This window comes from Hoplias malabaricus, chromosome 12, assembly GCF_029633855.1.
Source record: "Hoplias malabaricus isolate fHopMal1 chromosome 12, fHopMal1.hap1, whole genome shotgun sequence".
NCBI lineage: Eukaryota > Metazoa > Chordata > Actinopteri > Characiformes > Erythrinidae > Hoplias > Hoplias malabaricus.
In genome coordinates this window covers 2,106,840-2,177,239 of record NC_089811.1, presented here as the reverse complement: position 1 = coordinate 2,177,239, position 70,400 = coordinate 2,106,840, and the positions used below count along the sequence as shown (strand labels likewise).

The 70,400-nt window shown below is 39.9% G+C and overlaps 7 protein-coding genes and 2 long non-coding RNA genes across 9 annotated transcripts in view; 5 read left to right on the top strand and 4 right to left on the bottom strand.

The window, feature by feature from the left end:
• The window catches only part of itgav (integrin, alpha V), a 39,034-nt gene extending 36,678 nt beyond the window's left edge, over positions 1 to 2,356 (top strand). The window contains exon 30 of the mRNA XM_066686069.1: positions 1 to 2,356. This exon is cut by the window's left edge and continues 811 nt beyond it. The gene's annotated coding sequence lies outside the window, so the exon portion shown is untranslated.
• A 384-nt stretch (positions 2,357 to 2,740) lies between these two features.
• si:dkey-69o16.5 (Alpha-aspartyl dipeptidase-like) lies at positions 2,741 to 8,171 on the bottom strand. The gene is made up of 8 exons (XM_066686070.1): positions 7,943 to 8,171; positions 6,802 to 6,890; positions 6,599 to 6,673; positions 5,882 to 5,961; positions 5,326 to 5,499; positions 4,346 to 4,405; positions 3,995 to 4,077; positions 2,741 to 3,083 (listed from the first exon to the last, which is right to left on the bottom strand). Exons 1-8 carry the CDS (start codon positions 8,035 to 8,037, stop codon positions 3,017 to 3,019), a joined length of 723 nt encoding a protein of 240 aa, XP_066542167.1. The 5' UTR covers positions 8,038 to 8,171; the 3' UTR covers positions 2,741 to 3,016.
• Positions 8,172 to 10,497: 2,326 nt separating this feature from the next.
• Positions 10,498 to 17,164, top strand: LOC136663948 (uridine 5'-monophosphate synthase-like). The gene is made up of 4 exons (XM_066640919.1): positions 10,498 to 10,683; positions 14,001 to 14,154; positions 15,421 to 15,681; positions 16,343 to 17,164. The coding sequence occupies exons 1-4, from the start codon at positions 10,540 to 10,542 to the stop codon at positions 16,444 to 16,446; spliced, it is 663 nt and encodes a 220-aa protein (XP_066497016.1). The 5' UTR covers positions 10,498 to 10,539; the 3' UTR covers positions 16,447 to 17,164.
• A 3,640-nt stretch (positions 17,165 to 20,804) lies between these two features.
• Positions 20,805 to 26,361, top strand: LOC136664204 (uridine 5'-monophosphate synthase-like). The gene is made up of 4 exons (XM_066641304.1): positions 20,805 to 20,991; positions 22,935 to 23,088; positions 25,283 to 25,543; positions 26,204 to 26,361. The coding sequence occupies exons 1-4, from the start codon at positions 20,848 to 20,850 to the stop codon at positions 26,305 to 26,307; spliced, it is 663 nt and encodes a 220-aa protein (XP_066497401.1). The 5' UTR covers positions 20,805 to 20,847; the 3' UTR covers positions 26,308 to 26,361.
• Positions 26,362 to 30,124: 3,763 nt separating this feature from the next.
• On the top strand, positions 30,125 to 35,318 carry LOC136664210 (uncharacterized). The gene is made up of 6 exons (XR_010795092.1): positions 30,125 to 30,503; positions 30,597 to 30,737; positions 31,029 to 31,530; positions 34,504 to 34,556; positions 34,638 to 34,688; positions 35,074 to 35,318. It is a non-coding gene; the product is annotated as an uncharacterized lncRNA (long non-coding RNA).
• On the bottom strand, positions 30,572 to 31,469 carry LOC136664209 (uridine 5'-monophosphate synthase-like). Its single transcript, XM_066641308.1, has 2 exons — positions 31,210 to 31,469; positions 30,572 to 30,690 (listed from the first exon to the last, which is right to left on the bottom strand). Exons 1-2 carry the CDS (start codon positions 31,460 to 31,462, stop codon positions 30,593 to 30,595), a joined length of 351 nt encoding a protein of 116 aa, XP_066497405.1. The 5' UTR covers positions 31,463 to 31,469; the 3' UTR covers positions 30,572 to 30,592.
• A 1,208-nt stretch (positions 35,319 to 36,526) lies between the features above and the next one.
• Positions 36,527 to 52,109, top strand: LOC136664122 (uncharacterized). Its single transcript, XR_010795081.1, has 4 exons — positions 36,527 to 37,440; positions 39,586 to 39,754; positions 48,297 to 49,119; positions 50,882 to 52,109. It is a non-coding gene; the product is annotated as an uncharacterized lncRNA (long non-coding RNA).
• Positions 52,110 to 52,942: 833 nt separating this feature from the next.
• Positions 52,943 to 58,773, bottom strand: LOC136710945 (uncharacterized). The gene is made up of 5 exons (XM_066686857.1): positions 58,192 to 58,773; positions 57,092 to 57,748; positions 56,303 to 56,758; positions 56,102 to 56,206; positions 52,943 to 53,995 (listed from the first exon to the last, which is right to left on the bottom strand). Exons 1-5 carry the CDS (start codon positions 58,267 to 58,269, stop codon positions 52,943 to 52,945), a joined length of 2,349 nt encoding a protein of 782 aa, XP_066542954.1. The 5' UTR covers positions 58,270 to 58,773.
• Positions 58,774 to 62,174: 3,401 nt separating this feature from the next.
• LOC136664048 (uridine 5'-monophosphate synthase-like) lies at positions 62,175 to 68,421 on the bottom strand. Its single transcript, XM_066641071.1, has 6 exons — positions 68,294 to 68,421; positions 66,031 to 66,279; positions 65,163 to 65,606; positions 64,880 to 65,055; positions 62,959 to 63,073; positions 62,175 to 62,385 (listed from the first exon to the last, which is right to left on the bottom strand). Exons 1-6 carry the CDS (start codon positions 68,409 to 68,411, stop codon positions 62,213 to 62,215), a joined length of 1,275 nt encoding a protein of 424 aa, XP_066497168.1. The 5' UTR covers positions 68,412 to 68,421; the 3' UTR covers positions 62,175 to 62,212.
• Between the last annotated feature and the right edge of the window lie 1,979 nt (positions 68,422 to 70,400).

Genomic DNA, 70,400 nt, shown 5'->3' with positions numbered 1-70,400 from the left:
TCTCTCCTAGCCTCTCCCTCCTGTAGTCACTGCGGGGTTAACCCCGGCGTGGAGGGAAGTGTCCGGACGCTCCGGCGCTCCGGCGTTTTGGGTGGATGTTTTCCGTTTCGCACTAACTGCAGTGGTGTTGTTACTGAGGCCATTTTCCCTTTAATCCGCTGCAGCGTTTTCCGCTCCTGCTCTTTATTCCTGCGCAAAACAACCTAGGAACACATGAGGTGGCCAAAGGTTTGTGGACACCTTCTTGTCCAGCGTTTCTTCTGAAATGAAAGGTATCAGCTTGAACTTTTCTGGGGCGTCCGGTGAAGGCTCGGTCGCGCCGGGAATCATCATCTTTATAAATTAACCCTAAACGAACCATAGGCGTGTGCAGCTGATTAAGAGGAGCAGTGAGGAATGCTGCTCTACGGCACTGCAGCCTTCAGCTCGCGCTGAGGTCAGAGTTGGGCTCAAACAGAGGTCGGTGCGTTCATGAGAAACTGATAAAGTGATGTTTGAGGTTCGAGTTACAGAACTGAAATAATGCCTCTGTTCTTTTCTACATTTTTCAGAAGCGTTTTCTAGGAGCTGGTGCCAAGTGTGTGTTGTTTGTTTTGTGGTTTTTTTGGGGGATATTGTATTTTTTGAGGTACTTTATATAATATATTGCTTGATGATCTAACAAACATCACTTTATTTCTTTGCTGGAATTCTTCTGTACATTTCAGTCGCCCCAGTTCCCGTCTGAAACCTGTCGTCTTCTCTCTCTCTTTTTATTATTACTTTACTTTCTCAGTGTTTAGTGTGAGACTTAAATTCAAATCAAGAATCTTCAGCTTTTTTCCTTTATTCGTTCTTAAAATATGGAAGAAATCATCAAATAAATATCTCTTTTAAACAAAGGCCAAAAAATATAAACCTGGAAAATGTGCAGAAAAAATGTTTCAAAAATAGCCATATTTCCCATTTGTGATTATTTCCCCCTCCCTCTGTCTCCCTCTGGCTCCCTCTGCTGGTGACATGTTCAGATTAAATTTAATAAGACGTATTCTGCGTGAACTTTTTAGTCCCAAGAGTGGAGACTGGAAAATGGGGGGAAAAAGCTAAGGATTCATGATCTGAATTTACATTTTCCACAAAACTCTCCTTGAATCGAGCGACTAAAGCAAAAACTACACACGCTTCTTATTTTCTTCAGATCTTTGGTTCAGAAGAGATCCGTGTGGTGCAGAAGAAAGCGGATTTTAAACATTTCACAAGTGAAAAGTGGTATTTAATGTAAAATATAAAGTTTGCTCTCATTGTTGATTCATAGCTTTTTTCTGAACCCAGGACTGATCCCTGGCCACTGCCCTTTCTTTAAATTTAAAGCTGTTTATTCCTTGGCTTCGCGCCTGAGATCGGGGCCAGTTTGATTCCTTTTATATTTTAAAATGTATATATTTTCTTAAAGAAGAAAGTACACTGAACTGTGTTCATAAAGAGTGTTAATGACATTCAAATCTGGACTTTTACAGGTTTCCTGTCGTAAAAAGAGTGTAAATCTCAATCGAAAGCACAACATTTACTGAATTTGACTTTTATATGTATTTTTAAAAAAAACAGATTTTAAACTACGCTCCGAACAAAAGCTGGAATGGTGTTTTGTAGCATTTTACTTTCATTTCGAACAAAGTAATGAACCTTTTATTATTACATCATTTCACCCACAGTTTTACCGCCGTCTTCAGTGGAGTTTAAAAACACGAGGCTAAACCTGTTTCTGAATAAAACTCTTCTACTGTACGCCTCTAAACCTTGCTGTAAACATTAGGACCGTTGTTGTTTGTTTGTTTGTTTGTTTTTTAGATTGATCTTAAGTTTCTTTGCAGATATACTGTAAATCACACTCCTGCACAAGGAAAGTCACCTTTTTCTGATGTTTTTGTTGTCGCTGTGTTACTGTTGGTAAGATTTCACCCACATTGGGTTTCAGCAAACACAGGCCTTCACTTCACTTTAACATTAAACAGTCGAACCCTTTCCGTTTTTATTATTAACCTTTAATAATGAAATAAGAGCCCCTCCACCCCTCAGCGTTAGTTCAGATTCTTGGTGATTAATAAACGCCGTCGTTCACATTCGGAGCCGATCCGACCTCAGCTTCCGGGACTTTGTTGACTTTAATGCTTCTGTAATTGAAATAAATGAATTTATTGATTGTGTTTAGCGTGAGTTTTGTGTGCTTTGTCTACGATGTTTTATATCATTAACAATTTAGACTCGGTGCTAAAACCACAGAGAGAGGTTTAAAATGTCAAACCTGTGCTGAACGTAGTTTTATTTGTTAATATTTATGTAAACAGCAGTGTTTCTAAACTGTTTAAAGAACTAGGCAGGTTCCACAGGAGCACTGTGTTTTAATAAACAATGATTAACTTAAATTATCTTCACACTTTCATTAATAATAACCCCTGAGCTCTACACTTACAGAAGGAGATTAGGGGCTGAAAGGTCGATAGTTTGATTCCCACGAGTGGCAGGAAAGCGGAGGGCAGTGGAAGTGAAGGAACAGCACTGTCCTCCTCCTCAGTCCACAGCTGAGGGGCCCCTGAGCAAGGCACTGAACCCACAACTGCTCCCCGATGCTCTGGGTGTGTTCACAGCCCCTAGTGCACTGGTGTGTGTGTAGGGTGTGTTCACAGCCCCTAGTGCACTAGTGTGTGTGTGTTCACTGCTTCTAGTGCGCGTGTGTGTGGTGTGTTCACACCCCCTAGTGCACTAGTGTGTGTGGTGTGTTCACTGCCACAGATGGTTAAATGCAGAAGACATTTCTTATTGTAATAATTGCTGATGATATATTTTATGTAGCACTTTAGGACAAAGCTTGCAGCTAAAACCCTGAAGACAGTTTCTGCATTTTTCACAGTTTTAAGGCTTTATTAGAAAATGTAAAATCACTTATTTCAGTGTGGATCTTTAAAAGCCCCTGTTCTCTCAGTGTTAACCCTGACACACAGAGAGAGAGAGAGGGGGGGGGTCACTGCTGAGTAGCGTGTCAGTGAGAGTCTCTCAGTAAGAAACTCAGATCGCTCCCTGGTTCATATTCAGTGGTTGGCTTCCCCCTGAAAAACATCAGAGAAAGATTAGAAAACACTGCAGACGTTTTGAGCTAAATACTGAAAGCATAGTGAGGTCTTTTCACAGTCTAAAGATCCTTAAGACTTTAACGCTCTGAATATAAACTTGTTTTATTCTCCAACCTTCAGAGGATTCACTGAGAACTAATGCAGTACACGTCATCGTTTTCCTTTCAGTGAGAGTTCATTTACATCCACTTTAAAGCCGTGAGGACAGAAGTGGGTCTGAGTGGGTGTTTTTCGATATGATATTGTTTTAAATATAAAAAAAAAGGCAAAAATATAAAGGATGCTTTTGCAAATCAGCACACGGCACAAATAACTTCATCAAATCATGACCAAATACTACATCATCATCATCATCTACTTAACGCAACTGTGGTGTGGATGGGAAGGTTAAAGTTAGCACTTTAACACAGCGTCTGTTTCTCAAAAGCAACAACACGAAGAAAGGCGTGTGATCTAAGACTCAGAGGAGTGTTCCTGAGCGATCGCTTTGTAAACAGTGAATTCACGACGCTGCAGTTAAAGGTTTTTACTCAGAGGCCAATCACCATCCGACGAATCCTCGCTGTTTGGAGTGGATCAAGAACATCCAGGTTCTTTAACGGTTCTTGGTGTTGAAACGTGACGAAGGCCAGAGGAGGTTAGCGTCTTTAAGACAAGATAATAATAATAATGCCCAAGAGCACATTGAGAAACAGACCGTTTCTCCTCGTCTTCCAAAGAGCCACGGGTCAGAGGTTAAACAGGGTGAAGTGATAAGAGTGTGTTGAGTTTGATGCTGGTGTGTATTCTGCTGTGAGTGGAGATATCAGAGGTTTATCAGTGGTTTCTGATAAAGTCTGAAATCTTTGTCCTCTGCTCTTTGCTCTGTTCTCTCTGCTGGATGTTACCTTTGGAAAAGTCTGGCCTTAGTGCTGCCCAGTAACGTGGCTTTACTCCCCTCCACCAGCAGCATGGAGCCTTCCCTTAGACCCTGAAACACACATCATCGCAGATAACTGCCCACGGCCGACAAAAACGTGAATCCTGTAGTCGTTTCTACATCTGGGCTTTAATTAGAGCTAAAACACACAAGTCCTAAAATTAGATAAAGGAGTTATAAATGAACGGCTCATCGAGATCTAACAAGAGAGCTATAGTTTTCAGGCTGAATGTTTGTCTTTAATATCCATAGTGTTTAGGTATACGTGATACAAAACATTTCCAGATGTTCTGCCAAGCCCTGCACAGTGGTCACTCACCAGAACACACGGTGTGTCCAGCTCCTCGTGATACTGAACGATCCTCTGCTCACGGGTTTCCTAAAAAACACAAAGCAAACACCTGCAGTCAGCTACAGGTCTGAACTAAACACATTCAGTTGTGAATCAGGAGTCCACCTGCACACACACTGTGAAACAAAACCTCAGAAACCACAGCAGAAACGACCCGTTCTGATTCGGCTCGGATTCGGATGACAAGTGCAGAGGCTTGATCGTTGCCCCACCCACTTATGAGTCTGTCCAATCACAGCGCTGGACCCGTGTTTATGAGAGAGCACAAAGACGAGGTTAAACTCAGCAAAACAGACACAACGAGCGCGGAGAAATAAGAGCACTGAGTAAAAACGGAGAAGAAAGAGAACAGAGTGAAAACGGCTAAAAACCAGAGCTTCTGCTCCTCGCTCCTCACTGCTGTGCGCTCGGGGTCGGGGTGAACAGCGAGCGGCTCATTATCATTTAAAGGAACAGGTGCTGAAAGCGGGCGTTCTGAACAGGGGCTGTTTACACAGGGGAAGGACACTGCTGTGGGGTTGATCCTTGTGGTGTTTTGACCAAAGCAGGTCACAGACGTTTCATTAAGAAACAGAAATGTGTTCCACTGTGTTCTGAGGTCAGTAAAATAAAAAGGGAGCACTGCATTACATCTGTTATATTTTCGTTATTACAGAGATTAATGATGTTTTACTTTAGAAAGCATCATAATTATCTTTAATTGAAAGATGTTTATGTATCTATCACATCAGCACACACACGCTCATTATAGCCACCACAGTGAGCAGAGGGAAGGGAGCCAGTGAGGGGCGCTCACACCCACTGATTACATCTGTGTTCCCTGACTTCAGGCGGCTGAGCAACGACAGGAGAAACGTCTGACCATTTTTAAGTTTTTCAGTGATCTTTCTTTGAAAGCTGTGGGGAATATTAGTTGTGTGAGATAGTGTTTAATTGTCGTTACTGACCCCCATGTGCCTGCTGTTTGGGTCCGGGTCCAGGTAGTGTGGGTTGATGTTGAATGGGATGAGGCCGATCGCGGAGAAGGAGGGAGGGTAAACGATGGGCATGTCGTTAGTGGTGTTGATGCTGATGGTGGCTACATTACTCCCAGCACTCGAACCCATATACGGAACACCATCCTAAACACAAACACACACACATTATAACATTATATAATATTAATAATACACAGGGAGAACACACCACACTCCTCACAGACAGTCACCCGGAGGAAACCCACACAGACACAGGGAGAACACACCACACTCCTCACAGACAGTCACCCGGAGGAAACCCACACAGACACAGAGAGAACACACCACACTCCTCACAGACAGTCACCCGGAGGATACCCACGCAGACACAGGGAGAACACACCACACTCCTCACAGACAGTCAGGCCCCTGGAGCTGTGACAGAGACACTACCTGCTGCTCCCCTGTGCCGCCCACATTCACTTCAGTTACAGGTAAATACACAGCCAAATGCAAAAGTCTGGGTATTTTTTAAAGAGACACTCACCTGGAGAACTCTCCTCCTGATCTCTGTCACCAGGTTGTTGTCATACAGCGCTTTTAGTAAACGAAAAGTGTTCCCTCCACCTAGAGGACCATCATCACATTAGAATGAGTACACACATCTATCTGATCTCATTTTGTGGCATTACTGCTGTGCGTGTGTGTGTAAAGTAGTGATTGATGATGTGTGTGTGTGTGTGTAAAGTAGTGATGGATGATTACTCGAATTATGTCCTAGTGTTTTCTCTCTCGTTCACTTTATTATTTAGGATTTTCTGATGTATTTATTCATTCATTCATTGTCTGTAAGCGCTTGTCCATTTCAGGGTCGCGGTGGATCCGGAGTCTACCCAGAATCACTGGCTACAATCCATGGTGCTTCTCAGTTCTGTGGCTTTCACTGTGGGAATGCTACAATGCTCCTGTACTAGACAAACATTCCCAAACATTTAAAGCAACACTGTGTAAGATTGGGTCATTTCGCTCCTGAGCTCCCCCTACAGCTGTAGACTGTGACTCACTTTTACAGCACTGTCCTGAAATCATGGGGACGGTCGGGGTGTTGTCTCCTACCGTCCTCCAAAAGTTACATAATGCAGTTTCTACAGTGCTCAGCCCAGAGTAACAACAGAGGCTCTGTTTTTAGTTGAAAATACTACTTAGTGTTGCTTTAATTTCTGACTGATTCCAACAGTTTAAACTGTGTAAATGAGGTCTGTACCAATAAAGATCCCCTCAGCCTTCCTCACAGCATCCACAGGGTCAGCAGCTTCATGAACACTGTCCACTTCATAACCTGGAGAAACACAACCAAAAAGATCAAATAAATGAGAGAGAGAAAGAGAAAGAGAGAGAGACCGTTGAAGACTGTTAATATGAATAAATAGTAAGAAAACAAAATGGAGGAGTAAATAAGAGTCTAACCCAGAGTTCTGAGTTTGTCTCTGGCTGTTTTGGTGTAGGAGTCCCGGTCGTGAAGAGCGTACGGAACAAACAGAATCCTCTCCACTTTCCTAAACAAACACACAGATATTCATTCATTAACTTTATCCATCTCTCCATCCACTCATCTCAACTCTAATCTCAAATGCACTGGATGGAGCTACATCGCTCCAGAGAACACACCCACTGTTCCACAGCCCAGTTCTGAGGGCTTAACATCCCTCCCGACAAACCTAGGCACTCAGTACGAGTGGTGGATCATTCTCAGCGCTACAGTGACACTGACGTGGTGGTGGTGTGTGAGTGTGTGTTGTGCTGGTGTAGAGTGGATCAGACACAGCAGTGCTGCTGGAGTTTTTAAACCCTGTGTCCACTCTCTGTCCACTCTGTGAGACACTCCTCCCTCGTTGGTCCACCTTGTAGATGTAGAGTCAGAGACAGTAGCTCATCTGTCGCTGCACAGTGTGTGTCGCTCGTCCTCTAGTCCTTCATCAGAGACACAGGACGCTGTCGGCTGGATGTTTTTGGTCGGTGGACTGTTCTCGGTCCAGACACTGAGGGGTTTAAAAACTCCAGCAGCACTGCTGTGTCTGATCCACTCTACACCAGCACAACACACACTAACACACCACCACCACGTCAGTGTCACTGCAGCGCTGAGAATGATCCAGCATCACATCACACCTGCTCTGTGGGTGAAGAACCACTTAAGAACAGACTGAAAGAGGGCTAATGAAGTATGCAGAGCAACAGGTGGACTGCAGTCTGTAATTGTAGAACTGCAAAGAGCTCCTGTTTGGTCAGTGGAGCTGAGAGAATTGACAGAGAGTTTAGAAACAAGGAGGTGGTTTTAAGTGGTGTGTAGTTCGTGTTCAGAATGATTTCTGAGGTGACTGAATTATTAAAATGAATAATGAAGCATTCAATGAGAGGAATGGTTTTAGCCAGTTCTCAATGCTGCTGTTATTACAGAGGACTGTTTGAAGTGGAGGAGGAGATCAAGGCTGTAGATCTGACTTTATCCTAAAGATTAAACCATGGATCCGCTCTGAGTCACCACCCTGAGACCATCCAGAGAGTCCGTTATTTCCAGGTGAATAAACTGCTTGTAAATGAAACTTACTCTCCGAAGAAGTCTTTAATTTGTTGTTGACAGTGTTGTAGATATCCTCCTCCGTGAAGAGTGGAGTTAGACACCAGCAGAACTCTCCGCTTCATTTTTATTAAACAGAAAACGCGATTAAATCGGGATTAAAACGGACCTCAGGCTAAAAGTGGCGCAGTCAGCAGTCACACGACCAGTGACAACTTCTTCTACTAGTACAGCTCCGAGTCGATTCCTCTGAATCATGAACCGAACTTCCCTATTGAATAGACTCTTTTCAATGAATCTGGGGAACCGATTCAGAAGGTCTGAAGATTGTAACAAATCTTTGTACAATAATGAATTAATTCAGTCAGTCAGTCATCTTCTGGACCTAATTTAACCTGAACATTGTTGTGGTCGGTCTGGATCAACGAATCAATAAATGAATCGATTAATTGGCCAATGAATGTCACCGGTGATGACCTTTTCACCTGAGAGTAGTTTTTTCAGCCCGTTACGTCCTCATTTAGAGTCTAATCTAGAGTTGTGTGTGTGTGTGTGTGTGTTCAGTCAATAAAGCACCTTTGTCCTGACTGGTGTGATTATATTATGGTTGTTCAGTGAGTGAAATAGAGAAGGGTTTGGATTGTGACAGAAGAGGTTTATTGTCACAGAGATTGCAGCAGTAGCTTAAAAATGTACTTTGGATGAGATGAAAAATAAAACAGGAAGTGGATCGGTTTAAATTCTCATTCAACAAGATGTGTTTAGTTTCATAACAGAAAGGAAGGTGGACTAGGGCTCCCCAGTATTGAGTGGATCTCTGTAGTAACTAGGATTTGTCATTTGCTGCGGATGAGTGATACTTATAAAGACTCAAAACTTAACGTACAACAAACAGGAGGTACACACACAACAGCTAACCTTAACCTAATCAATTTTATACATATGATTATTTAGTTTTAATCAATAAACATTGTAAACATAGACATGTAGTGCATTTATAGCAAATAAACTGTTACTGTGAAGCAATCCATCCATATTACTTAAAAATGTAAAAACAAAAAGTGTAGTCTACAGAGACACGTGGCCAACGTAATACAACCTTTAGTTTTTTAATATATGTCTTTGTTCATTTTTTATTAATTTTCAGTTAAACTAATCACTACTGTAATAAATCCATATGATATGATAGGGTTACAGATAATGAATGAATGAATGCTATACTAATGTCTCATAATAACAATTTCTTACATTAAGAACCTATGGATATATATATTACATTAGGCATTCCATCCATCCATTCATTATCTGTAACCCTTATCCAGTTCAGAGTCGCGGTGGGTCCAGAGTCTACCTGGAATCATTGGGCACAAGGCGGGAATACACCCTGGAGGGGGCGCCAGTCCTTCACAGGACAACACACCCACATTCACTCAAACACTCACACCTACGGACACTTTTAGAGTCGCCAATCCACCTACCAACGTGTGTTTTTGGACAGTGGGCGGAAACCGGAACAACCGGAGGAAACCCACGCAGACACAGGGAGAACACACCACACTCCTCACAGACAGTCACCCGGAGGAAACCCACGCAGACACAGGGAGAACACACCACACTCCTCACAGACAGTCACCTGGAGGAAACCCACACAGACACAGGGAGAACACACCACACTCCTCACAGACAGACACCCGGAGCGGGAATTGAACCCACAACCTCCAGGTCCCTGGAGCTGTGGGATTGCGACACCTACCTGCTGCTCCACTGTGCCGCCCTAGTAGTGATTCCTTTAACTGAAAATTAATTTAAACTAAACAGAAACATATTTAATTAAGGTAAAGCTTGTAGTGTGTTGGTCAGATGTCTCTTTGTAGACTACAACTGATTTTAGATCTGTATATCATACGGATGCCTCACAGAAGCAATTTTTAACTTTAAAAAAAATGTATAAAAAATTTTAACTAAGATGTATTTAAAGAATACCAAAGGTTGTAGTATGTTGGTCAGATGTGTCTCTAGACTACAACCAGTTTTAGTTCTATATATCATATGAATGTCTCGCTGCATCGATTTGTAATTTTAAGAAATTAATCAAAATGTAACAAAGATATATTTTAAAAATATCTGGTTGTAGTATGTTGGTCAGACATGTCCCTATAGACTACAACCAGTTTTAGATAGTGGCCAGGTCTCTACGTGATGCTGGTGGAGGAAAACACATTGGTGCATTGTCATCCTGATACATGGCACCACCTTCAGGACACAATGTTTGAACCATTGGATGCATATGGTCCTGCTCCAATTTAGCCATGAAACCTCACTAAACCACACTACAATGACAGGTGTTTCAGTTTCATTGTCCAACACATGTATATATCATATGGATGTCTCACAGTAGCGATTTGTAATTTTAAAAAAATAATTAAAATTTAACAAAGACATATTTTAAAAAACTAAAGGTTGCAGTGTGTTGCTAGACTTGTTTTTGTAGACTACAACTGAGCAGGGGGAGGGGCGCAACCCGAATATCCAATAAAAACCTATAGACCCAAGCCCCACCCACAGCTGTAACGTATTTATAACTTCCTAAACCCGCCAAAACGTCGTTAGTTATCGCTATTTTAGGAATGGAGGATGTCAAGAAGTTGCTATTGGAGCTCCACGATCTGGGAGCGGTGAAGCTCGGGGAGTTTAAACTGAGGAGTGGACTTCTCTCCCCCATTTACTTCGACCTCCGGAAGACCGTCTTTTACCCAGATTTAGTCATAGAGGTTAGTAACACTAACAAACACACACACACCAGTCAGAGTAAGAGCTTGTGGAGAATGTGGTGTTTTCACTGTTAGCGTGACCAGACGTCCTCTTTTACCCGGACACGTCCTCTTTTTTTAGACTTAAAAAAATGTCCGGGCGGAACTTCACAAACGTCCGGCATTTTGTTTTTCTAGAGCTTACATAGAACTTCGAGAAGTTTCGTTTACAAACTAGTCCCGCCCTCCCCTACTCCGATTGGTTCGTTTGAGTGAGAAGGGGGCGTGGTGAAGTAGCCTAAAGCTTTCTGATTGGACGGTCTGACTTTAGAGCTACCGTTATTGGTCGATAACCTTCTCTGTAAACAGTTAATTGGTCAGTCTGCACGTCAGTAGTCCTTGTTTACCTCAGGCAAAGCTCAGGTACCTACCCTCATCTCGAGCAGCTATGCCGAAACGTAAATGGAAGTTCTCGGATGAATTAAAAAAGAAATGCCCATGTTTTGTGTAGCAAATAAAGGACAGCATACCTCCCCCCCAGACGTGTCCTCTTTTTCTGTCTCTCAGATCTGGTCACCCTAGTCACTGTTATTATTCAATGTTAATAAATTCAGATAAAAATCAAACTTGAAAAAAATCAAACAATATATTTCGAAGTTGCTCAAATTCGATAGACGAAATTCAGACACCAAAATACGAGTGAAAACAGAGTACACAACCGGGATACAAAGGATTAGGATTTTCTCTTTCACCTAGTCATTTTCGCTGCACTAGTTGCATTCTGTCGCCGCTAGATGGCGAAATACGAACAACGAACACTAAACTCCAACCGCAGTAAAGTTGGCTCAGCGTTCGATATTCGCCAGACATTCACTCACGAATATCCTGGTTATTAAAAATAACAATGTACTCGCCAAATGACTATTTCAATACAATTACTACATGTTGTGAACTTATTCACACACTGGCGTTCAATGTTTTTACTGATACAAGATGTTAAGCGCTTTAACGACACGTCTTTTCAAAATAAAAGTCACGAGTATAAGGTATTTAAATACGTAAACCCTGTAACACTTCTGAAAGCTGATTGTACATCAGGTTCCCTATGTGTTGCATGTAAACCTTGTAACACATTTGTGAAAACAGATTCTTTGTGAGCTTTCCTTTATTTTCAGTTTTTTAATTATGAAAGATGGGTGTCAGAATTAAATGACATGACTCACAGCCCCAATTTCAGGCCTATGATGAAGTACACCCAAGGACCAACACATTTCATGCTCATTTGGACTTGTGAACCTCGTCACAAATTTGTGAAAACAGATTTATTTATAACAGACCTATTTAAAAAATAGAATATAGCTTTCAGAAGTGTGTTACAGGGTTTACGTATTTTAAATGCTTTATACTGAGCCAACGGTGGTCCTCCAGGTAACTCCAACTGAGAGTCCCTAAGACACATTCCATCTTTTGGCTTCTCATTCTCATCTGCTCCAAAAGACTGGAATATCAGTCTATCAATAAAGACTGAAGTCAGCAAACAGTAAATTAAGACCTTTATGTCAATCTCAGCTTTTAAAAATTACATCAAAAATGTTTTCTGATCCATGCCTGCTTTTCTGCTATTTGAATATTTATTTGAACATAATATTACTATTTTTCCTTTTTTATATAAAAATATTCACAAGGATTGTATACATTAATCCATTTATTCATTATCTGTAACCCTTATCCAGTTCAGGGTCGCAGTGGGTCCAGAGCCTACCTGGAATCATTTGGCGCAATTCAACCTGGGGGGGGCAGTCCTTCACAGGGCAACACACAATCACACATTCATGGACACATTTGAGTCACCAATCTACCTACTAATGTGTGTTTTTGGACTGTGGGAGGAAACCGGAGCACCAGGAGGAAACCCACGCAGACACAGAGAGAACACACCACACTTCAGTCACCCGGAGGAAACCCAAGCAGATACAGGGAGAACACCACACTCCTCAGGCAGTCACCTGGAGGAAACCAAAGCAGACACAGGGAGAACACACGACACTTGAAGATAAAAATGTTCTTTGGACAGTTCTCAGAGTATTTAAAATTTACCAACTTATGAGAAAATAACAAAAAGGTCCAAAATACACCCTCCCTCTTCAGGGGAGGCGTGTCCGTTACGAGAGAGTCGCAGACACCAGTCGAGTGAAGTTCAAAGCAAATCAAAGTATTTATTTAACAATACTGGATCCAGGAGAACTAACACATTGAGAACAGTGTGATACCCCTCCCAAGTGAAGCTCTGACCTCTCAAGGTCTGACTCCAACAGTTATACCCCAGATGACGTATAGCCTGGTGGTGAGGCGTTTCTGGCAGATTAGCGTATATTAATATGCATAATTTCACGTGTTAGTACTCAGCTCTTCACGTGCAATATTCAGGTGCCTGTTGTGACCTCGAAGACATTCATTATCTGGCCAGGCTAACCATGGGCCTCTCTTCTCAGCCCTCTTTTCCCGAGAGACTAAAATTTAGGGAGTCAGAAATATACACTTCAAGGCCACAAACAGAAGCTACACATCAGCGCCTCCGTGACCAACACTATGATGTCAGTGTGTCAAAAGCCTGGAGTGCACATCTCATATGAGTTAGTAGTGCAGGATCAAGCAAAAATGTTTAACTACATGTGTAAGTAATTCATAATGTAAATGCTGGTTAGTCATTCATATAAATGCATATAGGGTACAGGATTTCACACCATGAGTATGCTAATTTAACTAATCATCATTTAAGGATATTTGTCAACAAACACAAAGTAACAAAATTGTTTCCTACGACACACTCTTCACAGACAGTCACCCGGAGGAAACCCAAGCAGACACAGGGAGAACACACCACACTCCTCACAGACAGTCACCCGGAGGAAACCCAAGCAGACACAGGGAGAACACACCACACTCCTCACAGACAGTCACCCGGAGCGGGAATCAAACCCACAACCTCCAGGTCCCTGGAGCTGTGTGACTGCGACACCTACCTTCTGCGCCACCGTACCACCATTGTGTATACAGTATATAAAAAAATATGATGACAAGCCTCAGCTCTACTGCTCATCCCTCAAATGCAGGTTCCTTACAAATGTGTCACCATTTTAAAGCTAAATGAACATGCTCCAACGGTATGAGGTTTATTGCTAAAAAGCATTATTTCAAAGAAATCTACCATTCACAAATTTTCATACGTTTTTGTGCTGTGTTTATATTGTTTCATGCTGAAACCATTCACTCTAAGAGGCAAATACAGTGTGTCTTTACACACTCTCTTATTCAAACACACTCACTCTCTCTCTCAGGTGTCCAGATTGCTGTATAAGCACGCTAAAGAAGCTGAAGTGAAGTTCGACTGTGTGTGTGGCGTCCCATACACAGCTCTGCCGCTGGCCACCGTCATCAGCACCACCAACAAATGCCCCATGCTCATCCGCAGAAAAGAGCCCGGTGACTATGGTAATCATTCATCTCTTTATTATACTTCTACAGTACAGGGACAGTGTGAGACGATGAGGAACTCCACTCTGCTCTTCCCTCATCACACAGCGTAGTCCAGGCCAATGTGATTATTTGTCAGATTTACATTTCAGCATTTAGCAGACGCTGTTCTCAAGAGAGAATACTCTTTGCCCGAACCAGTTAATGATTTATTCATTAGTGTTCTGTTTCCATGGAACAAATTTATTAAAAAAAACAAAACGCCTACATGTCTTTTGTGATAAAGCGCTGTACAGTGAAACAGTCTGGTCCCATTTCTTCAGTTCAAAGACAAAACTGCTTTTTATGGACGTTCCCTTCTGGTCAGTTTACATGATCTGTTCAGAATGTTGGATGTAGGTCACATTTATTTTTATAGACGGTGTGAACAGCAGAGCATCAATGCGGCGTGGTGTGGCACTGCTGAGGTGTTATGGAGGCCCAAGCTGCTTTGATAGTGGCCTTCATCTTGTCTGCATTGTTAGGTCTCGTCTCATCTTCCTCTTGACTATGCCCCATAGATTCTCTGTGGGGGACAGATCAGGTGAGTTTAATGACCAGTCAGGCACAGTGTCACTGGTTATTAAACCAGGTGTTGGTGCTTTTGGCAGGTGCCAAGTCCTACTGGAAAATGAAACCCACATCTCCACAAAGCTTGTCAGCAGAGGGAGGTATTAACTGCTCTAAAATGTCCTGGTAGGTGGCTGTGCTGACTTTGAACTTGTAATAAAACAGTGGACCCCCAGCAGAGGACATTGCCCCAAACCATCACTGATTGTGGAAACTTCACACTAGACTCAATCAGCTTGGACTGTGCCTCTCCACTCTTCCTCCAGACCCACAATGCAATAAGGATATCGCACCCTGGAGAGGACTGTGAAACAAAACCCATTCAAAAATGTGGGGGAGATTCACAAAGACTGGACTGCAGCTGGAGTCAGTGCTTCAGCAACCACCTCTCAGACAGCTAGCGCGGTGGGCATGGCTTGGTTTCAGAGCACCAAATCAGTGGCCAATGTGGATTCAAGGTGAACGCTGCCATGTGAAATTTGATTCAAAAGCAGAAACAACTTCAATTTATATAAATTTTTTTAAAAGGCCATGTAGCCCTCAGAATAAATTAAACTCTTCAAACAGTGTCATAGAGACACCACATGTACATAGTTTTGATTGAGGACAAATGTATACCTTAGGTTCTGGGTGAAACGCTGGTTTATTTGATCTGAGATGTCTCTCTCCTCTCAGGGGAGAAGCAGATCGAGGGCGTTATCAAAGCAGGTGACGTGTGTCTGATCGTTGAGGACGTGGTGACGAGTGGCAGCAGTGTGCTGGAGACGGCTCGGCTGCTGGAGAAGGAGGGGTTAAAGGTGAAGGATGCCGTGGTGCTGCTGGACCGAGAGCAGGGAGGACGACACATGCTCGAGTCCGAGGGGATCACCCTCCACCCGGTCTTTACCATCTCCACCCTGCTGGATGTACTGCTGGACGCCGGACGCATCGACCCAGGTCAGTTTCTCTTCCGTTCTCAGTCCTGGACCTGCAGCTCTCATCATTAGTGAATCCAGCTGCTGTTCTCCATAGAAATCATGAGAGAACACTGGATGTTCTGAAGCAGCTGCACATGAGCCTGAGGTCACCGTACTCAGTGCTGTGTGTCAGCTCAAGGGGCAAAAAACCCTCAAGCTCTGGGGTGTGGGGCAAATAATAAACCCTCGATAAAACAGCAGCACTGTGAATAATTCAGTGTTTACTTTAGAAAATACATCAAATACAATCAGTTATTCAGAATCTAATATCAGTTTTTATGTTTAAATATCTAATATCAGTTATTCAGGATCAGTTATAAATCATTCATGAACAAATATCAGTTATTGATTAAGAGTAGTGCACTTCTCAGGATTTACAATCAATTGCTAAATTAAATCTATTCTGTCTTTTAATTATTTATTAAATACAAACTAGTGGTCAGTGTTTACTTTCAAATATTCAGTTATATTCACTCTCATTAGTTAATTAACCCCTATCAAGTGTTCTGCTGTAAATAAGTGCTATTGATTACTCAGTATTAGTTATGACTGTGTTATTTTATAGAAATAATAGTAAATATAAAGTGATTCCTTTATGAAGTTCTTCTGATTAAAGAGTGAATAAATGTTGCCTGTTGCAGACACACGCACGAGCGTGAAGACTTTCATCGAGGGAAACCAGACCTTCACTAAACCACCAGGGAACAGCTCCCTCAGAGTCGAAGAGGAGGAAACGAAAATTTAAAAAAATAAATTAATATATAAATAAAATGAAACCCCTAACAGAAATAACATCTGGTTTGATTCAGTCAGTGAATCGCTGTCACGTAAAGATTACAACAAATAAAGCATGTGAAATAATGTTGAACACCTTTTGCAGATTTCACACCTTTGAGAACGTACTGCTTTTTTTAAAAAAGGAACAAGGGCAAATGCCAGTGTATTGGGACTCAAGGTACAGGACCATGGTGTTCTTTCTTTACTGTTTACATCCTTCTACATCACCACAAACGTTTCTGTTCCTTACTGTTGTGGCATTTTAGCTTAGATTCTATTACAAAATAAATCCTTATTTCACCTTTTCCACTCACGACTCTACAGTCACTCGCTCCGTTACATTTAACCCATTCTCACCCAGAAAAACACCACGATAGAATAATATTTCTCTAATTTCCTCATGAGAAGGTCATTTCCAGTCCTGGAGCTCACTTAACAGTTAATGATCCTCAGATCTAATCTAATTTATTAACACGCTTCTTAATGGGGTGTAGTGCAGATAAAATAAAATCATTCTTTTGATGTTCAAAGATAATGAGTCAGTTTCAGGTGAAAGGAAGGTGAAGATGATGTGGCTTCATTGCCCACAGCAGGGTGTTCAGATTGCCCTAAAAACAGTAACTGATTTAGCTGTAGAATAGCTCATATGACCAGGCTAAAAGAGAGCTGTCTGTATGTTGCAGTGAAATGACCTGTGTAGGCAATGATTTCTGTTTTTTCTGTATTTACATTCAACCACATAACACAGAATATTCCTGCTCCTGTGGGAGGAAGAATGATCTAAAAATGTGTTTGTGTGTCCAGCAGTTTCACTCCCATCCTGTCTCCTGTTTAAATGAAAGTAACACACCTGTTATAGTCTGTGTTTTCTACAGAATCATGCTATAAATTGATTTGAATCTATTCATTTGTCCGTTATTAGATTAAAGTACTCGTTATAGTGGTGGAGTCCACAGGACTAGACTCACTGGCTCCTAGAACCCCCCTGAAGTTTTCTTCATAGTGAAAGAAGCAAAATATCTGGTTCTCACATTTCCATGGTCACGTGTGTATTACAGTGCCTGTATATGACCTTCCACAGCTACTGCAGCAATTATTGGTGTTTTTTTATTTTTAATAATATTCTTCAAATGATGGAGTCATATCTGTTGACTATCTGTAATGGGCAGTGAAGATTGTTTAACTGCTTTACGGTGTAAACCTGTCATCACACATCGCTGTGCTTAGTGTGCCATACAAATAGTGAGACTGAAAAATTATACAAGCTCCGGTAGAGCTCTCTGATTCGCGATAAGAGCATGCCCCCCCCCCCCCACACACACACACACACACAACCACTGTATCAGTCCGCTGAACGCCGTTGCTAATTCTCTACGGGGCAGCTCAGCTGTCGTTATCACATTTTTCACCGTTTAATAAGCTTCAGTTAATGTTTTGCTCCAATAAACTCTCTTCATTGTACTTCGAGAATAAAATACCGATAAAAATATCACGTACTAATTATACTCAGTTGTTATTAACACGTTTAACTTGAAATAAATGGAGAGTGAGGGCAGTGACTCACTGAAGAGCTGTAGAGTTCGTTACTGTGACGTAGCAACATGCTACTTGTTGAGGAACTACAATTTGGTGGAAGGATTTAATAATTTCATAAATACTTTTGACATCACTTTTACAGTTTAAATATTTCATGATTTATTATTGAACTGTTATATAAAAGCAGTAGAACACTCGAGGTCGTGTGTTATCATGAAATAACCGCACGAGAGACGGACTATTTTGTGCCGCATCACAGCCATGCTGTTTATAGAACGCTTTTTACAAACGATACAAAGCAGCTTCACAGAAATCCAGTAAAACCAGGGGCGACAGGGGTAAGGAAAAATTCCCTCAGAGCTGAAGAAGAAACTTTGAGACGAACCAAGGCTCACGAGGAGGGAGCTCTCCTCCTCTGGTCAATCTACAAATTATTGACAAAAGGTCCCTGTATCGTCACAGGTCTGCTTTTCTGATCATGTGTACTGATAATAGTAATAGTGGATAATGAAAGCAGTGATGATGGGGGTAATATGTAATTATTTGAGTGACCATTGTGAGTTTTTCTTTCTTTAACAGAAGGGTATCAACAATTTTGTCCACGTCCATGAAGAGATAATGGACACAATTCCTATATTTTATTTGCATCTTTGCTCTTTACGGTCAACATTCGTTCATTCATTCTCAGACAAACTTGCCCCAGTTAGCAACAGAAGTTAATTTATTTCAATGATTCAGTTAAAAAATTAAACTGTATATTTACAGGAGGCACGGTGGTATCTATGTCACACAGCTCCAGGGACCATCTTTCCTCTGTCTATTGAAGCTGCTCTAAACAAAGTGCACACACCACTATAAAACCATTTATCACTGTCAGAATCTTATAATTGTTTAATAAGTGGATTTGGGCTGTGTATATCTCCTGTTGAGGTGACAGTGTTCTAGGTGTATCCTTCAATAAAGATTATTCAGAGAAATCACTTTTATTACACAGACACAGAGAACACACCACACTCCTCACAGACAGTCACCTGGAGGAAACCCACACAGACACAGTCAGTGGCGTGCCCATCTAGCACAAGTATTGGGCCAAGGGAATGCCATGATACGGCAGCCCAAACCATCACTGATCCACCCCCATGCTTCACTCTGGGCATGCAACAGTCTGGGTGGTATGCTTCTTTGGGGCTTCTCCACACCGTAATTCTCCCGGATGTGGGGAAAACAGTAAAGGTGGACTCAGAGAACAATACATGTTCCACATTGTCCACAGCCCAAGATTTGTGCTCCTTGCACCATTGAAACTTACGTTTGGCATTGGCATGAGTGACCAAAGGTTTGGCTACAGCAGCCCGGCCGTGTGTATTGACCCTGTGGAGCTCCCGACGGACAGTTCTGGTGGAAACAGGAGAGTTGAGGTGCACAGTTAATTCTGCCGTGATTGGGCAGCCGTGGTTTTATGTTTTTTGGATACAATCCGGGTCAGCACCCGAACATCCCTCTCAGACAGCTTCCTCTTGTGTCCACAGTGAATCCTGTTGGGTGTGTTGCGTACTTCTAGGTTGTATGCTGACATTACCTTGGATACCGTGGCTCTTGATACATCATAAAGACTCCCTGTCTTGGTCACAGATGTGCCAGCAAGACGTGCACCAACAATCTGTCCTCTTTTAAACTCTGGTGTGTCACCCATAATGTTGTGTGCGTTGCAATATTTTGAGCAAAACTGTGCTCTTACCCTCTGCTAATTAACCCTTCACACTCTGCTCTTACTGGTGCAATGTGTAGTTAATGAAGATTGCCCACCAGGCTGCTCCAATTTAGCCCTGAAACCTCCCACACTACAATGACAGGTGTTTCAGTTTCATTGTCCAACACTTGTATATATCATATGGATGTCTCACAGTAGCGATTTTAAAAAAATAATTAAAATTTAACAAAGACTTATTTTAAAAAACTAAAGGTTGCAGTATGTTGCTAGACTTGTCTTTGTAGACTATAGTGATGTGTCGGTCGCGAACGAACCGGTTCGAAGAGCCGGCTCTTGTAAGTGAACGATGAGAGCCGGTTCCCGTCTAAGACCGAGCCATTTTTTCCTAAGGCTTATCATTCAACCAATCAGAGAACAACGAACAAGCTCAAACCCTCCGAGCTGAGACACTTGGTTTTCCTGAATGACAATCTGCCTTCCAAATAATAGTTGAAGAAAATGTTAAATCAGTTAAATGTTTGTTGACAGTTGTGGTTGTTTTAATCTCTACCGTTGAATGCTGCTGTTTTGCACTTTGCAGAGTGTTTGTTTATTTTATTTCCCAGAAATGGATGATTATTTAATTTAATAAGCTATTTTGTAATACCTACCTCTTGGCTATTTCCATTGGCTGTATTTCAGAGTTTACAAGTGATTTTTTATTAAGGTGTTTAAATAAAAATCCAGTTATTTATACAATTGAATGTGTGAGTGCAAACAGTGAGTTATTACAAGGCAGCCATAAAACAATTGGCCATTACAACACTATTTATTATTTTTAATATTGAACAATAATATTTTGTCCATATAGTCATGTAAAATGTAGGTAAAATTGTTCTGTACCAGTGGAAATAAGTGGTAAAACAAAGAGCCATTTAGGAGCCGAAAGAGCCGGTTCTTTATGAAGAGCCGAGCAAAAAAAGAGCCGAAATTCCCATTACTAGTAGACTACAACTGAGCAGGGGGAGGGGCGCAACCCGAATATCCAATAAAATCCTATAGACCCAAGCCCCACCCACAGCTGTAACGTATTTATAACTTCCTAAACCCGCCAAAACGTCGTTAGTTATCGCTATTTTAGGAATGGAGGATGTCAAGAAATTAATACTGGAGCTCCACGATCTGGGAGCGGTGAAGTTCGGGGAGTTTAAAATGAAGAGTGGACTTCTCTCCCCCATTTACTTCGACCTCCGGTTGATTGTCTCTTACCCAGATCTAGTCGTAGAGGTTGGTAACACTAACAAACACTCACAAACCGGTCAGAGTAAGAGCTTGTGGAGAATGTGGTGTTTTCACTGTTAGTGTGACCAGACGTCCTCTTTTACCCGGACATGTCCTCTTTTTTTAGACTTAAAAAAATGTCCGGGCGGAACTTCACAAACGTCCGGCATTTTGTTTTTCTAGAGCTTACATAGAACTTCGAGAAGTTTCGTTCACAAACTAGTCCCGCCCTCCCCTACTCCGATTGGTTCGTTTGAGTGAGAAGGGGGCGTGAAGTCGCCTAAAGCTTTCTGATTGGACGGTCTGACTGTAGAGCTACCGTTATTGGTCGATAACCTTCTCTGTAAACATTTAATTGGTCAGTCTGCACGTCAGTAGTCCTTGTTCACCTCAGGTACCTACCCTCATCTCGAGCAGCTATGCCGAAACGTAAATGGAAGTTCTCGGATGAATTAAAAAAGAAATGCCGATGTTTTGTGTAGCAAATAAAGGTGTAAAATCACAGCATACAACGCACCCCCCCCCCAGACGTGTCCTCTTTTTCTGTCTCTCAGATCTGGTCACCCTATTCACTGTTATTATTCAATGTTAATAAATTCTGATAAAAATCAAACTTGAAAAAATTCAAACAACATATTTCGAAGTTGCTCAAATTCGATAGAAGAAATTCAGATACAAAAAGTACGAGTGTAAACACTGAGTACACAACCGGGATACAAAGGATTAGGATTTTCTTTCACCTTCAATGCTGCACTAGTTGCGTTCTGTCGCCGCTAGATGGCGAAATACGAACAACCTCCACACCGTGGAAAAGCTACACGTTTAGCTTCCTTCCGCGGATATTATCTCTTTATTTTCAAAGTGTCTCAGGAATCTGAAAGTCTCACTAAAGACACAATATAACAGACTATTGATGTCCTGAAGATGAAGAATACACTCGCTGTCTGCTACATATAACACCCGGTCCTCCAACCGCAGTAAAGTTGGCTCAGCGTTCGATATTCGCCAGACATTCTCTCACGAATATCCTGGTTATTACAAATAACAATGTACTCGCCAAATGACTATTTCAATACAATTACTACATGTTGTGAACTAATTCACACACTGGGGTTCAATGTTTTTACTGCTAGAAGATGTGAAAATATCATTATCTGATTTACCGACGAGTTCTTTCTGGCCGAGAAGCGCTTTAGCGACGCAACATTTTTTAATTTTTTAATTTTAAAAGTCATAAGGCATTTAAATACGTAAACCCTGTAACACACTTCTGAAAGCTATATTCTATTTTTTAAATAGGTCTGTTATAAATAAATCTGTTTTCACAAATTTGTGACGAGGTTCACAAGTCCAAATGAGCATGAAATGTGTTGGTCCTTGGGTGTACTTCATCATAGGCCTGAAATTGGGGCTGTGAGTCATGTCATTTAATTCTGACACCCATCTTTCATAATTAAAAAACTGAAAATAAAGGAAAGCTCACAAAGAATCTGTTTTCACAAATGTGTTACAAGGTTTACATGCAACACATAGGGAACCTGATGTACAATCAGCTTTCAGAAGTGTTACAGGGTTTACGTATTTAAATACCTTATACTCGTGACTTTTATTTTGAAAAGTGTCGTTAAAGCGCTTCTCAGTCCTTCACAGGGCAACACACAATCACACATTCATGGACACTTTTGAGTCACCAATCGACCTACTAATGTGTGTTTTTGGACTGTGGGAGGAAACCGGAGCACCAGGAGAAAACCCACGCAGACACAGGGAGAACACACCACACTCCTCACAGACAGTCACCAGGAGGAAACCCATGCAGACTCCTCAAAGACAGTCACCTGTGTTTATATTGTTTCATGCCGAAACCATTCACTCTAAGAGGCACATACAATGTGTCTTTTATTCTCTCTCTCTCTCTCTCTCTCTCGCTCTCTCTCTCTCTCTCTCAGGTGTCCAGATTGCTGTATAAGCACGCTAAAGAAGCTGAAGTGAAGTTCGACTGTGTGTGTGGCGTCCCATACACAGCTCTGCCGCTGGCCACCGTCATCAGCACCACCAACAAATGCCCCATGCTCATTCGCAGAAAAGAGGCCAATGACTATGGTAATCATTCATCTCCTTATTACACTTCTACAGTACAGACAGTGTGAGACGATGAGGAACTCCTCTCTGCTCTTCCCTCATCACACAACGTAGTCCAGGCCAATGTGATTATTTGTCAGATTTACATTTCAGCATTTAGCAGACACTGTTCTCAAGAGAGAATACTCTTTGCCTGAACCAGTTAATGATTTATTCATTAGTGTTCTGTTTCAATGGAACAAATTTATTAAAAAAAAAACACCTAGATGTCTTTTGTGATAAAGCGCTGTACAGTGAAACAGTCTGGTCCCATTTCTTCAGTTCAAAGACAAAACTGCTTTTTATGGACATTCCCTTCTGGTCAGTTTAGGTACATGATCTGTTCAGAATGTTGGATGTAGGTCACATTTATTTTTATAGACGGTGTGAACAGCAGAGCATCAATCCGGCGTGGTGTGGCACTGCTGAGGTGTTATGGAGGCCCAAGTTGCTTTGATAGTGGCCTTCATCTTGTCTGCATTGTTAGGTCTCGTCTCATCTTCCTCTTGACTATGCCCCATAGATTCTCTGTGGGGGTCAGATCAGGTGAGTTTAATGACCAGTCAGGCACAGTGTCACTGGTTATTAAACCAGGTGTTGGTGCTTTTGGCAGGTGCCAAGTCCTACTGGAAAATGAAACCCACATCTCCACAAAGCTTGTCAGCAGAGGGAGGTATTAACTGCTCTAAAATGTCCTGGTAGGTGGCTGCGCTGACTTTGAACTTGTAATAAAACAGTGGACCCCCAGCAGAGGACATGGTTCCAAACCATCACTGATTGTGGAAACTTCACACTAGACTCAAGCAGCTTGGACTGTGCCTCTCCACTTTTCCTCCAGACTCTGGGACCTTGATTTCCAAATCAACTTTCATCTGCAAACAAGATGCTAAGCAATAGTCCGGTCTCTTTCTCCTCGGCCCTAGTGAGACGCTTCTGATGTTGTCTCTGGGTCATGAGGCTCTTGACACAAGGACTGCGACCTGTGGTGGCTCTTGAAGCACTGACTCCAGCAGCAGTCCACTCCTTGTGAATTCACAATCCTTTCAAGGTTTTCCCAGTTGCTTGTGCACCTTTTTCTACCAAACATTTTTCCTTCCATTCCACTTTCCATTAATGTTCTCGGATACAGCAGAAAGGTGTCAACGTCTGCCATCTGTCCTTCAGCAGTCTACCCCATGATCGTGGAGCCTACTGAACCAGACTAAGGGACAATTTTAAAGGCTTAGAAAGTCGTTGCAGGCGTTGTGTTGATTATTCTAATTTTCTGAACTTGAAATTGATCACTGCTTAATGAAACTTTAATTTATTTTTTTTTAAAATAAAATTGGAATATCAAATAGTTTTTCCCATAATTCGAGATGCAAATTTGGTGTGTTCTCCCTGTGTCTGCGTGGGTTTCCTCCGGGTGCTCCGGTTTCCTCCCGCGGTTGAAAAAACATGTTGGTAGGTGGATTGGCGACGTTTGTCTGTGTTGCCCTGTGAAGGACTTGCGCCCCCTCCAGGGTGTATTCCCGCCTTGCGCCCAATGATTCCAGGTAGGCTCTGGATCCACCGCGACCCTGAACTGGGTAAGGGTTACAGACAATGAATAATTTGAGATGCACATGTGTGTAGCCTATAGAGGTGATCGACACAACAGACACGTTTTACCAGGTTGTTTCTATATTAATCAGAATACACACGTGGACAAAGTTATTGGTACCCCTCGGTTAATGAAAGAAAAACCCACAATGCAATAGGGATAATCTCACCCTGGAGAGGACTGTGTGAATCTCCCCCACATTTTTGAATGGGTTTTGTTTCAAAGACTGGACTGCAGCTGGAGTCAGTGCTTCAGCAACCACCTCTCACAGACGCATGCAAGACATGGGTTCCTCCGTGTTTGAAACAGGTTGAAAGCTAGCGCGGTGGGCATGGCTTGGTTTCAGAGCACCAAATCAGTGGCCGATGCAGATTCAAGGTGAACGCTGCCATGTGAAATTTGATTCAAAAGCAGAAGCAAATTCACTTTAATTTATTCTGAGGGCTACATGGCCTTTTTAAAAAGATTTATATAAACTCTTCAAACGGTGTCACAGAGACGCCACATGTACATAGTTTTGATTGAGGACAAATGTGTACCTTAGGTTCTGAGTGAAACGCTGGTTTATTTGATCTGAGATGTCTCTCCTCTCAGGGACGAAGCAGATGATCGATGGCGTTATCAACGTAGGTCAAGTGTGTCTGATCATTGACGTGGTGACGAGTGGCAGCAGTGTGCTGGACACGGCTTGGCAGCTGGAGAAGGAGGGGTTAAACGTGAAGGATGCCGTGGTGCTGCTGGACCGAGAGCAGGGAGTTCGAGATGTGCTCGAGTCCGAGGGGATCACCCTCCACCCGGTCTTTACCATCTCCACCCTGCTGGATGTACTGCTGGACGCCGGACGCATCGACCCAGGTCAGTTTCTCTTCCGTTCTCATAGTCCTGGACCTGCAGCTCTCATCATTAGTGAATCCAGCTGTTATTCTCCATAGAAAACATGAGAGAACACTGGATGTTCTGAAGCAGCTGCACATGAGCCTGAGGTCACCGTACTCAGTGCTGTGTGTCAGCTCAAGGGGCATAAAACCCTCAAGCTCTGGGGTGTGGGGCAAATAATAAACCCTCGATAAAACAGCAGCACTGTGAATAATTCAGTGTTTACTTTAGAAAATACATCAAATACAATCAGTTATTCAGAATCTAATATCAGTTTTTATATGTTTAAATATCTAATATCAGTTATTCAGGATCTGTTTTAAAAGATTCATGAACAAATATCAGTTATTAAGTGCCGAACACTTCTCAGGATTTACAATCAATTGCTAAATTAAATCTATTGTCTTTTAATTATTTATTAAATACAAACTAGTGGTCAGTATTTACTTTCAATTATTCAGTTATATTCACTCTCATTAGTTAATTAACCCCTATCAAGTGTTCTGCTGTAAATAAGTGCTATTGATGACTCAGTATTAGTTATGACTGAGTGTTATTTATAGAAATAATAGTAAATATAAAGTGATTCCTTTATGAAGTTCTTCTTATTAAAGAGTGAATAAATGTTGCCTGTTGCAGACACACGCACGAGCGTGAAGACTTTCATCGAGGGAAACCAGATCTACACTAAACCACCAGGGAGCAGCTCCCTCAGAGTCGGAGAGGAGGAAACAAGAATTTAAAAAAATAAACAAATAAATTAATATATAAATGAAATCCCTATCAGAAATAACGTCTGGTTTGATTCAGTCGAGTGAATCGCTTCACAGAGCAACACACACACCTACAGACACTCAAGTCACCAATCCACCTACCAACGTGTGGGTTTTTTTTTTTTTTCTCTCTCTCTCCTTCCCCAACCATGGGAGGAAACCGGAGCACCCAGAGGAAACCCACGCAGATGCGGGGAGAACACACCACACTCCTCACAGACAGTCACCCGGAGGAAACCCACACAGACACAGAGAGAACACACCACACTCCTCAGACAGTCACCTGGAGGAAACCCACACAGACACGGGGAACACACCACACTACTCACAGTCACTTGGAGGAAACCCACGGAGACAAAGGGAGAACACACCACACTCCTCACAGACAGTCACCCGGAGCGGGAATCGAACCCTGGAACTGTGTGACTGCGCCACTGTGCCGCCCTCATAAAATCTCTTTCTTTTGATATTCAAAGATAATGAGTCCGTTTCAGGTGAAAGAAAGGTGAAAATGATGTGGCTTCATTGCCCACAGGAGGGTGTTCAGATTGCCCTAAAAACAGTAAGTGATTTAGCTGTAGAATAGCTCATATGACCAGGCTAAAAGAGAGCTGTCTGTATGTTGCAGTGAAATGACCTGTGTAGGCAATGATTTCTGTTTTTTCTGTATTTATATTCAACCACATAACACAGAATATTCCTGCTCCTGTGGGAGGACAAATGATCTAAAAATGTGTTTGTGTGTCCAGCAGTTTCACTCCCATCCTGTCTGCTGATGTTTAAATGAAAGTAACACACCTGTTATAGTCTGTGTTTTCTACAGAATCATGCTATAAATTGGTTTGAATCTATTTGTCCATTATTAGATTAAAGTAGTCGTTATAATTTTTTAATATTCTTCAAATGATGGAGTCATATCTGTTGACTACCTCTGATCGGCAGTGAAGATTGTTTAACTGCTTTACGGTGTAAACCTGTCATCACACATACAAATTAGTGATGTGTCGGTCGCAAACGAACTGGCTCAAAGAGCCGGCTCTTGTGAGTGAACGATGAGAGCCGGTTCCCGTCTACGACCGAGCCATTTTTTCTAAGGCTTATCATTCAACCAATCAGAGAACAACAAGCAAGCTCCACCCCTCCAACCCTCCGAGCTGAGACACTTGGTTTTCCTGAATGACAATCTGCCTTCCAAAAAATAGTTGAAGAAAATGTTAAATCGGTTAAATGTTTGTTGACAGTTGTGGGTGTTTTAATCACTACCGTTGAATGCTGCTGTTTTGCACTTTGCAGAGTATTTGTTTATTTTATTTCCCAGAAATGGATGATTATTTAATTTAATAAGCTATTTTGTAATACCTACCTTTTGGCTATTTCCATTGGCTGTATTTCAGAGTTTACAAGTGATTTTTTTATTAAGGTGTTTAAATAAAAATCCAGTTATTTATACAATTGAATGTATGAGTGCAATCAGTGAGTTATTACAAGACAGCCATAAAACAATTGGCCATTACAACACTATTATGTTTAATATTGAACAATAATATTTTGTCCATATAGTCATGTAAAATGTAGGTAATATTGTTCTGTACCAGTGGTAAAACAAAGAGCCATTTAGGAGCCGAAATTCCCATCACTAATACAAATAGTGAGACTGAAAAATTATACAAGTTAGTTCCGGTAGAGCACTATAAGATAAGAGCACGTTTTTTCCCCCCACAACCACTGTATCAGTCCGCTGAACGCCGTTGCTAATTCTCTACGCTGCAGCTCAGCTGTCGTTATCACATTTTTCACCGTTTAATAAGCTTCAGTTAATGTTTTGCTCCAATAAACTGTCTTCATTGTACTTTGAGAATAAAATACCGATAAAAATATCACGTACTAATTATACTCAGTTGTTATTAACACGTTTAACTTGAAATAAATGGAGAGTGAGGGCAGTGACTCACTGAAGAGCTGTAGAGTTCGTTACTGTGACGTAGCAACATGCTACTTGTTGAGGAACTACAATTTGGTGGAAGGATTTAATAATTTCATAAATACTTTTGACATCACTTTTACAGTTTAAATATTTCATGATTTATTATTGAACTGTTATATAAAAGCAGTAGAACACTCGAGGTCGTGTGTTATCATGAAATAACCGCACGGCTGAGACGGACTATTTTGTGCCGCATCACAGCCATGCTGTTTATATAACGCTTTTTACAAACGATACAAAGCAGCTTCACAGAAATCCAGTAAAACCAGGGGCGACAGGGGTAAGGAAAAATTCCCTCAGAGATGAAGAAGAAACTTTGAGACGAACCAAGGCTCACGAGGAGGGACCTATCCTCCTCTGGTCAATCTACAAATTATTGACAAAAGGTCCCTGTACCATCACAAAAGTCTGCTTTTCTGATCATGTGTACTGATAATAGTAATAGTAGATAATGAAAGCAGTGATGATGGGGGTAATATGTAATTATCTGAGTGACCATTGTGAGTTTTTCTTTCTTTAACAGAAGGGTATCAACAATTTTGTCCACGTCCATGAAGAGATAATGGACACAATTCCTATATTTTATTTACATCTTTGCTCTTTACGGTCAACGTTCATTCATTCATTCTCAGACAAACTTGCCCCAGTCAGCAACAGAAGTTAATTTATTTCAGTTAAAGAATTAAACTGTATATTTACAGGAGGCACGGTGGTGTCTATGTCACACAGCTCCAGGGACCATCTTTCCTCTGTCTGTTGAAGCTGCTCTAAACACAGTGCACACACCACTATAAAACCATTTATCACTGTCAGAATCTTATAATTGTTTAATAAGTGGATTTGGGCTGTGTATATCTCCTGTTGAGGTGACAGTGTTCTATGTGCTTCCATGTGAAAATAAAGTTAATAATATGAAGATTTCCAGTTTGTCTGTTACAGTGATGTTTTGTTTCTAAAAGGTGTGATAACAGTATGTGTACCACTTTAGTAACAGGAAATGAGATTCAATTTGGGAATAAAACATTAGTTAATTGCTGCTTACTGTAAAATAATAAAAATGCATTCAGATTGTATGGTTTCGTAATAAAAGTATACACCATTCTAAGTTTGTACTTGATAAAGTCGGGCAGTGTATTTTAATTTTAAATTTTAAATGTGTTATCTATAACGCTAATATTCAGCGCTGGGTGTTCTGAGGTCAGTCCTTAGTTTCTCTGAATAACAGCGTAGCCTTGTGGCCACAGCAGTAAATTACAGCTGACCGTTTGAATTCACCGACAAACTAACGGCTCGACTCAGATCCCTAGTCCTTGTCAGAGAACGACTACATCTCTGTCTTAGGGCTATAATCTTTACTAAAACCAACAGAACTGCAAGTGTGACGGACCTTTTGATTAATACGGAATATAAGTGTGTGTGAAGAGTACTGAATAAATGGAGCTTGAGCACTGAAATAAAACACGTACATTGTTTCTATTCATTACTTTTTATTACATTAAAAATTATATAAAATATTTTAAAATGAGGACAGAATACATTAATACAAACTTTTTTTCTCATCACATTTCTCATGTCCCATGATGAAAGGTCAAAATAATTAGTTTCCTGAATAAGTGAGTGTCTGAGTTCCCTCTCACTGTTCCCTATATAGTGTTCTACACAGTACAGTCTACAGTCTAGTGATCAGTGAATGAGTGAACAGGTGAATCATTTCAGACACACCCCAGTGTAGCTGCCGCATTGAAAATGAATAACTTCCGGTCGCCGAAAAGCGTTTTTCCTCTTTTCAGCCGAGCATTTCGCCATAAACGTCCTTATACTTTCACCTAGAGACTTCTTTTTCAATTTTAAATGTTAGAGAAATGTCCCCTTTCTAGCTCCTGTACATTTGAGACCGTCTGAAAATACGGGTTCAGTTATGAATTTTTCTTCGGCTCTAGGGAGTGTTTATGCTCCCATAGAGTTCAATGTGTTTTCAGTGCAAAGAAAATTGTCTGCGATTAACTCGTTATGACATGACTAATACTCGCTCAAACAACAAAATTATTACACCACATTGAGCGTCCTTGTCACAACCCTACAGGTGTCTTACCCAGTGTGTGTGAGACAAAAAAAGAAAGATAAAATGAGGGTGTAAGATTGATCCAAGCAGCACAGCCATTTCATGTTTCCTTTAGGAAAGGCAAGTTTCTCGTTTTATTTGTTGTATTCTTTATGGAACAGGGCAACATTCTTCTGAATCAAATCTGCTGTTTGTCCATTTTTTTCTCCTCAGACATCATCTCCTTCGCCTCTGGGGGAGCTGTTCCCTGGTGGTTTAGTGAAGGTCTGGTTTCCCTTGATAAAAGTCTTCACGCTCCTGCGTGTGGCTGCAACAGGCAACATTTATTCACTCTTTAATAAGAACTTCATAAAGGTATCACTTTATATTTACTATTATTTCTATAAAATAACACTCAGTCATAACTAATACTGAGTAATCAATAGCACTTATTTACAGCAGAACACTTGATAGGGGTTAATTAACTAATGAGAGTGAATATAATGTAACTGATCCTGAATAACTGATATTAGATATTTAAACATATAAAAACTGATATTAGATTCTGAATAACTGATTGTATTTGATGTATTTTATAAAGTAAACACTGAATTATTCACAGTGCTGCTGTTTTATCGAGGGTTTATTATTTGCCCCACACCCCAGAGCTTGAGGGTTTTTTGCCCCTTGAGCTGACACACAGCACTGAGTACGGTGACCTCAGGCTCATGTGCAGCTGCTTCAGAACATCCAGTGTTCTCTCATGTTTTCTATGGAGAATAACAGCTGGATTCACTAATGATGAGAGCTGCAGGTCCAGGACTATGAGAACGGAAGAGAAACTGACCTGGGTCGATGCGTCCGGTGTCCAGCAGTACATCCAGCAGGGTGGAGATGGTAAAGACCGGGTGGAGGGTGATCCCCTCGGCCTCGAGCATGTCTCGTCCTCCCTGCTCTCGGTCCAGCAGCACCACGGCGTCCTCCACCTTTAACCCCTCTTCCTTCAGCAGCCGAGCCGTCTCCAGCACACTGCTGCCACTCGTCACCACGTCCTCAACGATCAGACACACGTCACCTGCTTTGATAATGCCCTCGATCATCCGCTTCGTCCCTGAGAGGAGAGAGACATCTCAGATCAAATAAACCAGCGTTTCACTCAGAACCTAAGGTATACATTTGTCCTCAATCAAAACTATGTACATGTGGTGTCTCTATGACACTGTTTGAAGAGTTTAATGTAAGTTTAGTGAGAGGGTGGCAGGGCCTTTTTAAACTGAGTACACCCCAAACACAGGGATATGACGCCTTGTGAATCACCAGTGAGAGGCTCCACAGCGTCCAAAGAAACCCACAGATTTCCACATTTCTCCTTTAAACACATCGATCATCAGTGTATTATTTTAGATTAATGTGGTCTAAGTGCATTATGTCCTTTACCTCACTTCCACCTTAAATGATGAAGCAAATACATTCTGCACCTGATGCTGCTGCAACATTTAAGGTGAAGCTGGAAAATAAGCGTCTGAATTCATTCTCCCATCACAGAGAGTTAGGAGTGTATAATATATATAATGAGTGTGGAACTGTTCAGAAGGAGAATGAAGCCCTGAATTTAACTGAAGTCCAGCAGCTCCTCTGATATCACTGCGGACTGACAGAGCTGTCTACTAGCCTTGGGCCAATACAGGATTTTACCAACAATTGCTGTAATTTCAACCAATGACAAATTATGCTGTGCCATTGTCATTTGACTTTTTTTAATCATTATTATTTTTGTGTTGTTGCCTGTTATTTACCAGTGTCTGTGTTCAATCATGTGTGTAATCTGTGGTGTTCAATATTAAAAATTAAGACATAACAGTAAAGATATATAAGAAATATATAAAAATAATAAGACCTGAATTTGTTTGACAGATGTATTTGAGTTTGACCTTTCATTCTTTCCCTCCGTGCGCATTGGTTGATTTCTCCTCATTTAAATAATAAGCCTTTTCCCACATGAAAATAATTAACCCCTAATATCAGTCCACACTCACTGGTGACTATGTGGAAGTGTGACCTCATGACTTTAGACACAGGAACAGATAAACTTCCTGTTGTAGGAAGCACAGCATGTCACTGAGGTATGAGTCAAAAACAGACCCAAAGCATATCTTTGTTTTTCACGTGTGTTTTTACCACTGCTGTGCTGCACGCGGCCGGTGTGAAAATCTACGCTGATTAATACAGAAACGTCCTGGTAAAACGTGTCTGTTGTGTGGATCACTTCCATCGGCTGCAATAAAATGACCACTAATCCTGCACTTACCAACATCTTGAATGGGGTCTTTCTCAGATCTCAGTAATTATTGTGGTGTGGTGTTGCAGTGTTTGTGTGTATTACACTCTTTAGGGTTCAGCAGTGACTCCTGTACAGAGTGGGGTCTTAGTTCAGTGGAGAACTCTAATCCCGTTTGTCTTGGTGAGTGTGTGTTCTCTGGATGATGGAGCACTTTAGTAAGAGGCTCTGGAGAAGAGTGTAAATGCTGAAATGTTAATCTGACAAGTGACTACATTGGCCAGGACTGTGCTGTGTGACGAGGGAAGGCAGGGGCCCATAGCATCCACCCACAGAGCAGAGTGGAGTTCCTCATCATCTCACACTGTCCCTGTACTGTAGAAGTATAATAAGGAGATGAATGATTACCACAGTCTTTGGCCTCTTTTCTGCGCATGAGCGTGGGGTGGTTGTGGTTGGCGCAGATGATGGAGGACAGCGGTAGAGCTGTGTCCACATCACTACACACACAGTCGAACTTCACTTCAGCTTCTTCAGCGCGCTTATGCAGCAGTCTGGACACCTGAGGGGAAGAGAGTCAGAGTGTGTGTGAACGAGAAAGAGTGTTAAGACACACTGTATGTGCCTAATACAGTGAGTGATTTCAGTATGAAACAATATATATGAAGCTCTGGAGCACTGCACCTGAACCTAAGGTCACTCTTGCCCAATGCCATGTGTCAACAGTGTTTTACAATAAGGAGAAAATATCAGTTATACTCTATTAGCCACATTAGCATTTTCATTATAGGATCCAATGGAAAACTGTTAGCCTCTTCTCTGCCCTTCTGTCTGAATGTGAGAGACTTATTTATACACAGATCATACACAAGTATCTGTGATAATGTAATTTCACTCCTCTGCTGTTTTAGTACGTACAAGACTACACGCACAAGCCACATTTCTTTGTTTCAGTCTTTTCCCTGTTTATGGATGAAAAAACTTAAAGTTTAATAAAGCGGATCACCTTGTCTGAAAGTGCATGTGATCAGTGAGACTGGTTTGTATATCCACCCCCACACACACATTAAACCCCGCCCTCTCTTTAGGTCAGATGCCACGCCCAGGTTCAGTACTATTTCTGTGCCCCATTCACTGTATAGTGCACTATTTTGAGGTAGTGTCCCAAAATCATTCCCTACTCTCCTAAATCCGAATACGGCTCACATTCACGCCATGAGACGAAAATGTCAAGGGGAAGCAGAAGTTAGCTTAAGAAGTATATAACCCTTATGTTGGTACGTAAAAACGATTAGTTTGTAAGTCACTATAATCACAAACTTTGTTAAACTGTTGTCAGTGTTTTTGCTTGATACTCAAATGACATATAATATGTAAATATGACTAGTCATAGATAAATATCATTATACAAAGATTCTACTGTGGCACACATTGTATGTGTTTGCTTCTAGTCAAATGCTGTTTTCTATACCTGGCTGTACGCCCAGTTATGTTCATCTTTTTTGTGCAGTGATGACTGTTTTACAGGGGGATAGTTGTGTTGTTGTTGTTGTTGCTTATTTATTGCTTTCTGCAGAGTCATTTCTTTTTTCTGATTGAAATATTAATTCTTAAACAATACCTTTTATAACGCAGGTGGGATCTACGTATCTAAGAATGAGAGTTTTTGTGAACACTGTAATTTTAACATTGGCAAATTAGGCCATTTTAATTTGGCCTTCAAATAAACCTTTGGCTGTTGTCTGTAGCGTCAGGGAATGGTGATGTGTGTGTCGTCCTGATGTTCAGTCCTAGTTCTGTGCTGTCTGTCTGGAGCGCCCTACATTTAGATACAAAAGAGCTGAATATTTTTATCTTTTGCAGCTCAGATTCAACACGACTGGATCCTGGCCACTAGAAGTTTATCAAAAAACAAGGTACAAACCCCATCAAGATTTTTTTCCTTCCTCACACTGTCATTGTATGTTACCCATTTTTATAAATGTCTTTTCTGACAGAACATTCCAGTCCAGATGAAGGTTGATGACTGCTCTGTTCTCTAGCTGTTGGTAAGTTGTAAATGAACAGAAAACAGTGTGTTTTACTGGCACGAGATATTAATGTAATTCAAACATTTGTGGTAAACATAATCTAGTCTTTCACATACCTTCCTCAAAAACACAACAGTCCGTGGTGATTACATTCAGGTTGTTTAATGCTATCAGCTGAATATGGTGTATGTTTCTGTACACGCTACACGTGGCACTCGGATGGTCATTTGATTTTTTTACTTGAGTGATAACCACAAATTTTGACACTGTTACAGTTAAATCACTAGTAAGGCTTAGAAATGCATGCTAGTTGTGTTAAGAGAATGTCACCTGCAAGGTGTGCTACTGTCTGTTATAAACTGATATTAAGAGTGTGCTTTTGTTTCTTATTTGTTGTCTACAGACTTTGGGCATTGGAAACGGGAACTTTTGGAGTTCTACACTGATGCATCTGGGTTCTGCAACCCATTTCTCAGACAACTTTATGAATATTTGGTTGTGTGAATAAGTGATTGGTTGGACTGTGAGTGCATGCATATACATTTGTAAGACTTGAAAATAAAATAAAAATAAAACTACAGTTTCCTTTTCTTTGATACAAACTGGACAAGTGTGACCCAACCACATTTAAAGTTTGATGTTCTACTGACAATAAGGAAATTCTATTAGATTTATTTGAGCCATATTTGTAGGGATTAGTTCAATGTGGTGTAATGTATTTCTCACATTTTTTATCAATCCAGTCCTGCTCAGTTGGAAATCTCAACATGTGTTTTACATTTTATTTCAGTATTTTCCTCACTTAGGCATTTGAAATACTGTCATTGACACTGTCACTGTTCCAGTGGAAAAGAGAATGATCAGCCCTTGAACCCCATTTCACCTGTTTGAGGAATGGGACACGGACCGACCTCCCGTCCCCTGACGTGCTGAAACTCGGGAAAGAAACTGGTGGTTGAAATTTTTTTTCCAAATTCTTTGGTGAGTATCTTGCATTTCAGAAAGTGTTTATACGTGTGACGTCTGTAGAATACTGTCTGTGTGAAGGGATTCAATTATTGGACACTCCAAAAATCTTAGAAATGGGTCAAGATAATTCAAAGGGAGGGAAAATTAAACCTTTCCCAGCCCCCATTAGTGCACTGCAATGACCCTCCTTTTGGTGAATTAATAGAGGCACGAAACAAAGGGAACCAGACAGCTGCGTTCAATCAGACGAGTGGAAAAATACTGTCACTTTCCCCCCGAGGGGACATTAAATAGAAATGAACTAGTCGACTTTAAACAACAATTACAAGCTCAACAAGACAGGTCTGATAAAGCTGAAGAGCACTGTAATAGTAACAAAAAAAGGAATTTCCCATGAAAACCAGAGTGTCATGTGCTTATGGTGAGTGGAGAAAGGCAGCGTAGAAAGAGGCAGATAAGGACAAGGCCCAGGAGCATAAACACACATCAGACACCTCACATTAAAGAAAAAAAAGAAACAGTAATCTGTGTTCAGTTTTTGAATTTCCAGAAAGAATCCCTGGATGATTGGCCTCCTCCTCCTCCTCCTCCTCCCGAGCCAAATAATGATGTAGATGAAACAGCAGAAGAGGGAGAAGAGAACGCTGGCGATGAAGTCGTTATCAACCCTCCTCAGCTACTCTCCGGCCCCCACAAGCTCAACCCAACACCAAAGTGGTAGAAGGAATAAAGATGAGAGGAATCTTCCTCCGTCAGCAAAAGGATGAAGAGTTTGAACGATTGCAGCAACGTGCTAAAGTCCTGGAAGAGCAAATCAGAGAGCTGGAAGAAAGATGCAGAAAAAAGAAAGCAGCAAGACCTCCTCCCACTGCAGCGCCTCAGGAAAAGCCCAGAGGGACTGAGCACCTCGTTCCAAATGCAGAGTATCCAGGTGATGGGGCAGACTATGTTTTCAGACCATGGACAATGGAAGACATAAAGACTGTATGTGAAGATCTCCCTCCGATTTCAGAGGGAGGACTGAAGTTTGTGACCGGGTGGAGACCTTCTGTGAATGAACTGACAGAAGTATGTGAACACAAGATGAAACTGGAAAGGACCAAAGTACAAGGTGATCTTCCTTTTCCTGAAGACGTACAGTATGGGGGGCACCCTGGATCACCCTCTCGAGTCTCAGTGACTGCCCTCTGTACAAGGATCGAAGCAGCGTTTCCAGTTCAGACTGAATCTGGACGAACTGTCTCAGTGCGAGCAGAAAGAAGGACAGACTGTCGCTGATTATCTACATGAACTGGAACAACTCCACGAAGCTCGCTCAGGACTTCAGAAACCCGCTAACTGTCCCGGAAACGACATGAGCCCATGGGAAAGCCACTTAAAAGAACGTTTCTTAGGTGGTTTGAAATCCGACATTCAGACAAAAGTGAGAGACGACTGTGTGGAAGTGGACACAGGACGACTACAGACCGTCCTGGCCTTTGCATGTCGAAAAAAGACTGAATGAGAAAGTGAAGAAAGGACAACAGAAGAGAGAAGGAGAGCAGCACCAACTGCAGTGTGCTGTGCTGGAAGCGGCAAAGGCTGGTTTCAGAGGGGACAGAGGAAGAGGTGGAGGACGTGGAAGAGGTGGCACTGGCTTCAGAGACTTCTGTCAATACAAGTGCTACAACTGTAAAGAAGTGGGACACATTGCTGTTAATCGTCCTGAGAACCAGTAGCGAGAGAGACACATGTTTTGAGGGAGAGGAGGCATGAATCATACAGGAATCAGAACACACACCACACACACATCAGGATGCTGGTAAGATTGTTTTAAATGATCAAATGCTTCTAACAAAACCCTCTGCCGATAATTGAATTACAAATTGCAGGCCAAATTTTAACTTTTTTAGTTGACACTGGGGCTACTATTTCTGTTCTGAAAACAGGATCCTTACACCCTGAACCACGTTTATCAGGGAGGAAAACATCTATATTGGGGGTGGGTGGAGTTCCTTTAATGGAATCTTACACTGACGAGCTTTGGTGTCACCGTGCAGGAAGTGACACAGCCCTAAAACATGCTTTCCTTCTATTGTGAATATTTTAGCTGGGGACCTAATGTGTAAATTAGGAATGAAAGTGTCAGGCATGAAGGAGGGTATTGAGATAAACATGTTAAATTTGCCACAAATTCTATCCATTCCTACACACGTGTGGATGGGACGGCGTTTAGAAAAATCAAACCTATGGTTACCCTTTTTAAATAATTTACGGGCAAAATTTAATTATGATAATGTGAAAACCTCAGGGGATTTACATTGCACTGCTAGTGTGGAAACCTGGCCTGTTGATGTGGAACAAATGTGTGTGTTCCAAGGTAGAGACAGTGAGTTAGTCTCTGTAAACACTCTATTTACTGGAGAGCAGTGGACGGACTGCGCAGTAAATTTAACCTCAGATCAGAGTCAGTGGTTTCGAGGGGAGGTACCTCACATTTCCTCAGCAAAGGGAAAAAATAAACAATGGAAAGACATGTCAAATTTCATTTTAACTTGTTTAACAATCACTGATGGGCAGCCTAGTGAAATTGAACATTGGGAATATTCAAAGACGTCCAAAACATACAGAATAACAGTAAATGTGTCATTCTCAGCCCGAGCTGAAGTGTCACTTTTGTCTCAACAAATCAGCGTCAGTAATGAAGCAGATTTTCTAGACGCCATTGAACCTTGGCTGTGGTCCAAAGGCAAATATGATGATGGTCTTATGAAAGGAGCTCCAGAATTAATAATCACTCCAGAAAGTGATTACAGGCCGTGCACAGCTCAATATTCTCTGAAAAAGGAGGCCATCGATGGAATAACCCCTGTTTTGACCAGTTTGTTGGAGAGAGGGATTATTATGGGATGTCCGGACTCACCTTGTAGATCTCCAATTTGGTCTGTAATAAAATCAATGGCTCCAGGAAAAACCAGAGCAGTGGCGCTTTGTTCAAGACTCGCAAGCAGTAAACAAGGCTATTCACGCTCGAGCACCAGACGTTCCAAACCCGCACACTGTTCTGAGTCAGGTCCCAGAAAATTCACAGTGGTTCTCAGTGATAGATTTGGAAAATGCTTTTTTTAGTCTGAAAGTGCACAAAGACTCTCAATTTTGGTTTGCTTTCTCTTTTCAAGGGAAATCACACACATTCACACGTGTCCCACAAGGATACGCTGAATAATCTTTTTTCAATACAGCCCTGAGGGGTAACTGAGCTAAGCTCTCTTTCCCAGGTACTAGTACACTTCTACAGTATGTAGATGATCTTTTGAGATGTTCTCCTGTACACCTGTGTAACTGACACTGTCTCTCTGCTTCATTTCCGAGCACAGAATGGCCACAGAGTGGACAGGGACAAGATGCAGCTTGTGCAACCAACAGTCACACATCTGGGACATGATCTGTCAGCAAAGGGAAAGTCACTGTGTGCGAAGAGTCTCTGAAATCGCACACATACCAAAACCAACGGCTAAACACCGTAGCTCAGGGCTATCCCTACTGCATAAGAGCAGTATCAGCAGCAGAGAAGGCTGTCATAGCTTCTAGAGAGATAGTGGGGTATGCAAACATCACCCTACACTTTCCACACACAGTGTCCATGTTCTTTCTGGGAAAAACAGACATCACATCTCAGTTTAGCCAGATGGCTAAATATCACACGTTATTGACAGAAATGACAAATGTTACAGTAAAAAGGTGTACAGTGTTGAACCCAGCTCCTCTCCTTCCCACAGAACAGGAAGGGGAGCCCCATGACTGTCTGCACACACTGGACCTCGTCTGCTCTCCAAGACCTGAAAGATGTTCCACTCGATAATCCTGATTTAATTCTCTATGTAGATGGATCAAGTTACAAAGACTGCAAACGTGTGACAAAAACATGGGTTTGCTGTTGTTACACTAACAGACACTGTGTTTACAGGCACCTTCCAGTTTTTCAGCACAGGCTGCTGAACTAGTTGCACTGACTGAGGCATGCACACTAGCCAAAGAAAAGGCAGTCACCATCTCCACAGGCTCCAGGTTCACTTACGGGGCTGTTCACAGCTTTGGGACCTTGTGGAAACAAAGACATTTCCTAACATCATCAGGTAAGGCACCTGCACATCACATACTAGTGTCAGCACTTCTGGACGCCATTCTTTTACCAAAACAGGTGGCAGTAGCACATGTTCGTGTACATACGAGTGATAAAACCCAAACAACAAACCATGTCTACCCTCCTACTACTTTCCTTACAAGAGAAGGAATGGTAGACGCAGTAAATCAACAGTAAAAGGCTTCTCATATCCTTTGTGAATAATTGTCATCTGTTTGGAGCTCAAAGCACAGAGAATTAGAAACATATGCAAGTAGTATACGTCCGTTTAAAATTCATTATGATATTTCATTTGTTGCTCAGTAGCCTACACTTAATAGCACTGGATTTTAAAACCTTTTGCTGTTTTAATACACCACATTACTAACCGTCCACTACATCATAGATGACAAAACACTAGTTTAAATCTTTAAATACAGGACTGATGAGACCAATCTTTGTGGCTGTGACTAACAATATACAGCACAACTGGGGGAACAACATACTGAATGGAGAACAACATTTAAATATAAGGTGAAACATCTCAGCTGTATACAATTAGTCTAACAATCGTTGATGATAACGAAATTGGAGATCCTCAATGTGAAAAACTAACACTGTAGCCTAACAATGAATTATTCCGTTTATATATAAATATGTTAGTTTCTTGTAAAATGATAAATTCTGCTAAGGAAAGACGTAATAACAGCTCCTGGAAATTGCTGCCCCATGTCAGCTACAAACATGTTTTTATTTTGTGTTCTGGATGCAGTTTGAATGAGGTGGTTTCAGCATGTGCTTGTTGAACATGTTTTTGTGACAGTACATTTCCAGTGTTTATTAGTAATCAGAGTTCATATTCTCAGAGGTCATATTCTCTTAATTTTGTTATTATTATCTTACATTTTTTACATGCTTTTTGTTTGCAAATCATTGAACAGTAAAATATTTTATAGAATAAAGATGTTTCACATTTTTTAAACCAAGAATAGTACACCTTTAATTGGGGATAATTTTAGTGCACAGCTTAACAACTTAAAATCAGACGTGAGCTGAGCATTCGGGTGGGAATTGGACCTATATTCAAACCTATGCCTGACGGATGAGACAAAGACTCGGCGAGGTGTAATTGGCCCGGAAACGGCATGAGTGTTTTGAGAAGGGTATCTCTGTGTTCATGAGCAGGGTCTCAGGGTCAGTGCGATGTTTGTGGTTACGCCATGCCCCAGAATTTTTAAGGCATGTAAACTGGACTGTAACTGGCCCCTCACCTCAATTCTTAAGGCACAGATACTAGACTGTAGGGGACCTTATACACCACAGTTCAGACAGTGTGTATAGTCTGATACTTTTAGAAACCTAGGCTGTCTGGTTCACTGTGACGTCCTGCTTTGTGTAAAATGCCCTGCACAAAACAGGGATCCTAGTTATTTTCTTTCTTCTAACACATTTCTATAACAAATGCAGCTCAGATCGCTCTGTTTGAGCATTGTTTGGAAGTGTAAGAGAATGTCAGTGAGTTCTTTGGGACGTTGTGTTAGATTATTGTGTATTTTGTCGTACAGCTGTGTGCCTGGTGACGATGTAATAACTGTTCTGTGTTCAGTGTTAATATTGTACCTTGTAAACATTGAGTACATTATATGGAGCACATTTTCAGCATCATGTGATTCACAGACTTGTTTGTGTTTGGATTAATGTGTGAAATTCTCACAATAAATAAAGAGAATAACCATTTAACTGAGACCACACTGAGAATGATAATGTTTACTCACATAGAGGCTACTACTCACTTCCTAACAAGAGACATGACAGTAAATATGGGTTCATCAGCACAGCTCAGTGCTGGGGGGCTATATATTCCTCGCCTGGTGTTAGGTTCATGTTTCTCTACTCCAGAGAATCCAGTTCTATTGTCAGTGTTTCTCTACAGGGATCAGAGAGGCAGTGTGTGCACATCTGTGTTAGTAACGGGTGCAACTTAATGTAGAATACATTCGTTACAAATTCCTCAAATATTTGTGCATATGGTGTATTTCTGAAATAAATGAAACTGAATAAATGAACTGTATTAAAATAAATTGATAGCCCTTTGGGCGACACAGTGGTGAGGCAGGTAGTGATGCAGTTACACAGCTCCAGGGACCTGGAGGAGGTGCATTTGAGCCACACTCCATGTGACTGTCTGTGAGGAGTTGGTAGGTGGATTGGTGACTCAGTGTGTGTGTGTCACCCTTTGAGGGACTGGTATGTTCCTGCCTTGCACCCAGTGATTCCGGTTAGGCTCCGGACCGGACCTGCCGCGACACTGACTTGGAAAAGCAGACAATGAATGAATGAATGAATGAATGATAGTCCTTCTACAAATTCACATGCACAATCCAGTTAATAATAAAGGGAGTCTTTCTGACAGTCTGAGCCAGTGTTATCCAACTCTGACCCTATTCGACCTGTTCAAACAAACTTGATTCAACTAATTTTCTGAGTAGGGGGTTCCAGGACCTGGTACTGACCTGGTACTGATGCCAAATCAAATCATATGTGATCATCTGAACACAAAGAGTAACACATAATACTCTACAACAAGGACATACTTCTATAAAGAATAATTTAAAACCATGTAAAGGAACTAAATGAATTACAGTGAACTTCTCTGAATGTCTGTTTATATTCTTAGTTTTAAGTTGAGCCAAATTTCCTGAAAGATTTCACCACTATCTCAGAATTCATTAAACCACAACTACATTACAGTGAGTTTCCATCTTATTAAGTTCACCTTGTAGCTACAGGCACTGACTCTAGTGTCATATACACCCACTATGACTGAGGGGTCATGGGAGGTTTACTGAATATTATGACTGTTTGTAAGTTATTAGCACCATTTCTCCCACTGTCCATTAATGGAAAGGAGCTGCTTTAAATATTTATTTGAACAGTGGGCCATAAGTGTTACTTAAGGGTTTACACATTTAACCTGATTATAATCCAATACTGTGCTGAGTACAAAACAGATACAGTCCTATAATTCTGTAATCAAATTAAAATAATGATTGTAGATGTAGCTGAGATTAAATTGGTTTATTTATTTTTATTTATAATTATATTGTTTGTTGTGATAAATTAATTATGGCTATTGTGAACTTCACCAAAACTTTATTTCTTTTTTTTGTGTGTGTGTCACTATATGCTTGAAGTGTAATAAGTTAAATTTTCCTAACCGTTTTGGGTTCCCCCCTGAACCTGTTTTAGCTGGGGTCTTAATTAATGTAACACTCAAAGTGCACATGCAGCGGTTTCCCCCCGGATTCATTAGAAACACAGTGGAAGCTGTACGGGTGAGACCTGCTGCTCTCTTTCCTTGAGGAATGCAGTATTAAGCCACTAAATAATGAAATTGTGATTACGTGTAATATAATATCTCAGGAGAAAATGTTGGAACGTCTGTTTTGTGTCAAATATGAACGATATTTAGCGATGTATAACACGGTCACATTTCTTTGGCGTCACCAGTGTAGGGTGAGAGAGAGGGTGCTGATGTGCTGTGTGCTTACTATGAGTTTACTGTGCCCCATGCTGTTTTATTCAGGTATGTTCAGTGTTGTGTGATTGTAATAAGGGTTTATATGAAATATTGAGATCTGTCGGGCTCTAATGTAGTATTTAAAACACTACACGATCAAAATATTACATTTTATCCATGTAATTATTTCATTTATATTTTTTTATTATTTTCCTCTTTTCCTCACATGGGTTTTTGAGTTCTTTGTAGTAGCTCAGCATTAAACAGTTCTGTACGGAACTTGTTTGACACTGTTAATGAGTAGATGAGGTCATGCATCACAAAATTCCTCATATCTGTGGTCAGGTACAAATTAACCCTCATCAGTGTATTTTATTCTCTTCATATGAAACTGTTTATATGATTAGGGATTCGTTAGAAGCGTAGTGGATGGTGTAGGGTGAGAGAGGGTGCTGATTTACTGCATGAGTTTACTGTGCCCCATGCTGTTTTATTCAGAATAAATCTCCAGATCTCCACTCCCTGGTGTGTGTGTGTGTGTGTGTGTCTGCTTCTGTGACCAGCGCAGTTTCAAGTCTGCTACATAGACATGAGAGACCTAATGGATTTCATAAGTCTGCAGTTCACCCCATGATCAGATTAACACAAATATATCATTAAAATATCAGGAGTGCTATGTATTTAATTTTCACTGAAATGTAATATTTTAAACTACAACTAGTGGAGGGTACCTAGTTCTGTTGGAGATAAACTATGCCCTTTTTTCAAAACACAAAGGCTGCATTTCCTACATTCGCCTTCCCACAAAACATCTAGATCCCCCACTTGCTGGTTTCCGGCCTGCAGAGATGTGTACTTGGGAGGAATCAGGGAAAAAAGACAAGTAGTGCTTGTACTCTGCAGCACCTCGCGGTGTTTGCAGTCTAACGTCAAGTTTATTATTGTTTCTCCCGTTTATATATATATATTTTTTTTAGTGATACTTTCTTGTTGAAGCTATACGACACCGCTTCGGCGGTTGTGCCATTATGGCATCTCACAAGGCACATAGTGAACGCCAAGTTAAATACTGGGTGAAAATCACCTTTACTGGTTTAGGTGAACCTCCTAACAGAGACTTTGTTGGCGATTTGATATTCCAGTCTCATTGGCTCCATGCAGAAGATATTTATTCTTTCATAAGCCTTCCAAACAGGAGAGATTTCGAGCTGTGTTTCAGAAATGAACGAGGTATTCGTATTTTTCTTGAAATCTATGGAAATAACCCAAAAAAGTGGGAGGATTTTCAGATTTTCTCACCTGTAAGCCTTGATGTTAAAACAATCATTGTCAAGTTTTGGACGGGGAGAATTTCAGACGAAGATGTTGAAACATACTTGCATCGTTTTTGTGATATTTTGAAACCTGCAGTCAAACCAGTCGACAAGTTTGGTTTATGGTATGGCATCAGAAAGTATCAAGTGAAACTTAAGAGAGACAGTAATGGCAGAGAATTACACATTCCTAACTCCATATCTTTGGGCCCCCACAATGGTAAAATATCATATCAAGGCCAAGTGGCAAGATGTTTTATTTGCCAAGAGGAAAATCACCAGGCCAAAGATTGTGGGAAGATTAAATGTTGGCAATGTGGTTCCTTTGGCCACAAAGGAAAAGAATGTAGAGAAACAGCTATATGCTCACTATGTGGTGCGGAAGGGCACAATTTTTTTATGTGCCCTAAATCATATGTAAATCGCTCTAAAGCAATGTCAAGACTCTCAGATATGGTTACTCAAGAACAAGAAAATATACCAAGTGAGATGGAACAAGAAAGAGTTGCAGTTGGAAGCAAAGACTCTGAACAGGAACAGATACCATAAAATGCTGATCAGAACGCAGAAGGAACTTCTCATATAGAAGAGTCTGGTCACATCCAAAATCAACAGGTGAATGGAGGAAATGAAGTCAATAGCAAAGTGCAAAAAGCGGATGAAGATGGAAAAAGCAACAGTGGATCTTCAAATGATGACAGTAGTAACAGCAGTAGCAGCAGCTCTTCGTCTGAAAGTTCTGATGAGGACTTTTCCAGATCAGATAAAGACTCGAGTGGAGACCTCTCTTCTGAGAACGTAAAGGTATCTCCATCTTCAGGACAAAACATTCCTATTGATCCTGCTTCTACAATGTTGCCGACAACTGACTTTAGAAAATCTTCAATCTGCAATCAAGGACAGGACACCAATAAGGGAAATATATTACAACAGAAAAAACGCAAATTGTCACCAAGAAAAGTAGGTAATGCAAACAAAAAAAGTGTTCTAAAAAAGAAAAGAAATCAAAATCCATAATAAAATATGTCCACTGTAGGTATTAGAATAGCCACTTGTAACGTAAGAGGAATTCAGTCTAAATTAAACAAGGAGAGAAAATTAGAATCCTTAAGTAAAGAATATTTAGATTTAGTTTGTATTCAAGAAACAAGATTAGCTACATTAGATGATATTAATGAAACAGGAAAACTATGGATTAAAGGACCCTCCTATTTTTCTGTTGGTGATTGCAAAGCAGATGGTATTGGTTTTCTATTTTATAATAATTATTTCCAGATTATAAGAAGTAGAGAAATTATTCCTGGAAGACTAATGTGCATGGATTGCTTCCACAGTGGTAGAAAAATGAGAATTATTAATGTTTATACAGCACAAAGTACAGTAAAAAAAATCCAGCTTTTTAAAAAATTGAAAGTGTTATTGTGTACAGGTTTTTTGACAATTGTTTGTGGTGATTTTAATACAATAACAGATGATATAGATAGAATAACAATAAATCCAGCAGCTATACGAAGAGAAGGTCCCTTTTTAAAAAGAATGATGTTAGAACAAGATTTTTCTGATGTTTTTAGAATACTATACCCTAATAAAATAGATTTTACCAGATTTAGTACTATTTGTAAGACCAGAATTGATAGAATTTATATAAATAAAGGGTTAGAAGTTTATACTTATAAAACAAAAATGATTATTGATTCTGATCATTTAGCTGTAATCTGTAATTTAAATGTAAAGGGTGAAACTAAAAAGAATTATTGGAAATTAAATACACAAATTTTAGAAATTCCTGCAGTATTATTAGATTTAAAAGGAGAGATTGATAGAATAAAATCTTTAAAAATTTTTACTAAAAATGATCGAGAGCTGTGGGAAGTTCTAAAAACACAGATAAGAGATTTTTTTAAAGGAAAATGTCGGACGTACAATAAGGAAAAAAATGACAAATATAATTTAACAATGATGCAATATATTAAATTAAAGTGTACAAAGAGAAGTGATGAAGATGAAAGTATTATGTCAAAATTGAGGGAACAAATAGATTCAATGAATAATGATCTATATTCAAATCTACAAACTCTAGCAGGTGCTAATATGGAGGAAATTCATAATAAAGCTAAAATTATGTCTGTATACACAAAAAGGAAACAAAGCTCTTATATTGGATCAATCTATTCAGAAAAGGGTAAAATTGTTAATCAGCCTGACGAGATTAGAAAATCTATTCAAATATTATGTCAAGAGATGTATAAAGAAATTAAAATAGATAATAAACATTTTAGAAAATACTTAAATTTTGAATATAATAATGAGTATGATTTTTTAGCTGACAAAATAATAGAAAGTGAAGTCATTACAGCAATAAAACAATTAAATTTAAAAAAGTCTCCTGGAAAAGATGGGTTACCTGCTGAATTTTATAACAAATGTATGTATGATATTTCCCAATTATTAACTAGAGTATTTAATGAAGGTGTGGAACAAGGATTTATGTACGACACCTTTTATGAAGGTGTGATGTCACTATTATATAAAAAAGGTGATAAAAATATCAATAATTGGAGACATCTCACTTTAATGAATATTGATTATAAAATTTATGCAAAAATTATTATGAATAGGTTGCAGGATGTTCTTGATGGAATTATCACCAAAGAACAGACCTGTGCTATTAAAGGAAGATTGATGTGGGATAATTTAGGTATTTTAAGAGAGTTAGTTTGTACTAAAACCAATGAATCCTTTTACATAGTTGCTTTAGATCAAAAGAAAGCGTTTGACTATATCTCTAGAGAATATTTATGGGAAGTGTTAAAAATGTATAAATTTCCATTAACTTTTATTAGAATGATTATGTGTCTATATGTTGAGTCTAAAATACAGATTAATGTAAATGGACATTTAACTGAACAGTTTAAAATATATAGAGGTGTTAAACAAGGTTGTCCACTTAGTGCAGCACTTTATGTTTTGGCTATAAGTCCATTAATAATGAACATTCAAACAGACCAGAGGCTTCAGGGTGTTAAATTAGGAGATAAAAGAATAATAATTACTGCATATGCTGATGATATAACAGTTTTTATTAAATCTCAATCAGAGTTAGACATTATTTACGATCATTTTAAAATTTATGAACAAGTTTCGGGGGCACAATTAAATGTAAATAAATCAGAAAGTGTCTGGATAGGAGATCCAAATAATAAATTCAAAATCAACATTCCTGAATTCCAAAAAATAAACATTTTAGGAATTTATATAGATAACACAGGTTGTGTAGATGCAAATTGGTCTCAGAAAACAGAAAAAGTTCAAGAAGAAGTTGAGAAATGGAAAGATAAAAAACTAAATTATAAGACTAGAATAGATATTACTAAAACATTTATTCTATCAAAGATTCTGTTCTTAGCATGTATTTTCCCTCCACCTGATATATGGTTAAAAAAAATTAATAAAATATGTGTTAACTTTATATGGAATACTACGGAGCCCCTAAAGGGACTGGGGGGAAAATAAAAAAACACTATTGATTTTGCGTTCCCTCGCAAATAGTTTTGCGTTACCTCGCAAATGTTTGCGTTCCCTCACAAACATAATTGCGTTCCCTCGCAAATCGTTTTGCGTTCCCTCGCAAACACAATTGCGTTCCCTCGCAAATACTTTGTGGGCTCCGTATGGTACAGTACTGTGCTTACTTTTGATTGTGTGCTTGCTGTGTGTGTCAGGTGAACTATGGAGCAGCTCGCTGAATTTTACTTTGATCTTGGACTGAAATATAAAGACATTGCATCTCTTCTCAGCGGTAAACATGGATATGTTATTGGGGAGCGCCAACTGAAACGTTTGTTGCGGTCTATGGGACTTTCTAGAAGGAAGGATTACTCTAATCTACATAGTGTTATTACTTTCGTTCAGTCGCAACTGCAGAGCTCGGGACAACTCCATGGATACCGATGGATGTATGCTAAATGTAGATTAAATGGGCTTCGAGTGAGAAAGGAGGATGTCCGTTTGATTCTCAAGGAGTTAGACCCCAGAGGGGTCGCACTCAGAAGAGCAAAGAGGCTGTGTAGACGGAATTATTTTTCAAAAGGACCAAACTTCATCTGGCACTTAGACTCCTATGATAAGCTGAAGCATTATGGAATTTGCATCAATGGATGTATAGATGGGTTTTCCAGGAAAATAATCTGGCTGAATGCTTATACTACCAGTAGCGACCCAAGGTTGGTTGGAGGCTATTACATCCAAGCAGTTCAGCGTTTGGGGGGCTGCCCAGAAATCGTGAGAGGAGACTGTGGGACAGAAAATGGACACGTACGTGATTTTCAATTTTTCCTCAGAAGGAATCGCCATGGAAGCATAGAGAGCTATCTGGATGGAGCAAGCACAGCCAACCAGAGAATAGAAAGCTGGTGGGGTTTCTTAAGGAAAGAATGCATGCAGTTTTGGATAGCTCTCTTTGCTGACCTCAAGGAAAGGGGGCTCTTTGATGGAGAATTTCTGGACAAAAGCCTTCTTCAGTTCTCCTGCATGGGCCTCATACAGGTGAGTTGATGAATTAGCTATTTGATGGGTGTTGATTTGATAAGTGCTAAGATGGTGTTTGATTAAAGAGGCTGAACAGTTTATACAGACTAAACCATATCCTAATCTGTTAAACATAGTATAAATTCATTAATTCATTCCTTCATTCATTCATTATCTGTAACCACTTATCCAGTTCAGGGTCACGGTGGGTCCGGAGCCTACCCAGAATCACTGGGTGCAAGGCAGGAATACACCCTGGAGGGGGTGCCAGTCTTTTACAGGGGTTGTTAAGCTGGTTATTTTTTTTTTATTATTTATTTTAGCAAGGCTATAAATAAACAACAAAATATTTCTAATTGTTTGTGTACACCCCTTTTAATGAATACATTCAGCTACTTTAACTTGCACCAATTGCTGACAAAGATGTGCCAATGTACACAACTTGTCTAGTCCCTGTACAGAAGTATTGGCAATAGAATAAGACTCTCAGGAGCAGATAAACACAAACCTGTTGTCACCATAAATAAAGCCATATGGGAACTAGAAGCATATAAAGCCCCCAGCATTGAGTTCTGGAAATGTGTTTTCTGGAATGATGGTGTCCCACCCAGTACTTTTGGGATGATTTGGGGAGTTGTGGATGAGGCAGGGTGCTGAAAATCCAACATCCTTATTTCACTGCATTGCTTCAAATCATTGTTCCAGTAGACAACCTTCTCTGTTCAGTAGTTCAGTAGACAGTTACTTCAACAAAAGCAGAGAGGCAGAGTCTTTCAGAACTAAAAATGGGGACTAATATATATATATATATATATATATATATATATATATATATATATATATATATATATATATATATATAAAGCTGAATAATAAATATACAGGTTATGGAGTGACTGGAAGGACAGTCCACATTCTACATGTCTCCTTTAGTAAAGAGTCCAGGAGCTAAATTAATCCAGACCTGTTACCCACTGAAAACAATTATAACAGACACCCAAACTGTTAAGCACCTGAAATCTTAGCAAGAATGGTGAAATTGTTATTTCACAACTACAGAACTTGGTCTTCTCAGTTCCCAAGCATACAGCGTTTTGGGATAAAACACAAAATGATGCAGCACATAGGTAAATATGCTCTCATACCAAATTTTCTGTAACCCTAAGCTGGCATCAAATTCAAAATAGGTGAATGATTTGCACAGCATCCCCACATTTCTGGAGATGGTGTTTGTCATTACCGTATATTTAAGTTATATTTAAATTTAATAAATGTGCAAAGTTGGCGGCACGTCCTGGAGGTTGTGTGTTTGAGTCCCGCTCTGGGTGACTGTCTGTGAGGAGTGTGGTGTGTTCTCCCTGTGTCTGCGTGGGTTTCCTCCGGGTGCTCCGGTTTCCTCTCACGCTCCAGAAACACACAACGTTAGGTGGATTGGTGACTCAAAAGTGTCCATAAGTGTGAGTGTGTGTGTGTGTCGCCCTGTGAAAGACTGGCACCACTTCCAGGGTGTGTTCCTTCCTTGCGCCCAGTGATTCCGGGTAGACTCCAGAACCACCGTATCCCTGAAGTGGATAAGGAGTTACAGACAATGAATGAATGAATGAATAGGCAAAGTTGGCACTGGAGATGTTTGTACGTTATGTTTATTGGTAAAAGTATATGTGTCTAATAATTGTACTTTGTATTTTAAACATTGTAGTAATAGGGACATTGTTAGGGATTGTAATACTGAAATTAATTTTGGTGTTTTCTGGTACATCTTTTAAAACCTTTTTTCTAGGATGAGCTGGATGACACTGCAGACGTGTGGGATTCGCACACCATCAGACCATCAAAGAATGACAGTGTTCCTAGTGGCCGGCCAAACACAATGTATGGACTGCCAGAACTGTATGGAACCAGAGACTTTCTTCATTCAGCTGAAGATGAGGACATTCATACATGCAAAACTGAATGTACATTTCGCCAGTCAGTGCCATGTGATCCAGATGTATATGACCTTTGTAATATAATTATGGCTGAATCCCAGTTGACACTCCCAAGAGATCCATATCAAGCTATTGATTTGTACATATTTTTGAGAGATGTTATAAAATCATCTATGTAGTCGTTTTGTAGTGGTGACACATATGATCATAAGAGCAACATTTTATTCTTTTCATTTCTTTAAAGTAAGATTAGTGTGTTAAATACAAAAGCATGTCTGATAGTCCTCAGTGAAATAATATGATAGAAAATGTTTCTCTTTTGTTTTGTTGTTAAATGACATTCGAAATTTGTATACAGTCTGTACGCATATTCTTTTCACATACTTACATTCGAATGAGACATGTTGCCTTTTTGGCCCAAACTGCAGGATCAAAAAAAAGAAAAATCCTCAGAATAAAAATATGTGCCTTATTTTTTTTTTTACTAATGTAAATGTTTAAATTCTGTAAGAGACACACTCTAAGGACAAAATATTGGGAACTCTTAGTAAATTCAGGTGTTTCATTCAGTCGTATGCTACAGGTGTATACAATCAAAAACCTGCCCACAAAAAAGCAGCCCACATTTACAAACATTTGTAAAACAAGTTATTCTAAAGAGCTCACTGAAATTGAGCATTGTACTGATGTAATAGGATGCCACCATAGCAACAAGTCATTGGTGTAAGTGGAATCATTTAGGAACCACAGCAATTCAGATCACTAGATTAAAATCACTGTCCATTTTATCAGCTCCACTGACCACACAGGAGCACTTTATAGTTCTACAGTTACAGTCTGTAGTCCACTTTGCATAATTTGTTTGCTCCTTTCAACACTGTTCAATTGTCAGGACCTACATAGAACCGGTATGATATGGGAGGTGGATCATTCTCAATGACACTGTAGTGGTCTGCAGTGTCTGTAATTGCAAAAATACAAAGTGCTCCTCTATTGTCAGTGGAGCTGAGAAAATGGATAGTGAGTGTAGAAACAAGGAGATGGTCATGATGTTGTAGTAAACAAACAGAAAAATATTTGAGTTATAATTCCATTTATTTAAATGGGAACATGGCTTTAAAAGATTCCATCCAACAACAAATATCAAAATTTGAATATTTTGTAACTTAAATATATACTATATATATATAAAGGTACATTAAAAAGGGACATAATGTACATTGTAAATTGTTACAGGCTTTATAATAACTAAAGCCAGTTTATTTTTAGGTATATTAAAACACAACCTGACACAAACGTGTGTATTTGCACTTTTAACAATGCACTGAAAAAACAAAACAAAACACTTTCTTAGCAAGTAAAACCATAAATCATAAAATAATAAATCTAATAACAAAACACCTTTCTCATTTTGCGATTGCTGTAGGCTTATTTAGCTTTTTATATGTTTGCATGTTTATTATTTTTATGATAACTTAAAACAATTTAAAAATGAAAAACATTAGGTATTTGTTGTAGATTTAAAATGGTTTCACATATCAAGATATTACTTTTGAGGCAAGGTAAACAAATCTGTGTAGATGTGCAACATTAGGAACAAATATAACTATAATAACATTTATAAGTCTGCATGTGCAAGTTTACGCCAGATGTCCAGCAGATGGCTTTTTTATGTCTTATGGACAGTGTTAATTCCAGCAATGGAGCTTAACTGAATAAAACTCATTTCATTTAAATTATTGGTACTACCTTAAAATAAGAATACATGTATCTAATATGTATACAGGTAAACTTATTAATGACTTTTAATGCATTAACAACATTTAATAATCATTAATAAACAGATTTTAAATTATGGATAAACCTTTATAAGTGTATTCTTATTCTAAAGTGGCACCAATCTATTAATCATTTTATAGTATGTCCATGGAAAAAAAATCACCAGACAAGATGTTATCAAATTCTGTGCGAAATTCTGGATAGGAGCTATATGTTGAAGGAACTTCGAGTACAGCTCCACAAGTATGAGCTACAGGCCTTCGGCTCAAACCAGATACAGCATTGAAACTTACATCTATCTTCTCTGTGCAAATTACAGATGAACCAGTGCAAAAGCGTAAGAACATCTCTAGTTTACGCTGATCAACATTTCTAATGTAGCGCTGCAAGTAACTGAATGTTGTTTGCTCCTTTTGAGATAGAAACACAGAGGATGTTTGTAACATTTCACAAACTTTTTTGCTTGTTGGCCTTTTGCATGCATACAGATGCATCACACTCTCTTTGTCTGCCAGATTCAGCTGTGCACTGGTAAGACTATGAGAGAAACAGTCCATTATAAATTTTGGCTCTTGAAGAATGGCTTTATGTGCCATTGTTTCAATGGCAATGCGTGTGTTTTCTTTGCAAGGAAGGCTGTGTGACCCCATCCTTGAGAAAAGGTCAAGCAAGTCTTCCTTGTCATCATCTCCAATTCTGCCTTTAAGTGCCTTTTCAACAACTGATAGCTCACTAGCAGACAAATAGTTGAAGAAAGAAGACATAAGGACATCTTCATCCACTGCATCAATTCCAAATATGCAAGCTAAAATGAAAGCCTTTGATAGTCTCACTGGAATTATACCATGATCAATGTAACCCTTTGCCCAGATTCTTCCAAGTGCTTGCCACTGTGCTTCAGAGAAATCAGGTCTCAACCTTGGCACTCGCTCTTCTTCACCCTCACACTGTTCCAGAAATTCTGTCCAGAAAGCAGTGTAAACCTCCCTTGAAACTCCATTGTCATCCAGGGCCCGCTCATTTTTGAACTCCATCTTTAGACCAACTTTCATTATTTTGCTGTCCATGAATATGTCTAAAAGGTCATCCACAACGTTAACCCGACGTATTACAGCATACCGTTTCTCAACCACTGATTCTGCAGGTGCAAAAGACTCCTCTTGTGTGCAAGAAATTTCTATGTTTTGCTGTATAGAAAGATAAGGAAATTCATAAATAAAACTTTAGTGAGACAGCATTACTAATGCCCAAATTTTGTATGTAATTATTCTGACACATACAAGGCACTAATTCTCACCCTGATTCTTCTGGCCAATGCTTTCAACTTTTATTATTATAAATAAATAAAAGCATAACTATATACATTAATGCACAAATAATATCTTGAATCTATTTCTATATTTACATAAATTAACTTCAATTTGAGCTATATCTGTATTCATATTTATTTATTCATACATTTATTTTTGTATTTCCACATTCAACATTTGTTTATTTACTTCACTTTTTCTGCATATGTGTCTTCCTGTATTTCTGTCTGTATGAGGGCCGTCCTAAACTTACTCTAAAGCAGGATTGGTCAGCTTGGCATACTAGTACATGGCTCAGTGGCTCTTCTGTCCTGACAGTATTACTGACAGATTGGGAACACAACAGAGACATGCTGCTCATACAGTGACTGTATAAAACGGGGTAAAAGCTCTCTCCATTCTTTTATCTATACATTCTATCCATGCTTGGCAGAGGCATTGCTAGATTTATGAACGGGGACTAATCTTGCAGGAACACAGACAGCTGAGGGACAGCAGCAATTCTGTCTGTCTCAAACAAATCATCTTAACTATCTGTCTTTATAGTCTTAACTTCAAAAAAAAAAAAAAAAAAAACACATCTAAAGTGTGAATAGAGTTGTTTTGACCTGTTTTAACACAGTCACTGTGCTGCTGCACATCTGTACATATCGTTCATGTCTCTGTTGTGTCCCCAGTCTGTGATATGTGATAATACTGTCCAGACAAAAGAGCCACTGAGCTGTGTACTGCTTTGCCAGGCTGACCAATCCTGCTTTAGGATATTAAACATAGACATAGAAATACAAGAATAAATAAATGTAGAAATAAAGAAAGATTTAAATAAATATAGACATATAGAAATAGCTCAGATTTTACTTCATTGTGTAAATACAGAAATAGATTCAAGACATTTATTAAAGTATCTGATTTTTCTTATAATTTATTTACTTACTAACATGCATACTTATTTATCATGTAACTTTGGTCCACAATCCTGTGGGCAGGTTATTAATTATGCCCATTTTGGACACACAAACAGTTTAGCATTTTATGGTACACCAAGCATATAGACTTCTAAGCAAAATATTGTATTCTCCTAGACCAACAGCGTTTTAATTTTCTAAGTGAAAATAACAAAGTCTACAAGTTAATTTCTTAATTATGACATTCTCTTAATATTTAATTGTGTAGTTCTATTTATTGCCTGAAATTAACTAAGCAGAATAATATATATTTAAAATTTGCCTTTTGCACATATTTCCAATATGTTTCTGTGAAAATGAAAACCTTTGCATTAAACTATGTTAGATACATTTGCTCATTGCGATAGTAAATTATACTAAATTCAAATAATCAACTTATTTTGCCACTTAATCACTGGATTAGGAAAACATTATTTGTATTTACACTTGTAATCCATATTACCAGATCAACTGACCACACAGGAGCACATTATAGTTACAATTACAGACTGTAGTACACCTGTTTCTTAGAATATTTTCTTGTCCCCCTCTCCCCCTGTTCCTCAGCGCTCAGGACCCCCACAGAGCAGGTGTGATGTGGTGGTGGGTCATTCTCAGCGCTGCAGTGACACTGACGTGGTGGTGGTGTGTTAGTGTGTGTTGTGCTGGTGCGAGTGGATCAGACACAGCAGTGCTGCTGAAGGTTTTTGAACCACTCTGTGTCACTGCTGGACTGACAAACTGCAGCAACAAATGAGCTACCGTCTCTGACTTTACATCTATAGAACTACAAAGTGCTCCTGCATGGTCAGTGAAGCTAATAAAATGGACAACGAATGTAGATACAATGTATGTGTTCCTTATGCAGTAATCATTCAGTGTATAAGTTGATGACTACAGTAATATGTGAAAAATAATTTTACAAAATAAAGCCATCAAGTCCATGCTAAGAAGGTTAATGAAGAATTTCAGCTAAAACTTTAAACCAGAATTACCCTTAATCTAAATAAATAAATAACATTGATATTGTATGAGTCACCTGTACATGTTGTAAATCTTCTGCATTAACAGGACCCACTGATGATGGTGATGGAGGGTCATTTTCTGTAGATACCACATCTTGGACTTCATTCCTCTCATCATTCTGTAAAACAAAATTAATTAAACATGTGAATATGATATACAAACTACTGGACCAACCAACCAAAAACAGCGACAGACATTCCTTCATTGTTATTACCTTTGTTATATCCTTGTGGTTATACTCAAAATCCCACTCTATTGTTGATGCAAGCTCATCAACCGTTTCATAATATGGGTGTCCAACTTCTATTTCTGAATCTTCTGGTATCAAAATCAATTGTTGCATTTCATTGTGTGCTTGATTGTTGAATTCAGGCACCTCATATTCTCTAGGAGTGTCCTGGAGTTCATGTGAGGACTGCACTATGCCAGTTTCATTCAGACATTCTTCTGCATGAGACGAAATGTGTATTATATTCTCATCTTGAAAGTCCTGGGTGGAGTGCATGACTGCATAGCTTCTACCTTCATTTGGTGTTGAATGTAGGTAATTTAAAGGCCCTGGGACTTCATCAGCTAAGGTCTCAGAGGGTGCAGCACTGCTATGCTGGTTCTGGCTGACATCAAACATCTTTTGTCTTTTGTGTCTTTGTAGTCCCTGTTCTTTCAAAATCTGTAAAATATTAATTGAATGTTAATTCTCAATATATTCAATAAAATAAATTCATTTCATAACGTGCTGCTGACATGTATTTGCACCATTTACTTTAACTTAAAAACTTAAGACAGATTTTTTAAAATAAAAAATAACAACCAAAATCCATATGAATATTTGTCATACCACCTGATTAAATTATTCCTGAAACAGGTTTTATCAATCCATTTGTTTTGTTGACAATTTATAAAGACACATATTTTCTGGCCATTGTCAATGCATTTCTCCCAGTTTCCTAGTAATTGTTGAGGCAGCAATTCAAAAGCACAGAAACAATAAAACTTCAAATACCTCTTCAGTGAGAGATCTGTGAGGTAAACTCTTTGAAGAAGGCCATTCTGTGTTGTCATCACTGTCTGAAGATGTTTCATGGATCATGACTGAAGAAACTTTTTCTTTTGTGCAGATGTAAAGTCTCAGCATTTTCAGTTTACATTCTTCATAGAGCTGGAAGAGTGTGCTTTCCATAGAGACTTGATTTCTTTTAAAATCACAAATTGTAAATGTAAAGTCCTCTTCTGCTCCTTTAGGTGAGTGGCCATTTTGGAAAAAAAGATTTTTTCCCATTTCCATAATCTGAGCAACTGTTGTATATTTATCAAGCAACATATGCCTTGTTCCACCTCCATTCCTTGTCCTCACTTGATGATAGTCATTTTTGGAAAAGTGAAGCCACCCAATTTCGAGTCTTCTTGAGCTTTTTTGTGCATTCTTATTGTTATGTCTTGACATCCCGTTTTCCAGTGTGGTTGCTATATCTGGCTCGTGTTGTTTTGACCCAGTTCTTCTTGCAAAGATTTTCTGTTTCAGTCTTTCTAAAAGAGTTCCTTTGTCAGCACAAATATCTTTCTGTTTGCAAAAGGAAATAACAGCCAGCCGATCACCGTATGACCTAATATACTTTGCCCTTTCTTCATCTGTCATAATGAGGAGGACAGACCTGTCAATCTACAAATACAAAATACAAACATTACAGATTTGCTTTATATCAGTAGAAATGCAAGTAACACACCTGAATAGACAATCTGGATTACAGATATACAACAGAGAACATTTATATTCTACAAAACAAAGACATATATTTACTACAGTCAAACATTTACAGATATTCTGAATATCTCTGAAATTCCACTTTGACTGTAAAACTCAAATATCAGACCCCAGGGTTTGGTTTAATGCCAAAATCTTCATATCAGCTATAAAATAATTTAAATGAATAATCAATACATAGTGTTGTAAACTTGCTTCTGTCTGTGATTTAACACATGTGGGCTTATGCTGGCACCATACCTTGTGGAGTGCAATTATATTTGATTGGACAGTGACGATATACGTCTGGTTTCATTTGATGAAATCCAAGACAGAATTTCTTAGGAATGTGATGACTGTACCTTGTCCCTTTTCATTTTATCCAGGTCCTCCTCTGACACTCCTCTTGACCTCAGGAAACTTTCAAGGTCCTCCTCCATTTCTAGGTCATAAGATTAAAATCAGAATTATCAGCTTCAGGTTTATTCCATTCCAGTGATTGTTTCTAAGCTCTCGATCAAAGCCTATACAATTCAGACATTTAGCTACATACAAAAGCAAATCAAAATGTAAATGATTGAATCACCTACATGCCCCTGTGCTGATTAATAGACTAGAACATCTATGTTATAGCCCAAGTACAAGATTACATTTACAGATTCGTTGCTAGAACCTACAATTAGACAATACAAGTACAGCTGTGAAATACAGTGTTATCAGTATAATCTGGCAGCATTATATATAGTGCAGCAGCTTAAATGATACTGAAAAGCTAGCAGCTAACCAGTGTAGTACGGAATGTGGACAGAGTCATAATAAGTAACAGAGTTGGATGGATTTGTTAATTGCTATGAAATGAGGATGAGAGAATTTAAAGTGCAAGCGCATGGACAAAGGTTATGTGAACAGTACAGAGATACAGACAATAAACAATGTTTCTAAACAGTGGGAGTGAATGGAGAGTGAACACCTAAATAAATGTTTAGCTATTGGTAGTGTATTGGAGTAATGTGTGTATGTGTGTAAAAGTCTTTTCTGGCAGACAATTGTATCCCGTTTTTACAACTCCCAAATTGTATTCCGTTTTTACAACTCCCAAAGAAAAACAGAATTCCCAGATAAAACGAAACGCATGGTGTAGGGACCGGCTCGCTAGCTCCACAACCGTGTCTGGAGCCGGCGCGATGAGCCACGTCTCTGTAACAATCAGTCCGCAACGTGTCCTGAGATCTCTGTGTTGAGCCACTGCCTTACACCCTCCATCTTGTTACTGAATCACCGTATTTTTGTGAGACTTTGCTTGGTAAAGGCTTTTTATTAAGATTCTTAGCTTGAACCCTGCCCCAGTGCGCCGTCCACATTTTTTCTTTCTTTCACGAAGCCGCCTATGTCTCATACACCTGTTACTATGGTGATACTTGGAGCTTCGGCGTTCTGACTAGCACTTTCAGGATGAACGTATATAAACTTGTTGTTCACAACTTCCTCTGATGTTAGGCAGTTCCTTACAGATGTATGAACGAGTCGCACTGGCAATTTATTTAGCTTAACTAACTGTGTTTGTAGAGATAAATAAATACATATATAATATCTGTTTCAATTGGCTGGATTTACCTGGAAACTGCAGTGTCCTGATGTGTTGAATGAGCCCCAAAGACAATTGTGTATAATTTGCGAGGGAACGCAAAACGATTTGCGAGGGAACGCAATTATGTTTGCGAGGGAACGCAAAACGATTTGCGAGGGAACGCAATTATGTTTGCGAGGGAACGCAAAACGATTTGCGAGGGAACGCAATTGAGTTTGCGAGGGAACGCAAAACGATTTGCGAGGGAACGCAATTATGTTTGCGAGGGAACGCAAACATTTGCGAGGTAACGCAAAATCAATAGTGTTTTTTTTATTTTTACCCCAGTCCCTTTAGGGGCTCCGTAGAATACAACTAGAGAAGTTACTAAAAGACAACTGATTTATAAAAGACGTGATTTAGGAGGCTTAGGTGCTATTGATTTCTCTATTAAAACAAAAATTTCCTTTTGCAAAATTATTCAAAATGGATTTCAACGACAAGTAGAGTGGATAGGAGATTTGACAAATTGGAAATCTAAAGAAGGTAAAGCTAGAGGGTCTATTCCATATTATAAATTAATCTTTTCAGATTTTATACATAAATACAATGATTTGAACATTGATTGGATAAATGCTTCAAATAAAAGCATATATAAAATAGTGAGTGATAAAATTTATGGACAGAATTTTGAATTTAGAGAACTAAATAAAGAGGAAAATAAAATATGTCTAAAAAATATGCTTAACAAAAATATATCTGAGACTATTAGAGATACAACCAGGTTAATAGCAGTAAGGAGGTTACCAGTCAGACTTTTAGTAAAATGGAGTTGTTTTATTAAAACTATAAAGTGTCCAATGCCATTATGTCAAGAGGAAGAATCTCTGGATCACTTTTTATTAGAATGCTATAGGTCTAAAGAAGTGTGGGAAAAAGTAAAGGATATAGGTTTAAATTTTGATGTAAATATTAAAAGTATCTATTATGGCATTTTTGATTGTAATATTGATGAATATAAATGTCATTTTATGTGGTATATTATATGTTTGGTAAAGTCTAAGTTGTGGAAAACACGATGTAAAATGACAATAGAACAGTCTTTTGTCTCTAGTGATGCGGTTGTGAAGAGTATTAGGACTGAATTAAAAAAACAAAAGACTCTTAATATACTTTTTAAAGACTCTATTCTTTGGGACACTCTAAATATATGAGACTGTGCTCGTTTGTATGTGTAATTAAATGTTTGGATGTATGAGTATATAATTTATGTAAGCTGGAATTTTGGAAGGACTGTACATATATTTGTATTAATTAATAAAGTTTATTAATAAAAAAAAAAAAAAGGAAAAAAGAATTTCGTCTCTACGCCACACGGGGCAGGAGATATAGGGAGATATAGCGCCACCTTCAGGCTGATCGGGCTGATTCTTTGCGCCTGAGTAGCGGGAGGGTTTACTACCAGTTGATCAAACGACAAGTCTGTAGGACCTACGGTTTGGGATGCCCCTCGCGTTTCATCGGAGAAAAAGAAGAAAAAAACAAAAATAAAAGAAGAAAAAACGGAACAAAAACTGGGACTTTTTAAAAATTATTTCCGTGTTAAAATCAAATAAACAAAAGTGAGGAACCCAGAGGTAATTATACGCCCTGTGTTTGTAAGCGATACCCTGCTCCGTTCAGTACGATTACTCACGTAGAGGCTCCGGCTGCGTCCCAAATAGCGGTATACACCACATAGCACTTCAGATAATTAGATCACTACACGCAGACTAGAAGGTACACTACTTCGACGCGGAGACGTGAAGCACATAGCCAAATACACGTTGTTTTTAAACCTGTCTCCAGAGAGCATTATTTTATGACTTAAAATGTGCACTACCTAGGGTACTGGGAGATAAGTTAACTTCGATTTCTGTGACCTGCAAACACCACCAGAGCTCTGACATCTCTCAGAACTTTACACATTTTCAGACACTATTTAAACAGCAGATGGAGATTATAAGTCTTTAAGAGACGTGAACATTATATTTTCACCTTCAATTCTCTTTAAACTGGAACTAAATAAGTGTTTAAATGAAATAAACAGTTCTGATGATGAACAGATCACAGCGAACACAGCTCTAGATTTTCTGATCATGAAACACACACATTGACTTCAGCCCCCGAGCCGACCTGTGACAGGTTCTGATATTAACCCAGTGCTGAACACCCTCTCTGGCCATGTACTAGTCACAGAGGGTATCTCTTCTTCTCTCTTCTTTCTCTCTCTCTGCAGACCCAACTGCATCTGGGTTTTTTTTTAAAGTCACTCAGTAGTGCACAGAAATCTGTTAGTGACCAATGTAAATGTGCTTTATCAACAACACCCAAAAAGATGTAGCTCAATTAACAAATCTCAAAGTAAAAAGTAAAAAATTAGTAACAAATCTGCTTTACTGACTGCGATTTATCAAGTCACACTGATCACATTACTTGCTTTGTCAGAATCCACAAATCTAAAAGGACCTTAATGTCCAGACAGCATTAAAGGTGTTAACAAACATCTGCTCAGTGCCAAAGACGGTGGAACGGAACATCTTTATCTTGTTCACTGCATTTTGAAAACATCCCACCATAAGATTAGAAACGGATTCATAAAAATGTTTAATCAAAAGTTATTTAATTTTCTCAATCCATTTATGAACTCATAAGGAAATACTCATTTATATTAATTTACAAAACAGAGTTAAAAAAAGCAAATGTCATAAAAAAATATAGACAAAAAAATCTGATAATAAAATTTATTTTTTTTTAAATTATTTTTTTCTAATATTTTAAGTCCATTCAAAGCGTTTGAGATAGGCCTCCCAGCCCGCTCTCCTGTACTCCTGTGCTGCCTTCACTCTGTCCTCACTCTTTAAGATCCCACGGCCCACGATGATGATGTCTGAGCGTCTAGAACAAATGACATCATCTGGTGTAATGTACTGCTGCCCCAGACCATCACCTGGAGGAGAAACCAACAGGAAAGTCAGCAAATACAACACCACTTCTGCATTAACTGGGGAACGCATTGTGGTGCATGAACCTGAATGTCCAAATGATCAGTAGAGTGTCAGTACAAGGTGAGAGTTTCTGATAAAGTGGCCAGTGAGTGTCAGTAGAAGGGGGGTGTTTCTGATAAAGTGGCCAGTGAGTGTCAGTAGAAGGGGGGTGTTTCTGATAAAGTGGCCAGTGAGTGTCAGTAGAAGGGGGGTGTTTCTGATAAAGTGGCCAGTGAGTGTCAGTAGAAGGGGGGTGTTTCTGATAAAGTGGCCAGTGAGTGTCAGTAGAAGGGTGGGGTGTTTCTGATAAAGTGGCCAGTGAGTGTCAGTAGAAGGGGGGTGTTTCTGATAAAGTGGCCAGTGACTGGAAGTACAAGGTCAGGGGTCTAAATGGTGACCAGTGAGTTTCATCCTAAAGATTATTCCAGAGCTACAGCGCCATCTGGGGGTTCATAAACGAGCTGCAAATTCCAGTTCTTGTGCAAACAGGAGCTCAAAGAGATGGATGGTCAGTGAGAGATGGGATGGTCACGTACCTCCGCTCTGTAACTGCACCCCTGGAGTCATGTGGATGTGCTCTGGTTTACAGCTGACCTTGGACTGGCTGATAAACCCGAACACAAATTTCGGGAAATCATCTGCCATCTTCACCTGGGAAAGAAACGGAACAGCATCATCAGGTTCAGGTTCAGAAACGGAATCATCTCAAACCACACAACAGAAACAAACAAGACTTCACAGCTGAAAACGTCCAAAAAAAATAAAATACAATGTCAGTGCATCATTGGTGTCATGTCTTTTTAATGTCTCTGAACTGCTCCACATCTGTCTCACACCTGCACTCACATCTGGATTCTGTGGCTGATGATAATCTGACCCACCTTAAAAGGTACATATTGTACCACTGTATCCACAAGTGAACATAGTTCTGTTCTTGGCAAAACAGGGCTTTTTGTTATAAACCACAATCTTCCAAAAGTTAATACATTTCGGGCCTGATTCATGAAACCTTCGTAAAAAAACAATAGTAAACTACGTGAATTGTACGAAGAAGTGGACATTCCCAAAGAATTGGTGCCAGATTCATGAACACTACGTAAACAGCAGATATTTTTAGTAGAACGTGTGTATGTTAGTGAATACCCAACGTTCGCAAATTGGGAGGATGTGCACATTTCTTTGTCGTTAGATTGAGGAGCCGCTGAGAAAAGCCTTACTCTCCACAGAATTTTATTTACTGTCAAATCTGCACTTTTTAGTTTCTTTCTATGTATATTTTTGCTCATTTATGGGGAAAGTAGCAAGACATTTGTCAGATTAAGATTAGTTATAGTACTGTGTAAAATGTTTAGTTTGAGAACATTACGTTTAAGAAGCCATTATCTGAGCAGTAAGAGAATATTTGCTCAAATAAAAATAAAAATAAAACATTATTAGTGATATTCTGTGTTTCAATGTATGGTTTAACCCTCAGCTTCTCTCCGTGTGGCAGTGCAGTTTAATTTGAGGTTATCATTTTGTTAAATAAACTAAAATATTTGCAGACCCCTGCACATTCACTTAAGCTTGTCCCGCAGCTGCACGGAAGGTAAAGGTGTTTTATTCTTGACACAAGCTCCTTCTATGAGTTTTCCCTCATCTGACTCTCTGTGGAGTCTCTCATAGAGGGATAACTGCCTGTGGATTTGCTCCTGATTTACAAGAGTTCCTTTAAATGTGTTTGTTTTGATGAAGCATGTTATAAAACATCGGTGGTGCACGACCACACAACACTGCGATTGTAACATTTTACCGCGTCAAATATAACATTAGTTTAAAATCCCTGGGATGACGCTTGGATGATTGGAACAGCACAGGGTTGTAAAATGTTGCATTGTTGGATCTCGATAGTGAACTGACCAGAGACATCACTCAGATAATAAACTATAAACCTGTGTCATCTCCAAAGACGTTGAAGTTCTGTTAAATCCAGCAGCAGCGCAACACCAGCCAATTACACGGTTTACAGACTTCAAACTCGTTTATATTACAATGATCCACATTAAGTAACTGTCTGACTGCACGAGTAACAAAATAATTCAGCGAACAATAGCCCTTTAGCTACTGGAAGTCGCTCTGAATGAAAGGCCGTGTTCGGAAGAGGACTGTTTTGTGAAATTTCATTTGATTATTAATTAATTTATTGTTTATTTATTTAGTTTGTGCATTTTTATTAACCTTTATTTAAAGTTCAGTCATGTAGCATGATACTTTCAGCATCTTTCCGACAATTACGCACACTGTGTTTTCAGGAGCAAGTGTAAATTTAGTTTGTTCCTACGAACATTTACAAAAAAAGTGATTCACCGACGAGTTACGTGCAAATTCGCTCTGCTCACGTTTCATGAATAAGGTCCAATGAATCCCTCAGTTCCATAGAGCTCTCTCTTTGGTTAAATATTAAATGTAGAGTCTCACCACAGACTGCGTGTACTCTGTCGTGGCCAGACTGCCCTGAGAGCTCATCTCAGCGATGAGGAGACAGCCGTGGCCGAGGGGCTGACCCACAGCTTGTAACCCCTTCACCACACCTGGACCTGGCACAGCGTGGGCATTCACCATGTGACACCAGGACGAGATCTTATACAAACCTCCTGAAAAAAAGAGAAACACACATGTTTTGTCACAGTAAATTAAGCTGGAGCCACACATCAAGCAGCAGTTAAAATTAAACGTAACAAGCTCTTCTCTCCACACAAACCTTCGTACTGGAGTTTGACAGTGTTCCCGATGTCTGCAAACTTGCGATCCTCGAAAATGAGGAAATCATGTTTCTGTGCGAGCTTCAGCAGCCTGCTTCCCGTCTCCGGGCTGAAGTCCTCAAGGATGTCCACGTGGGTTTTCAGTACGCAGATGTAAGGGCCGAGAGTGTCGGCCAGCTCCAACAGCTCTTTGGATTGGGTCACGTCTGCGGACAGGCACAGATTACTCTTCTTCTCATCCATGAGGCGCAGCAGCTTAGAGGCCATTGGACTGACCCCAGGGAGAGTGGCTCGTTCCCTGTAACTCAGCTCTTTACACACCCTCTTCTCCTTCACCTCTGGGGAGATGCTCCTTCCTCGTTTCGAGGCCCTTCTGCTGGTCCCTGGAGGTTTAGTGAAGGTCTGGTTCCCCTCAATAAAAGTCTTCACTCTCGTGCGTGTGGCTGCAACAGGCAACATTTATTCACACTTTAATAAGAACTTCACAACAGAATCAGTTTATATTTACTATTACTTCTACAAAATAACATTCAACCATAACTTGTTCATTAATAAATAACTAGTGAATATATAACTCAACTTGAAAAAACTGAAAGTAGACACTGACTACGAGTTTGTATTTAATTAATATTTAATAGACAATGAACAATAATTTTTTTAATTTCTTATTTTGCAATTGATTGTAAATCCTGAAAATGTACTGCACTTAATCAATAACTGATATTTGTTCATGAATTATTGATAACAGACACTGAATAACTGAAATTAAGATATTTAAAAATAGAAAACCCATCATAAACAAACAATATCAGATACTGTGCTAACATTAGCACTGAGTGTGGTAATTAGAACGGAAGAGAAACTGACCTGGGTCGATGCGTCCGGCGTCCAGCAGTACATCCAGCAGGGTGGAGATGTTAAAGACCGGGTGGAGGGTGATCCCCTCGGACTCGAGCATGTCTCGTCCTCCCTGCTCTCGGTCCAGCAGCACCACGGCGTCCTTCACCTTTAACCCCTCCTCCTCCAGCAGCCGAGCCGTCTCCAGCACACTGCTGCCACTCGTCACCACGTCCTTAACAATCAGACACACGTCGCTCCTCACCATCCGCTTCGTCCCTGAGAGGACAGAGAAGTCTCAGATCAAATAAACCAGCATTTCACTCAGAACCAAAGGTATACATTTGTCCTCAATCAAAACTATGTGGTGCCTCACATCAGAGGGGTTTACGCTTGAACTATGACGCTTGCTTGAAGAGTTTAATTTGGAGCCGTTGCCTATTGGTTAGAGAAGAGGGCTTAGGGCTGAAAGGTTGTTGGTTTTATTCCCATGAATAACAGGAAAATTGGGGACGGTGGAAGTGAAGGAACAGCACTGTCCTCCTCCCTTAATCCATGGCTGAGTGGCCCTTGAGCAAGGTACTGAACCCACAACTGTGTCCCAGGCCTGGGGATGGCTGCCCGCCACTCTGGGTGTGTGTTAACAACTTCTAGTGCACTTGTGTGTGTGTGTGTACGCGCGCTCACTACCGCAGATGGGTTAAATGTGGAAGACATTTTCTGTATGTTGTACAATGACAAATAATTGCACATTATAATTTTCATTAATGTATCGTTTGTCAACTACACAATTGGGGCGGCACGGTGGTGCAGCAGGTAGGTGTCGCAGTCACACAGCTCCAGGGTCCTAGAGGTTGTGGGTTCAATTCCCGCTCCGGGTGACTGTCTGTGAGGAGTGTGGTGTGACCGTATGTGTGAGTGTGTGAGTGAATGTGTGTTGCCCTGTGAAGGACTGGCGCCCCCTCCAGGGTGTATTCCCGCCTTGTGCCCAATGATTCCAGGTAGACTCTGGACCCACCGCGACCCTGAACTGGATAAGGGTTACAGATAATGAATGAATGAATGATGAACTACCCAATTATTATTAATCTTCGTTTAATTATGCATTATGTCAGGACATCATGTTCTTTTACTTCACTTCCATCTTAAATTGTGAAGCAAATACATTTTGGCACCTGATGCTACTGCAACATTTAAAGTGAAATTGAATGTTTTAAACAAAAAAATCTGTCAAATATGCATCTGAATTCAGCTCCCATCACAGTCCCAGGAGTGTATGATAAAATACTCTGATATCACTGCAGACTGGCAGAGCTGCTTACTAGCCTTGGCTCAATAAAGGATTTTTTATAGAAAACTGTGATAAATTTCAACCAATGAAGATAACATTTTTTTAAATTACTGTAATCTGTGATAGTCAATATTAAAAATGAAGACACACAACAGTAAAGAAATATATAACAGTAATTTAGCAGTCATCAACCAGTCTATTGCTCGGTGCACGTTGGTTGATTGCCCCTCATTTAAATAATAAGCCTTTTCCCACATAAAAATAATTAACCCCTAATATCAGTCCACACTCACTGGTGACTATGTGGAAGTCTGACCCCATGACTTTAGACACAGGAGCAGATAAACTTCCTGTTGTAGGAAACACAGGGTGTTAGTCCTGCATGTGTCAAAAACAGACTCAAAGCATATCTTTGCTTTTTACATAAGCTTTTACCACTGCTGTGCTGCACGCGGCCGGTGTGAAAATCTATGCTGATTAATATAGAGGTGTATAGCAGCGTGGTAAACATGTCTGTTGTGCCGATAAATTCCATAGGCTGCAACAAAAATGCTCACTTGCCTTTCACAAATGAAAGGCCTTGTAATGCACACATGGGGTACTTGACTTATAACACAATATATTATCGGTTCTCACAATAAGTCTGGAGAACTTTCTGGAAATTCACATTACTGCCCAATCCTTCTACTTAAAGAGCACAGATCATAACCTGGGAATGAAGCACTGTTCTTTTCTTTGTGTTCTGATGTTTTCTGTTTCTCGTTTCCCAACATGTTGCTTTAACCAGGCTGTTTCCATGTCCCAAACACCTCAAAGTGTCGCACTGCCACAGATCAGATATGGATCAGATGTCAATACCACATATGAATGTGGAACAAATCTGATTTTAAAATGTCAGATTCAATGTGATTTGTGCTGTTCACACAGTGCCCACCCAGAGAGCAGAGTAGAGTGCCTCATTGTCTCGCACTGTAGAAGTAGAGTTAAGAGATGAATGATTACCATTGTCCTTGGTATTTCCAGTGCAGGTGAGTACGGGGTGGTGTTGGTTGGTGGTGTATGGGTCGCTCCACACATGTTTGGACTTCTCTGCAGCATCTACAGCATGTTTATTCAGCATTTCGTTCACCTGAGTGGAACAGGGTGAGAGTGTGTGTTAAGACACAGTAAATGATTTCATCATGAAACAATATATATGAATCTCTGGAGCACTTGCACACGAGCTTAACGTCACCCTTGCCCAATGCCAAGTGTCAGCTAGAGGAGTATCCATGGGTTACAGTCAGATTTTGTTTTCTTTTTTTGCTATGGGCACCATATTGGGGAAATCTCTAGTTTCAGAGCGCAGTACAAATGTAAACAGATGGGAAAGACAGATACATTTATCTCATACATGTGGAGAGTCTCACAACACTTAGAAGACCATTACTTTTTTTTTTGTCCGTGAGGTAAAGGATCCCACAGTGTTGCATAAGTAGAAAAAGACAATTATACAATTAGCCACATTATCATTTTCTTTACAGAATCTAAAGAAAAACTGGTAGAACTCCAGACTCGAATGCGTTTCTCTGGTCTTCTGTCTGAATCTGAGTGAACTATTCACACACAGATCATATGCAATATCAGTAATTGTCTAATTTCTCTCCTGTGTTGTTTTAGTGTATAAGAGACTACAGACACAAGCCACATATTGCTTTGTCTCAGTCTTTTCCTCATTTAATCTGATATTACTGGTAATCCTAAAGTTTAATATATAATATAATAGTGATCAGTGAGAGTGGTTTCCACAATATTGTGCACAACCTTAGGCCGAATCCCAACATCTCACTACACCCTGTGTATGGAAAAGTAAAGGTCATAAAATATTATATATTATATATTCTGCACTCATAGTGCACTATATGTTTAAACTATTGTTTAGTGAGCTATAAGGTTCACATATCCAGGTCGAATTTGTTTCTCATTACTGTCTGGGTGCAGTATTACTAGTTTTGTCATCTGTGATGTGCACAAAGTGTAGGAAGCATGGTTCAACATCAACAACCCAATCTTCTCTACTCACTGACAGACCAACAGAGCAGTGTTTACAAACGTGAGGGGGATAAATGAATGGGTCACAGATCCATTCTTATATTTCTTCAATTATAACATCTAAGTGAGGACAAAAAGTGTATATGTAACGTACATGTGAATGTAATAATAAAACAATTTAAACATCACTTTAAATACGACCTAATAAATATCAAAACACAAATCTACAATAGAAGAAACGGAGAAGTTCCCTGAAGAAGAGGAACGAGGTACAACACAAGCTTTATGGGATATTATGCCTCTTCCATATCTGGCTAAGACACCTCTAATCACGCCTGCAAGGCAGATGACGCACAGTGACGAGGGTAGGTGGGCCCGCCCCTCACCTATAACCTCTGGACACTAGCGTATCTCTTCAGTTCTTATGCTCTTCACCTCGCTAAGAACACCTTACACTTCTCTGCTAATCTAGCTAGCTAGTTAGCTCTTTTCCTTGGCAAAGATACTACAAATAGCTTACTGTTCCAATAGGAAAGAACGGCAACAACCTTACGTTGGTGAGTCGTCTTTCCGCAGAGCGCTGTTTTGGAACGTCTTTTGCCTTCTTCTCTTGAGCTCGCTTTGCCTAGTCTCGGTGCTAGCCCGTTTAGTTTTGCTAACGGCTATCTAAATGAGTTCGCAAGCAGGTACCCGCCACGGCAGGAAAGTCCCTCGCCCTTGTCCTCAAGGGTGTGGGTTCGCTATTCATGAGAAGGACCTGCATGATGCGTGCCCAGTTTGCTTGGGAATCGTTCATGCTAGGAGGGCCTTAGTGCAGCCTGAGGCGTACGAGTTCTGTCACCGGCTCAGACGTTCTACCCTGGAGTGCAGGGTGTCGTTTGTTAAGAAAATTCTCGGACAAGCAGCTTTGGACCGTGAGGATCCCGTTTTCCCAACAAGTTGAGCCTTCTCACTCGGACGCTGAAGAGGCTGAATCAGTGGGTGAGTCGTGTATTAGTTGGTCTGAGCACATGGAGAGTCTGGGGGACGTGTGTGAAATGGGTTCGCCATCACCGGCTCACCTAATGAAGCCCCGGAT

Coding starts and splice junctions, on each gene's coding strand:
- LOC136664204 (XM_066641304.1), top strand. CDS start 20,848: ATGGAGGATGTCAAGAAATTAATACTGGAGCTCCACGATCTGGGAGCG. Junction 20,992..22,934: donor ACCCAGATCTAGTCGTAGAG/GTTGGTAACACT, acceptor TCTCTCTCTCAG/GTGTCCAGATTGCTGTATAA. Junction 23,089..25,282: donor AAAAGAGGCCAATGACTATG/GTAATCATTCAT, acceptor CTCTCCTCTCAG/GGACGAAGCAGATGATCGAT.
- LOC136664209 (XM_066641308.1), bottom strand. CDS start 31,462: ATGATCGAGGGCATTATCAAAGCAGGTGACGTGTGTCTGATCGTTGAG. Junction 30,691..31,209: donor CACCGGACGCATCGACCCAG/GTCAGTTTCTCT, acceptor TGCCTGTTGCAG/CCACACGCAGGAGCGTGAAG.
- LOC136663948 (XM_066640919.1), top strand. CDS start 10,540: ATGGAGGATGTCAAGAAGTTGCTATTGGAGCTCCACGATCTGGGAGCG. Junction 10,684..14,000: donor ACCCAGATTTAGTCATAGAG/GTTAGTAACACT, acceptor TCTCTCTCTCAG/GTGTCCAGATTGCTGTATAA. Junction 14,155..15,420: donor AAAAGAGCCCGGTGACTATG/GTAATCATTCAT, acceptor CTCTCCTCTCAG/GGGAGAAGCAGATCGAGGGC.
- si:dkey-69o16.5 (XM_066686070.1), bottom strand. CDS start 8,037: ATGAAGCGGAGAGTTCTGCTGGTGTCTAACTCCACTCTTCACGGAGGA. Junction 6,674..6,801: donor AGACAAACTCAGAACTCTGG/GTTAGACTCTTA, acceptor GTGTTTCTCCAG/GTTATGAAGTGGACAGTGTT. Junction 4,078..4,345: donor TGGACACACCGTGTGTTCTG/GTGAGTGACCAC, acceptor TGTGTGTTTCAG/GGTCTAAGGGAAGGCTCCAT.
- LOC136664048 (XM_066641071.1), bottom strand. CDS start 68,411: ATGCTGAATAAACATGCTGTAGATGCTGCAGAGAAGTCCAAACATGTG. Junction 66,280..68,293: donor TGGAAATACCAAGGACAATG/GTAATCATTCAT, acceptor CTGTCCTCTCAG/GGACGAAGCGGATGGTGAGG. Junction 65,607..66,030: donor CGCCGGACGCATCGACCCAG/GTCAGTTTCTCT, acceptor TGCCTGTTGCAG/CCACACGCACGAGAGTGAAG.
- LOC136710945 (XM_066686857.1), bottom strand. CDS start 58,269: ATGGAGGAGGACCTTGAAAGTTTCCTGAGGTCAAGAGGAGTGTCAGAG. Junction 57,749..58,191: donor ATAAAATGAAAAGGGACAAG/GTACAGTCATCA, acceptor TTGTATTTGTAG/ATTGACAGGTCTGTCCTCCT. Junction 56,759..57,091: donor ACAGATCTCTCACTGAAGAG/GTATTTGAAGTT, acceptor AATATTTTACAG/ATTTTGAAAGAACAGGGACT.